Source organism: Suricata suricatta, chromosome 6 (assembly GCF_006229205.1).
Source record: "Suricata suricatta isolate VVHF042 chromosome 6, meerkat_22Aug2017_6uvM2_HiC, whole genome shotgun sequence".
NCBI classification, from domain to species: domain Eukaryota; kingdom Metazoa; phylum Chordata; class Mammalia; order Carnivora; family Herpestidae; genus Suricata; species Suricata suricatta.
The window spans coordinates 7,064,467-7,136,555 of record NC_043705.1 but is presented as its reverse complement, the minus strand read 5'-3'; the positions used below and the strand labels follow the sequence as shown (position 1 = coordinate 7,136,555).

The 72,089-nt window shown below is 42.9% G+C and overlaps 1 long non-coding RNA gene and 1 pseudogene across 1 annotated transcript; one reads left to right on the top strand and one right to left on the bottom strand.

The window, feature by feature from the left end:
• The first annotated feature begins 27,075 nt into the window (after positions 1-27,075).
• Positions 27,076-29,904, top strand: LOC115293829. The gene is made up of 2 exons (XR_003909621.1): positions 27,076-27,538; positions 29,671-29,904. It is a non-coding gene; the product is annotated as an uncharacterized LOC115293829 (long non-coding RNA).
• Positions 29,905-52,522: 22,618 nt separating this feature from the next.
• LOC115293828 lies at positions 52,523-54,405 on the bottom strand (annotated as a pseudogene).
• Positions 54,406-72,089: the final 17,684 nt, after the last annotated feature.

Here is a 72,089-nt window from a genome sequence, read left to right as displayed (position 1 = left end):
AATACAAAGTCCTAGGTATACAAGTAGAGTTATTATTGATGTACTTAATTCTCACAACATGTTTATGAGATAGGCCTTTTAATGAACAGAGAGGTTAACTCACTTGGCCAGAATCACACAGCTAACAAGTGTCAGAGTCACAATTCAAAGCCAATCCAGCCGTCTGATGTCGGAGGTATGTTTTAGTCGACCAAACGATTTTAGGCTCATATGGTAATAACCAAACTTGGATTCAGGTCCTACTAACATCCTGTTTATTTCTCTAATGCAATTTTTTTCAGAGAATAAACTGTGAGTAACTTAAAAGAAACTGCTTTAAGAAAAAAAAATCTTATTTCCTACTCCTGTTTATTCTTCCCAGGAGCACCATCTTCTAGAAGAGGAACATTGGAAGTAACCACACATCAGACACCTGAAGCAATCAGGCCTCAGAATGTAACACTTTTAAACAATCTCAAGGTGGGTTAGTACTCACACATTTAATGTTTCATTACTGGCAACTTTAGTCTCTCTCTAACCTTCTTTGGAACAAATATGAACGTATTTTCCCCTGGAAGTATAAAGTATTATTTTTCACATGAATCGAAGATAGCCCATTTTCCCTACCTTTCTTTCATCTGCAACAATGATCTTGAAATATAAAATGCATGTGCTCACTAGGGAACTGCAGAAAATTAATTCCCAGCAAATTTTGTCAATGACTGTCACTCACTTTCTCCCTTAAAAGATTGTTCTGTTGTGGCAAAGACACATCATTAAGCATTGCTCTGAGAAGAGATAGATAACACATTGCTATTTTGCAGGACTCGAGTCTGAGGGGAAATCAGATCTTGCTTAGTATTGTCATCGTTGCATAATTGCCCTTAAAATCCAGCTGTGAGTCATGTTCCTACGCGCAGTTACATGTGACCCAAGTCTCTTCTGAGCCGAGTCCACGGATACTCTTCCCTCTGGCTCATTTGTGTGACAGCTGCTCACAGGCTTGCCATTGGTCTTCTTCCACTCATTTGCTGCACCGACAGCTCTGTGCCTTTGATCACACTAAATCGCTCCTAGCCATGTTCCCCTTGAGGGCAGGAAAGCTATAGTTTATTTTATATATCTCACGATGTTCATATATAAATACTATGCCCTCAATAAATAATAATCCAGTGAGTACATTGCCTCACTAACAACGCATGTTTTAATGCGTTCCCATATTTTTCTTATCCAGTGGTATTTTGCGAAACATAAGACAGAGGACACAAAGTGTCTCATTTCAGCCTACCAGATGAAAGTTGTTTAAAAATATTATAGGGAGCAGATGAGAGAAGACACTCATCGGATTATATAATTGTTTTATAATGATTACTCTGAGTTTCCTGACCCAGTTACTCTGCCTTCGGCTCTCAAGATGTGAGCTCAACTTCCATTCAGTTCAAACTCTTCCAGACTGATCAGGCAAGAACAAAAAGTCACCAGGGAAGTAAATCTTTGGTTTTGAGTGACAGTCTTGGCTACCAACCTCAGGAAATAAAATCAGACTGCAAAGTTTTCAAGGTACTCAAGAGAGAGTCTGGGAGGCAGACAGGACACTGTAGGAGGGAAGGCTAGTTTTAAAGGAAGGGGACCCGGCATGTGAGGAAGAGGCGGACCTAGACATCCTTCACCTTCACTATTTGTTCAGGAAAACAGAGAGAATTTTGTCATCTCATCCGTAAGTCCAGTAAGAACATCACAAAGGGTATGTTAAACCATTTAGCTGTCTCATTAAAAATAACAGTGGGGCACCTGGGTGGCTCAGTCGGTTAAGCGTCCGATTTCAGCTCAGGTCATGATCTCACAGTTCGTGGGTTCGAACCCCACGTTGGGCTCTGTGCTGATGGCTCAGAGCCTGGGGCCTGCTCTGGATTCTGTGTCCCTCCCTCTCTCTGCTCCTCCCCTCCTCATGCTCTGTCTCTCTCTCTGTTTCTCAATAATAAATTTTGAAAGAAAATTTTAAATAATGGATGGCACTCAATAATAGGCCCCAGAAAATGGCAGGGATTTTTATTTAATCTAAAAGGACTGTCACCCAAGTATTAATTGGTCAGCTGTAAACAAAGTCCAGAATTACCATCATTATTCCAAATACCTATTACATCATAATTACAGACCCACACGCAAACTGGCCAATAAAATCGGCTTAAGCACAGAATATTCACTTTGGGAGAGGAGGTCCCCCAAATTATTCTAAACCCTACACATCACACACATATTCTGGGAGATTAGCTCTCACACATCCCACAAATTACTGAAGAGCCTTTGCCAGAATTCAAGACGGAGTGAAAGTCGATGAAAATACGGACCATAAATCTTTGCTCCAAGCCCTGCTCTACCCAACAAAAGTACCAAGTTCATTCACAAAAGACAAAGGGGCACAGATTGATAGTATGTCCTTGTCAGTTTCTGATACCAGGCAAGCTTCCGGAAGTCCTTCTGGACATCACCAACGACACACACGCCATTTGGAGGCCCCGGGACGGATGCATCTGCCTTAACGAATCGGGACAGCATCCCGGAATCTGAGAGCTGCCTTCCCCCCGCCCACGTCCGTAACAGGACAGGGAAACCACCTGAGACGGGAACTCCACGGGCATCTGAACTCTTGAGGGCGGATCCACAGAGGAACATCGATCCCCGTTCGGGGCAGAGGGCGGCAGTGACTCGCCCGCAATCCTGCCAGCAAGAGGAACGCTGAACAGTTAATTACCAGACTGACTTCTGAACCTTAGGGGGATCTTAATAGACAGAACTAATTAAAATCAATACTCACTCGGTAATCGCGAAAAGGAGGACAAAAGGGCTCGAGATAAATTTTTAAGTACAGTGAGCAATCTCCGTTCTTCCGGCCCATCTTCCGATCTGGTTTACCAGCAAATGTGTACCAACAGATAGTCTTTCTGGAAAGGCCTAAGTGTAGGTAGGCAAGACACCATACACACGAAGACCTCGGGAAGGATTTTCCGAGCCTCTGGATGGGTGGTCAGAAGCGGTCAGGGACACTCCATTTGTAAAGACGGGGCCAAGCTAAGATTAAGTGTACTGATGCCGAATACAGGAAAACTGTAAACAGAACACCTCTGGCTGTGTGACCTTGGAAAATTTATTTAATTTCTCCCAAGTCCCAGTAAAATGAAAGGAGAAAAAGAGATGACCTCTGAGATCCCTCTGTTGTGTTCAGAACACCGTATCTCAGAGATGCAGATGGAAGCCTAGAATAGATGTTCAAAGAGAACCATATAAACAACAGGCCATCCCCTTTTGAAAAAAAATATGTTTCCGGGCGCCTGGGTGGTTCAGTAGGTCGAGTGTCCGACTTTGGCTCAGGTCATGAGCTTGTGGTTCACTAGTTCAAGCCCTACGTCGGGCTTGCTGCAGTCCGTACAGAGGCCATTTCAGATCTTCTGTCCCCCTCTCTCTCTGGCCCTTTCCCACTGTACTTTCTCTCTCTCTCTCTCTCTCTCTCTCTCTCTCTGGAAAAAAAAAACATTTAAAAGAAAATAACACTCCTTGCTCTGATTTCCCTTGAAAACAGCGGAGCCTGTCACAGTCTGTTCTGTGTTAATAGCCTTCCCACTAGTGTGTGACCTTCAAGAAAAATGTGGAGTTCGGTTTTGTTTTCAAACAATTCTTTGGCAAAACGGTATGTGGAAGCTTAAAATCATATCCCAAAGCTTGATGAGAAGACCATATTCCGGCTTCTGTCTGGATTGCTGTAGCAGCGTTCATTAGAGGGCGTGTCCCAGGAAACGGCAAATCTTCCCATACGGCAAAACGCGCCCTCATACAAGACTCCAGTGTGGCTGAGCTAACATCTCAGCCCTTTTCCTTTTCAATTTAATAGTACGTACTACTGCCAGCCAAGAACAACTCCACGTGACCATGGAACAGGATGAGAGGAAATCATTTTGACGCACAGTGCAGTGAGTGGCAGAAGGGAGAGAAATTTTTTTACCATATTATTTATCTTTTAATTGTTAATTTTGTAATTGGTCATCTATCTGTATTCACGGTAAAACAGTCAGAGAACACGAAAAGGAAACAGAGCGGAAGTGAAGTCTCCTTTCCACTCCTGGCCTTTAAGATCCCCTCATTGGAAACGCCCACCGGGGCAGCCACGGTCATTAGTTTCTTACGTGGTCATCCAGGGACCCAAGTGACATGTATCCATAGGACGCCTTATCTTCTTAAAGCAAAAATGTGAGCATATTTTACCAATGGTATCTTTGTTTTTATCTTAAACCTGAGATAGTGTGCCTTTATCATTATTGCCTCAGTATTTTAAAGGCACGTATTTAATTTTATGGACAGACATACTTTATATAATCGGTTCCTTCCTGATGGACATTTAATTTGTCCCCACTCTTGTGCTAATTACAATCACTGCCTAAGTTAATATCTCAAGACATAACCCTCTCTGCCTGTGTGAATGTATCTATGGGTGAGATTAGAAAGAACAAATTGCCAGGCCAGAGGTATATGCATGGGTGATTCTGAAGCTAGGAAAACTGTCTCTGAGGTTATGTCCACTTACAGTTTCATAAGTAAAAGATGAGAGTGTCATTTTCCCCATCTCCATCAACATTGTATATTATCAAATGGTTTTAATATTTTACCTACATGAGGGATGAAAATTTTTTCTTGTGTTATTTTCAAATCCACTTAGTATGAAAAAGGTTACCATCTTGTCTTGTGTCTAGTGTCTTGAAGCTGACAGTGATGACCAGAAAAATGTGCCTCACAGACCTACAGCAACAGGTGCAGAAAGGAACCTAGGGTCCCAGCTGTCACCCTCTGCTCCCACCCAATGACCAAGAATGGCAGGGACCTGAGGCAGGCCTGTTTCAGGAGACTTCTCTGAGGGTTACTTTGGCCAAGGACTCTCCAACAATCCTGCAGGAGTTTCCTTAGATGGTAGGGTGGCTTAGGACCCTTATGCCTGAACTTTCTTTCACTTAGCATCAGATTCACATCGTGGTTTCTTTTTTTAATGTTCATTTATTTTGAGAGAGAAAGATAGAGCATGAGCTGATGAGGGGCAGAGAGAGGGAGACACAGAATCCGAAGCAGGCTCCAGGCTCTGAGCTGTCAGCAAAGAGCCCAGTGCGGGGCTTGAACCCATGAACCATGAAATCATAACCTGAGCTGAAGTCAGACACTCAACCGACTGAGCCACCCAGGCACCCCTTAACTGTTCATATTCTTTGCACAACGTGCTATGGTTTTGTTGGACTTTTCTTTAGTGATTTATAGGTGTTCAAAGTTACTGAAAGCAACATTTCTACCAAATTTTTTGCCACTGTATAATATAGATCATGACCTGTCCAACCTCTAAGTTTGTTTTTTTGTTTGTTTTTTTTTTTTTTTGCTGCTCAGCAGTTAGACTAAGACCACGTATTTTATAGTTTTGTCATACCAGCTTCCTCTTTGTAGGTCCTAATTTCTCTATGAGATGGCATATGTCAGGTTATGCTATGGGAATAAAACCTCAGTGCGTTAGCACAGTATTTCCTGGCTCACACGACATGCCCAGTGTCCAAGATTCGCAGACTGTGCAACTGTGTTCATGACTGTCACTTGGGAATGAAGCTGACAGGGAATCACCTCACCATGCACTGCTAGGATCGCAGGAGACAGGAGAAGTGGAGAACCACATTCTTCACACCTCTGCCTGTAAGGGGCACATACCACATCCACTCAGGTTACACGAGCCAAGCAAGCCACAAGGCCATGGTTGACATCAGAAACGGAGAAGCATAATCATCCAGTTTCAGAGGCAAGGATGGCTGGACACACTGGTGCACAGGACTCTTGTTACTGCAACAATTGCTGTCTCTCCTCATTCTCCCACTTCTCCTCGTCCTCACTGCCACTTTCCTCATTCCCCTCTTCTTCCTCTTCCTTCTGCTCCGCCATTTTCCCTCAGCTGACTCTCCCTTCCAAGGCTTCCTGAAAAAGTCTTCATTGACTTTCAAATAACCTTCAGTGCCCCTTTCCATGCCAGGCCCAAGTTCCCTCTTCTACGAGTAACCAATATGCACAACCTTGCAATTCACAGGCCAAACAAAGTCTGAGAGTTCAGTAAGGAGCATCCGAAGTTTGTACGACGAGGCTAGAATGTGACTTTTTAAAGAAAACCTGCAGGTTGGGAGTTGGGTCAGCTTCCCGGGAGGAAAGGACTCACGGGTCCACTGTCGGAGCCCAGAGTGACAGAACTTTCCATGTGCACAGAACCTGTGTCCAAACCCCACATGGAAGTGTGGGTTGTCAGGGCTAGCCTGCCAAACCCGAAGTGGTGATCTAAGACCCATGTGCTGACAGACACAGGAATCTGCACAGATGGATGTCTAAACGGGCCAATCACAGGCTCACCGAAGTGCTTCACTATCGCTTTCAGCCAAAGGCAGTTAGGGCTCAGGATAAATTAAACGGGTTTGGCAGAAATGCGATCTCGTTCAATAAGATATCACTCTTCCGGGTGGCCTGTTTGACCCCACGATTTAAAATGCTCCACTTAACTTTGGGGAAAGTAGTTTCTATTCAACTCTCGAAAATTTTATCCAACGAAATCCTTTTACGTAAAGCACTCCCTTTAGATCCACGGGGACTTGGAAACTCTGCAATTATATTCATTTGAGTTCAGGAAGGGATGAACTTCTGTAGGTCCTGTTGTAGTTCCACAGCTTAGCCTGGGAGGCAATGTAGCAAGACCATTGTTTCAGGCCTTTCCGACCAAGGACAGCACCAGATGCTGAGACAAATCGCTCAGGTGCTAGTCTCCAAGGTTCTATAAAGTCGCGGTAAGATTTTTAGAAATTGAACTTCTCTAAGATAGGATTTCCACAACCTCAGGGGATGTTAGTCAGGCTAGATGGCAAGGAGAGTGTATCCCAAGTTAATCTTCTGTGACTCAGAGGTCCACCTGAGCCCCCAACATCCACAGATATAACATTTCCATCAATCTTATCCCAAATTGTGTCAAATACGTCCACGTTGAAGAATTTTATAACATGCTCCAGTTAGTCAAAATAAAGTCCTAAAAGACTTTCTACAATACACTTCTAGGCACTCTCTTCAAAACTAAAACCCATCCCCATCTTGACAACTCCCCTTCCCACTCCTTGCCATCACCCCCGCCTCCACCAGGCCGCTGAGCCAGTTTAATAGGAAACCCACACACTCTCTGACTATTCAAGCAAGTTCTGAATTTTATAATCATCTTCCTTGATGCCCCCACTTCTGGGCTCCCAGCCAGAATGTGAACAAGAAATGTGAAGGGTCACTTCCCGAGGTGAATGCTACAAGTTTTTCAAAGTGTTCGTGGGTGGTGGACGGCCTCTGCTTCAAAACCACTTTTTCCTGTTTTCATGCTTGATTTTGTGTGTCACTGACCAGCGTGTGGGAGAAGCGAAATTCTTTCAGCTGTGCTGGGGGCTGCCCCTTTCCTCCCGGCTCTTTTCCAGCCCCCTCTCCATGGGTCAACTTGGCCTCAGACAATGTCCTTTACTTACCAGAATTAACTGCTGCTGTGTTCAAATCCAGGCAGCAGAAAGTCACAGTCCCGCCTTAACAACCCTCCACCCTGAGAATTCGTGTCCACAGAAATGGGCGCTCCCTAGTACTGAACGTCTAGCCGTTACCTCTATAACCCTGAATAAGACTTGTAAAATAAAAGATGTAATTAAATAAATCCCTTTAAAACTTTTCCTCATTTCTTTAATGAATTCGATTTTTTTTTCTAGATTTATCTGGAAAAATAATCAGGGCTACATCTGGTATTTCAGTCTCTATAAACCCTTACCCCTACTATATAGGTACATATTTTCATTATATGTTTTTGAGACAGAAAACTCCACAATGAAGAAACAATTTTTTCTTAGATATTTTGTCTATTATTTGGATGTGTAGGGATCAGAAAGAGGAAGGACATATGGTTAAGGCACTAAATTTTGTATATTCAGTACTGCTTTAAGTGTGGTGAACTCAACAGAAGATAGCCGTGAAAACCAAAGAAGGGATAGTTGAGCTACTCAATAATCCTGTTCATCTGAAAAGAAAATAAAAATACTAAGTCTACTAAATTTTATTTTAAACAGTATTCTTAGCCTCTCTATATTTTTAAAGACATTCAATTAAAAAGAGATGTAAAGAAATGTAAATACCTGGATGTCTATTGCTTTCATTTACTAAGTCTTAGCAGCTAGTGACAAGTTTGGTTTCTCACCTTGGGTTCCTGCTCCAGGCATAGACAGACTCCTCTTTTAGCCTGCCCTAAATTTTTTTTAAATTTATTTTACTTTTGAGAGAGGGAGAAAGAGAAAGAGAGAGAGGTATCAGGGGAGGGGCAAAGAGAGTAGACACAGAATCTGAAGCAAGCTCCAAAGTCAGAGCTGTCAGAACAGAGTCCAATGCAAGGCTCAAACTCATGAACCATGAGATCAGGACTTGAGCTGAAGTTGCTTAACCACCTGAGCCACCAGGTGCCCCTTAACTTGCCCTGAATTCTTATTTTGAGACCAGTGTTCCCAATGATCCAGGGTTCCGGTACCTCTCAAACTGTTTTATACCAAAAACCATTACCAATTATTTTCATAATGTGAAAGAATCTTTCTTCCCAGCTCTGTTGCCTTGATTTTGAAGACACCTGGCTAACTTAAGGAAGGTGTTGGACCGCCTTCGTGAGAAACGAGAGCTTAGGGGCTGGCATGCACACGTGACTCACTGTCACTGGAGTGAGCATGCGCAAAGAATTGGCCTGTCCCCCACCCGCCCAATCCCCACCCCCTACCCGCCCCCCAGTGGTAGCCGTGCAGAATGCAGTCCAGTGGGCCTGCCTCCTAGCGCTGGCGCCCATGCTGTTCACATAGTACCATGCACTTAATTAGCTTCCCCTCAACCCCCAGCCAAGCCCAATGTCCTTCACATGGGAGAGAGAAACACTGACTCCGGAGAGTACGCTCTTATACTCATTTACATGAACTCTCATGACTGCCATTTTTATAAGCACAAGGCCATCATTCTCATTTATTGTCATTTGTTATTGGCAGCTAGAGCTTGCTCTTTTTCTATTTTAGGTTGAGTAGATCCTTGCTCGCCACCATAAGCAAAAGATAAGATACACAACTGCTTTCTGTAAGAGTCTGGAATTGTTAAAGCAAGCTTTCCCAAACTTAACCCTTAAAAACGCTGAGTCAGGAATTGAGGGTCTCTAAACAGTGACATGATGATCTCAGCTCCAAATGAGGACTCCCTGAGCCCTTCCCACTAACACTTAGATGTGACTAGAAATATTTCTTCCCTACACTAATCAGAGGAATCCCTGACCGTTTGCTCCCCAGACTCAGGCTACTCCTAGAGACTGCTAAATTTGGGGAACATAAGAGGGAGGCTCACCCCACCCTTCTTTGGGAGACTAGGCTTTACCTGAAGAAAGCGCACATTTTCCTCAACTCCCCCCTGGGAAACACTGTGCAGAGCCCATCTCTGCAGGAAGAAGATTGCCTCACTCTAATGCTGACTTGAACTGAATGGTTAAGGCTGCCTAACTTTGGTGTTCAAGAGTAACATGGCCATGGAGCTAACAGGCTTTAAATCATTTCTTCTCTATTTCGTAATACTTTGGTCTCTGTATTTTCTGGTGTTTTTCCCTCAGTTTGTCTAAAAGATAGAAAAGGAAGAGGGTGGGATGCCTGGGTGGCTCAGTCGGTTAAGCGTCCGACTTCAGCTCAGGTCATGATCTCACAGTTCATGGGTTCGAGCCCCGCATCGGGCTCTGTGCTGACAGCTCAGAACCTGGAGCCTGCTTCCAATTCTGTGTCTCCTGCTCTCTCTGCCCTTCCCCTGCTCACGCTGTCTCTCTCTCAAAGAGAAATAAAAACATTAAAAAATAAAAAAGAGAAAAGGAAGAGGGTTTGTCTTATTTTGTTTTTAATGGGGGGGGCACAAACTTCTGTGAACAACGTATCATGAGGGCTTGAAAGGAAACTATTCATGTATTAATGGGCTTGGAGACATTACAGATGCCTGGAAATAAATATGCATTGTTATATTCTAATGAACTAGATGCATTCAACTAAAGGAGCAATGTCTCCATAAATTATGGACTATGCTACAGACATAACTCAGCATTAGTATGTTGGAAAACCAATAATACTAGACAAATGATCCACATTTTAACCTTCATGCATTACTGAAAACTAGTATGCAAACAAACCAACTTTCCCACAGCTTTTTTGCACTTTCCCACAGCTACCGTGTCAAAAAGCTACAAGCTGTAATCCTACCTAGAAGACAGTATCAGATAAATCAGAGATCTGTACACCTAATACCTCTTCAAATATTAATTTTTTAAGATGCAGGTTAATGGAGTACTACTTGGCGATGAAAAAGAATGAAATCTAGTCATTTGCAACAAAGTGGATGGAACTAGAGACTATTATGCTTCGTGAAATAAGTCAGTGAGAGAAAGACAAATACATGATTTCCCTCATATGTCGAATCTGAGGAACTCAGCAGATGAACATAGAGGAAGGGAAGGAAAAATAAACTAAAAACAGAGGGTGGCAGTCCATAAGAGACTCTAAAATACAGAGAATGAACTAAGGGTTTGTTGCTGGAGGGGGTCCGAGGAGGGGAGAATGGGTTAAATGAATGATGGGCATCAAGGAGGGCACTTTTTGGGATGAGCACTGGGTATCATATGTAAGAGATGAGTCAATGGGTTCTACTCCTGAAGCCAAGACTACACTGTGTGTTCTCTGACTTTAATTTAAATTTAAAAAATTATAGCAAAGAAAAGAAAAAAGGATGCAGGTTAAAATTATCCTCTCTATGTGGTTATAATAAACAAATCAGGAGACTATAGATGCTGGCGAGGGTGGGGTGTGGAGAGACGGGCACCCTCCTACATTGTTGGTGGGAATGTAAACTGGTGCAGCCGCTCTGGAAAACAGTGTGGAGGTTCCTCAAAAAACTGTCCATAGAACTTCCTTATGACCCAGCAATTGCACTGCTAGGAATTTACCCAAGGGATACAGAAGTGCTGATGCATAGGAGCACATGTACCCCAATGTTCGTAGCGGCACTTTCAACAATAGCCAAATCATGGAAAGAGCCTAAATGTCCATCACCTGATGAATGGATCAAGAAGATGTGGTTTATATATACACGATGGAGTACTACATGGCAATGAGAAAGAATGACATATGGCCATTTGTAGCAACATGGGTGGACCTCGAGGGTGTCATGCTAAGTGAAATAAGTCAGGCAGAGAAGGACAGATACCATATGTTGTCACTCATAGGTCTAACAGGAGAAACAGCAGAGGACCATAGGGGAGGGGAAGGGGAAAAATAGTTGGGAAGAGGGAAGGAGGCAAACCATGAGAGACTCTTGAATACTGAGAATAAACTGAGAGCTGATGGGGGAGGGGGAAAGGGGAAGGGGGTGATAGGCATGGAGGAGGGCACTTGTGGGGAAGAGCACTGGGTGTTATATGGAAACCAACTTGACAATAAACAATAAAAGAAAAAAAATTTTTTTTAATTTTTTTATCCTCTCTAGGACCTTCACTGTATTCCTTAAGTCAGAATAAGCCAAGATATGTTTCCTCAGCCCTTCCCAAGAGAGCCATCGTCCTTTCCCCCTGCTAGCATCGCACCTGCCTTCTTCGTTGCTCAAATCGTAATTTCTCAACTTCCCACCATCTGGAGAGTGACAGGCAATGGAGGAGTTGTCAGTTGTTTCACTCTCTACACTGGTGGAATTGCTTTAAATTTCACCTTTTGAGCTCCACCATCTAACCTTAGAGTCCCAGTTCCCAAACTGTGCACCAAGGTACCCTCGGACACCACGGTGATCTCAAGTGTTTTAAAGTTTTGAGACAAACATTACGATATTTGATATCTTTCAGACACAGCACAAACTCCTAGCTTGAGACAGTGCATAGTTTTGACAGTAGGTCACACTATATTATTCCTTTTGATGATGGTCACATCTTTGCACAGCTAAGTTTTGGGCAGTTGCTAAGATAAACAGCAAGTATTTCATGAAAATCCAAATGCAAGTGGAAGTCTGATTCCAAAGTTTCAGAGACTGGGAATTGCCAAACAGATACACATATCCCATTAGTAAGTAATTGTTGTTTTTTAAGAACTTTTTTTAATTGGGGGGGAGGGGGCACCTGGGTGGCCCGGTTGGTTGAACATCCAACTTTGGCTCAGGTCATGTCATGGTTCATGGGTTCAAGCTCCACATTGGGCTCTGGGTTGACAGCTCAGAGCCTGGAGTCTGCTTCAGATTCTGTGTCTCCCTCTCTCTCTCTGCCCTTCCCCTGATCACACTCTGTCTCTCAAAAAAGTGAACAAAAATGTTAAAAAAAAAAAAAGTTTTTAAGAATGTTTAAAAATTTTTTAATTCATGTATATTATTTTTTTCAAATGGCTATTAAGTTGTTGGGTATAAATACATATTATTTGGACCTAAGTACATAGAGGAAGAAAATTTTTTACAAAAGAGATTTCTGGGGTGCCTGGGTAGCTCAGTGGTTTAAACCTTTGACTTCACTCAGGTCATGATCTCATAGCACATGGGTTTGAGCCCCGGCGTGAGCTCTGTGCTGACAGCTCAGAGCCTGAGGCCTGCTTTGGATTCTGTGTCTCCCTCTCTCTCCCCTCCTCCCCTGCTCACAGTCTGGTTTTCTCTCTCTTTCAAAAATAAAGAAAACATTCAAATAAATACATAAATAAATAAGAGAGTTCAGCTTCTCTGCAGATATTTTTATCTCCAGTTTTTATTAAAAAAAAAAACCTCTACAACAACATGAAAATCTAAAAAGTGTTATATATCAAAAGATAAATGCTGAGACCAGCCCCCTCCACAAAGGTCCTTTTTAAATTCCTCAAAAAAATGTATCCTTGTATTAGAGAAAGTAATTAGATGCGCTGTCCATTCATGAGTCTGAGGAAGAAGCAAACCAAGGAGAGACAAACCCGCACCTTTGACGCCTGGGAGGAGAGGGCTCGACTCCGAAGCAGGGACGCCCGGAGAGCCACGTGCCTCCAGCTGGCAAGACGCCTATCCCCGGAGGCTTATTTCTACTCCTTGGTTCTCTTCAAGGTCACAGTTCCGTGCCACTCACACAGCTACAACCCTGGTCCACGAGGAGTGATTAATCTCTCTTCTCTCTACGCCACATCCCTCCCTAAAGAATCTGCATTTGTGGCAGACTCCATCCGGAGCCGAGCACTGGGGACCAGAAAGCGAAGAGACTGCTTCTGCCAACTCGTCCTATCTTTTTCCTTTGGTCCAGGTACCCCATGCACAGTTTTCTATCGTTTCAAGTTCTTTGTTTAAGAAAATCAAATAACCTGAGGAAATCAGAAAGAAGCCATAACTGTATTGTCCACAAACAAACAAAAAATCATCCCGCGAATCTACCCAAAGCACAATGACTTCCAAGTGCCTGCCTGACGTCACCAGAGGGTAGGGCCCTTAGTCACTCTCTGCAGCAGTTACCATCATGTTCCCATTCTCCAGACTATGGTTTGTTCCTTCCCGGCCAGCGCGTTGGCCCTGTTCCCAAAGTCTGCTGCTCTCCTTTCATCAACCCTCATCCTTGTCATTCTGCAAAGCACGGCCCTACATTACAGTCCTGCTTCCAAAATAAGCCTGATCTTCTCTAAGAATTCAAAATCATCCAATTGAGTTCTGAGTCACAGAGGATTCGTAACTGGTAAAAATTTGTAACATCATCTTATAATCCAAACCCTTGATTCTTCAAGATGAAGAAAACAAGTCATCTGAAACGATTTGCCTAGGTTCACACGGGAGTTAGAGAAATCTAAGTATAGAATCTTCCCCGTCTGTCTTGCTATAGGACAGAGTATACTTTTTAAAAGTCTCTGAGATAAGCATAAATGTAAATCAAATATTAAGGCAGTGTAGGTAGGGATCATTAACTGATGTCTGAGCTCCGGGTTTGAAGCGGCTTCAGTGCAGCCCCAAATAACACAGCCCACCCGTCTGAGTGATGGCGGCAACTCCACCCTTTCTGGTCGGGATGTGCTGGAGCGTGTGGGAAGAGGATGGATGTACGCCCGGAATGGGGCAGTCTCTTTACTGGGCAGGTACCTCTCCTGATGGAAGGGCTGCCTTAGATTTCTAAATGAAATCTTCCCGGAGGTCCACGTACAGGAGAGCCGGCCTGATCCTGGTGCGCAAACGTGGGCGGTGCGCCCTCTAGTGACAGCTGTCCAGTCTGCAGTACAACAGGAGTGCAACAGCGACCCTACTTGGAAGCTCCTTCCTCCTTTCAGGTTTCCACAACAGAAATCTTTGTTCCGGAACCTTTACAAAAGTGCCTATGATCTCATGGGCCCAGAAAAAAGAATCAACCGTGTCTCTTGGGGCTGCGCTGCTGAGAAGCTGGACCCAAGGCCATTCTCCTCCAGGACCCAAGGTCTCTCATGCCGACCGAGGGGATCTTTTAGGTTTAGAGAAAATTCTCCATTACGTCTACCTATGACACTTTTTCTATGCCTGTTAATTCCTTTTTATTCTTTATTTCTTGACACGTACCAAAAAGTGCATGTGAAATACCTAGAAAAGAGCCTGACACACAGTAAACACTCAGCAAGGGTGAGTTGCTATTCTCTCTGTAGTCTTTCATGATAGGCCTTAATAGCACATGATTCCAAGATCTTGAATCAAAGATGTTGAGAGATTATTATTGGTCAAAAGCTGTTATGATTCATTAGATGTTGATGAATAATCATATCTGATGTTAGCTGAACATATATATTTAGGCATTGCCCTAATTGCTTTATATTGCTATATATTGCTATATACATATATATAATTGCTATATATATTATTGCCCTGATTACTCATGGAATTCTCAGATCTATGGAGATTGTTACAATTTTTATTCCCCTTTTATAGATTAGGGAACTGAGGCACATAAAAAACACATAATTTCCCAAAGGCAGTGCACCTAATACATACTGGAGCTGGGGCTAGAATCTACGCAACCTGTTGCTAGAGCTCACAGTCTAAACAAACTCAACAAACTTTCCAAATTCCTCTTTACCCAAAGGCAGAGAGAACACAGGCTTTAGATATACGTAGGGAAACAAAGAATGGAAAGAACAAAATGGTTAAACTCCACTGTCAAAGGATACGCTTATTAATACTGACATGTTATTTACATGATGCATCCCAAAGCTATCATACTTGAATAATTCTAAAATAAATTTCTAGTTAGAATAAATGTTAAATCCAACATTTGATGAACAATTATTTTTCTCTTGGTGCCTGGGTGGCTCAGTTGGTTAAGCGTCTGACTCTTGATTTTGGCTCAGTTTTGTGAGATTGAGCCCCAAGTTGGGCTCCACACTGCCAGGCTTCAGCATGGAGTCCGCTTGGGATTCGATTCTATTCTCTCTCTCTCTCTCTCTCTCTCCCTCCCTCCCTCCCTGCCCCTCCTCTCTGCTCTCTCTCTCTTAAAATAAATAGATGGACATTAAAATAAAAAAATAAACAAGAAAGCCTATCTCATTTATTTTTTTAATGTTTGTTTATTTTTGAGAGAGACAGAGCGTGAGCAGGGGAGGGACAGAGAGAGAGGGAGACACAGAATCTGAAGCGGGCTCCAGGTTCTGAGCTGTCAGTGCAGAGCTGTACATGGGGCTTGAATTCATGAACCATAAGATCATGACCTGAGCCAAAGTGGGACATTCAACCAACTGAGCCACCCAGGTGCCCCAAAAGCCCATCTCCTTAAAAAAATTTTTTTTCTTGCCTTCTTAGAATTCATAGTGTTACGGAATTCATACTTTTACAATGTTTTAAATGCATAATAATTATTGAGAAAAATATTTCTACATAAAATAATATGTTGCTGTGGGTGGTTCTGCAAACCCTTTAACTTTTGCACTTTTCCTAAATGAAAAGTTAGATGTGAAATCATTTCCCAATGCATATTCACACAGAAAGTTTTATGCTTAAATGATATAATTCAGTACCTAGAGTTACTACTCTGAGAAAAATATTGATTTTGCCTGTAAACGCTTAGCATTAGAAACATTAATAAGGGTTTAAATTTATTCATTTAACTCTGTCATGATCTGATTAACCAGACCTTTAGAAACTTACTTATCATATGTATGTTAATTCATGACACCTAATTCTCCTATTAGACTTCAAGACGTGTCCATAAACAAAAACGTCGGTCAACTTGGACAGGCACGGACTACCTCCCATGGACGTTTCCTACCAGTGAGTTATCAAAATAAGGTCTGCCCAGTGTTCACAGTCCAAACAAGTGTATGTGTATCAAGTAGCAATGCCACTTGGGTCTCTCACTTTTGCAGATGCCAATGGGCACGCAGATGTCATGAATCCTAACCTGTGTGTGCCCCGCTCTCCAGAACCTCTGCAGCCTCCATCTGAGCTATCATCACTAGCTCTTACACCTCCCAGATGCACTTCACGGTCATATCAGCAGGCGTGTAGCTCGATGAGGTAGACTTCGCAGGTCACCAAGGACTCAAGGCTACGTCTTCCTAACAGCCCCGAATTCCAAAACCCTCCTGTCCTCACCAGCTTTCTCTCTGCTCAGACGCTCACAATTTCTACATGTATCACTGCAAAGGCTACCTAGTTTCTATGACTCTAGTCCTACCCATGTTGACACATACACAGAGTGACAGCCCTCTTTACTGAAACCATTATGAAACTAACACCTGCACACAGTTTTGAAAAAGAAAGAAAAACCTCTGCAGCATGGAAAATATAGAAGGAAACCTGAGTGTCTAACTTGCTACATCGCTCAGCCCACTTCCTAAAGGATAGTTTTTCTGTATCCATCACATACATGTTTTCTTTCTCTTTTAGCATCTCTGCAAACCAAAGTTTGAGTTTGCCTCTCTGGTCTTCACCACTCCTACCAGGGACGGGAGGGCTGATCTGATGAGGGCATGTGTGACAGCCAGGATGGCCATTCCTTCAGAATGAACCAAGGGTGCCAGCCGTCACTGTGGAACATCTTACAGATTTCATCTTGCATATGGGACATTTTCAACTGAACCCACAAGAATGGCCTTTTTCCATAGGATGCAATGTCTCAGCTTAAACAGGAGAGCATGGGAATCTGGGAGGCGTTTTCCTAGAGAGGCAATATACACAGTAGGTGGGTACACAGGCTCCGTAGCCAGACAACTGAGGTCTGAGTCCTGGCTGTATCACTCATGCGCTGTGTGATCTTCAACAAGTCACTTAACCTTTCTGTGCCTTGGCTTCTGATTTATAAAACAGGAATGATACCAATAATATCTATTTCATAGAGCTGACATGATGACTTAATGAGTTAACATTTGTATTGTGCTCGTAATAGTGCCTGGTACATACTAAATATTAAAAGGCCTATTAAGTAAAATTTAAAATAGTCCAGGACACAAATTAAATAAACACATACCCTGATTCAATGTGCTTCCCACTCAGCTTCCCTTCCAGTTCCTCCTCCACATCCTCTCTCTGACAGTATTGGAACTCCACGCAGAAATCACAACTTACTAAGTTAATCATTTCATTTTATGAGTAGGATTTCAGTTTAAATCTTCATTATTTGGATTTCAAATTAAGGGCCTGATCAAGCATTAATGGTGTGATGAAGGTTACCTTTAAAATCGGAAATATTCTTACAAAGAAATTTTCATTCCTTTTGAGGCAGGGAGAAATTATTTATTAGGTGTTAAATTTTTTGCTCTGCAGAGCAATAGCAGATTGATGAGCTGTTGGGGCCTGAATTATTCTCGAGGTTGAAAGATGCCTTTTGGTTGGATTAATCACCTGGCCCAGAACTAGAGTAGACACGGGAGATCGGTGCTTCGGCACAGCCCAGCCCAGGCCAGCCCCCACCGGCTTGCACCAGGTGAAGGCGGATTTCTGTCCCTGCAGGGCTGGGTAAACCGAGGTTTCCCTGTCCACCCTGTCCTCACCCATCCTGCAGAATCCATTGAGGTTTCTTATTTACACTGACTGTAAGAGTACGAGTCAAATATTAGGTTGAAATTTAAAATGTCATCTGAAACCAAATAGAAACCCACTTCTCATCTCATTTATAATGGATGCCCCCTCAGGAACACAGCTCCACACCACTGACCTCACTGGTCTCCTGGTCCTTCTCTTCCTCCTCATCTTCTCCTCCCTCTGACTATCTCATACGGTCACATATAAGGAGAAATTGCCAGCACCCCTTACACCTTTAAGTAAATTACTATTTCAATAAAAGTGTTAAATGGTGGCTTTAAAACACTGAAGCATGGGTGACTCAGTCGGTCAAGCCTCCGGCTTCGGCTCAGGTCATGACCTCACGTTTGTGGGTTCGAGTCCCATGCCAGGCTGTGTGCTGACAACCAACTCAGAGCCTGGAGCCTGTTTTCGGTTTCTGTGTCTCCCTCTCTCTCTGACCCTTCCCTGCTCACGCTGTCTCTCTCTGTTCTCAAAAATAAATAAAAAACATTAAAAAATTTTTAAAAATTAAAAAAAAAAGAAACTGAAGCAGGGAGAGGCGCCTGGGTGGCTCGCTGGTGAAGCGTCCAACTTTGGTTCGTGGCATGACCTCACGGTTCGTGGGCTCGAACCCCACATCAGGCTCTGGGCTGACAGCCCAGCCTACTTGGGACTGTCTCTCTCTCCCTCTCTCTCCACCCCTCCCCTGCTCTTGCACTCTCTCTTTCAAAATAAATAAACTTTAAAACAAATGATGCATGGATACTTTCTGACTGGTGGTAAACAATTTTCACAAAGAGAGGACACTTAACTCATTTCCATTTATGTAGCACTAAACTAGGCGCTGAGGATACAGAAATGGAGTCTATGTTCTGCTTGGAGGGCCAGACAAGACACGTTATTGGACAATAAATAAAATGTGCACAGTCAGGATTAAATTAAGTGATGGCATCAAATGAACGTCTAGAGCAAAACAGAAGAGGACCTGCTTCAGAACAGGGGTGTTGGACACCGCCCGTCACGTCAGCATCTCCCGGAAGCTCATCAAACTCTTAGTCACACCTCAGATGAATTAAAGAATGACGGGGGGGGGAATCAGCCATGAGTTTTTCAAGTTCCCCGAACGACCCGAAAGCACAGCTGAAACTGAGAATCAATTGCTTTATTCCTCCAGGAAAAAATTTAAAAAAAAAAGGAACAACTATAGAGCTACAAACACCTTAAAGCAATTTGGCTCCTTTTTGATTAAATTTAAATTATTGTTATTACTACTTGTACGACCTTAAGTGAGCAATTTAACGTCCATCCACTTCAGTCTCCTCATTTGTAACATGGGATAATACCATCTTTCTGTGGTGACTGTATTATTGAACAGGATCACGCATGTCCAATGCTAACCACAGCAGCCTCCTCCTAGAGACGGTCCTGTAAGTTTCAGCGGCCCGTACGGGTCTCCGCTGCTGCCTCCGTCATTTGTGTTGTCATTGCCCCCCGCTCTATGGCAGAGGGCTGCAATCCCCTCAGGCCTCCAGCTGTCCAGCAGACAAACTCAGCACCAGTGCTCCTGGGGGATTTCCTTGGGCCTTTAACAACCTGCAGAGATTTACCTTCACAGGTCCCCCTGTTCCTCGTACCTCCCTTGCACTATTTTTTTTTCTGTTCCACACACTTCCTTCTCACCTCAAAGAAAAACAATTGCCAACTTTGGCACAAAAGAGACAGGAGAGGAGGCTTCCCTGGGGACATGAGACTCTGCAAGACTAGACCTGTCCCTGCCCTCCCCTCTTCCAGATCTTCTGGAAGCACCTTTCCCAGCTCATCTAGGATTCACTTCCCCAATGAGAGCCCCATCACCATGGACTGTGTCTCTTTGCTCATAAGGGGAACAAGCTCCCACTTTTCTTTCCTGCCCTCTGATGGGGAAAGAAAAGCCAAAAAAAGCATGTGCTTTTTTTCCAAACATGTAATTCTTTTTTAAAGTTCATTTATTTATTTTTGAGAGAGTGAGTGAGGACAAGCCAGGGAGGGGCAGAGAGAAAGAGGGAGACACAGAATCAGAAGCAGGCTGCAGGCTCTGAGCTGTCAGCATAGAGCCCAACACAGGGCTTGAACCCAAGAACCGGGAGATCATGACCTGAGCTGAAGTCAGATGCTTAACCAACTGAGCCACCCAAGCGCCCCCAAATATGCAGTTTTGATACATGTGCATACACACAGACAAACATATAAATATACAATAAATATATATATGTACATGTAAAATATATTATATAATATATAATATAGGCCATTGCCATTATATATTATAAATGTATAATATAATAATAGAATACATAATTATATATTTATATATGTATGTGTATATATATATACAATGGCATGCACTATTTCCACACAGCTTCCAAACCACTCATCCTCAAAATGAAGATAATATCTACAATCATCAGGCCTTTATTTAAAACCTCTTGGCTCTCATGGTACACGTCCAATACCGCCGTGCCCAGAAGTCGATCCCTGTGACAGAACCACGGTGGCATGCTTATCTTTGGTGATACCAGAGATAAGAAAATGCTGCTCCTGAAATGGATGCGGGCAGACACACACCGATGCTCGCCACGACGCAGTTGTGCTCGGCTGCGTCCGTGTGATGGAGTCGGTCATGTGCCTGAGACTCTCAGGCGTGTGTTCAGAGTCCTCGCCAGCACTAGTCAGAATGAATTACAGCCAGCAGCCACCTATGTGATAGATTATTAATATTCATTTTCACTTAAAATCACCTCTCCTGGCTTCACATGTAAGGGCTGAGAGCCACTGCGGTTAGCGGAGTGAGGGAAGCAAATAACCAGCGCGTCAAATTGACGTACTGCCCGTAGTAAGCACTCGGTCCGCACCACAGCGGTGAGGGGCCAGCCCTGGAGGCCGAGCAGACAATTATGGAGCATTATTACTAAACCGTGAGAGGGGAAAGCATACCATTGCTTTCAAATTTGTAGCGATGACCAAAAAAAATACGATACAGCTACACTGGTGGATGTCAACTTAGGTATCCACAGAACAGCGCCGACCGCTTGCAGACGGCATATGGGTCAGTCACACGGGCCACTGGGTTCAGAATGCAGATTCACAGAAGTTTTTCTTCTACTTCTCCTTCTCTCTATAACCCAGAACTACTCCCCTCCTGAGATTGAGAATAGGCTGAGATGTGTCGAGTTGGAAACTGCTGTGATTGAAGTCAAGGAGGCTGTTTCCTGCTTTCACGGAAAGAGCCTAAATGTCCATCACCTGATGAGTGGATCAAGAAGATGTGGTATATATACACGATGGAGTACTACATGGCAATGAGAAAGAATGACATATGGCCATTTGTAGGAAAGTGGATGGACCTCGAGGGAGTCATGCTAAGTGAAATAAGTCAGTCAGAGAAGGACAGATACCATATGCTTTCACTCATAGGTCTAACAGGAGAAACAGCAGAGGACCATGGGGGAGGGGAAGGGGAAAAATAGTTGGGAAGAGGGAGGGAGGCAAACCATGAGAGACTCTTGAATACAGAAAACTAACTGAGGGCTGATGGGGGAGTAGGAGAGTGGAACATGGAAGAGGGCACTTGTGGGGAAGAGCACTGGGTGTTAAGTGGAAACCAACTTTGCAATAAACCATTAATAAAAATAAAATAAAATAGTATCCAGTACCTAGGCCAACTCCTGATGCATGTAGGTGACCAATATTTGTTAACTTAAATAAATGCATTTAAAAAAAAATCTATGTCCATTTCCATTAAAAAAAAAAAAAGAATCAGCTGAGAGCACACTGATCCAGCAATCTGACTCCAAAGGTATGACCTGTCATTCAACTGCCTGATCTACACTGGGTTGGAAACATCAAAGGAACTAGTAATGAAGACCTTTACTTCAGTTCAAAGATACAATAAGATGGCCAAAAGTAAAACAAGCAAAGGGAAAACCAAATACACTGACAGCGTAGGAATATCTTCCGGACCTCAAAATATTGCCAATTGCAGTTGAAAATGAAAATTTGGCTCTCACAGGGGTGGCATAGTGGCTCAGTCAGTTAAGCGTCTGACATCAGCTCAGATCATGACCTCGTGGTTCATGGGTTCGACCCCTGTGTGTCCAGCTCTGTGCTCACAGCTCAGAGACCTAGAGCCTACTTCAGATTCTGTGTCTACCTGTCTCTCTCTATGTCCCTCCCCCACTTAGGCACCTGCTCGCTTGCTCTCTCTCTCTCTCTCTCTCTCTCTCTCTCAAAAATACAGAAACACTTAAAAAAATTGAAATTTGGCTCTCCCATTAGCCATATAAGTTTCTATCCCAAATCAAAAGCCAACTACAGCATTCTGTACTTTACCAATTTTCAGTTTTTCTTTAAATGATCGTAAAATCAACAGTCTATCTGGAAAACCAACATGATAAATGTAAGAGCTGCCGAAGGACAGCCACCAAGTAGTTGGTGCATCTACCAGCAAGGGAAAATGCAACGTATTTAAGACACCCATTTCAGGACGTTCTTTGACCTCATGGATTTCACTTGTTTGGAGGATGCACTGTGGCAACGAGCAGTTGCCTCTGGGCACATATTACACAGCGAAATAGAAAGAGACAGTACCTGCCAAAAGAATTTACAATCCTCTGGAAAAAGATAAACATTCCGTACCCACACCTTATTAGTATGTATGAAGTGTACAATCTAATTGTGTAAAAAGGATTTTACATTCTCGGGACTGACGTTCCACTGAGTACGCATCCGTGAGCACATATAGGGGAACCTGGTTATTCAAGAAAATTTTTCTGTAACTTTTTTCTTCTGTTTTTTATTTATTTTTGAGAGACAGAGAGGCAGCATGAGCCAGGGAGGGTCAGAGAGAGAGGGAAACACAGAATCTGAAGCAGGCTCCAGGCTCTGAGCTAGCTGTCAGCACAGAGCCCGACATGGGGCTCGAACCCATGAACCATAAGATCATGACCTGAGCCGAAGCCAGATGCTAACCAACTAAGCCACCCAGGCGCCTATGTAACTTCCTAATAAAATCCATGGTTTACAAAGTATCAGCAGGAAAGGCACCACATGCCAGGGATTGAATAAATATTCTAGCTCATCTTGACCTCAGGTATCAGAGTATACCCAAAGATAGTCCTAATCCTTGAGAAATGTGCCCACAGCTGGCTCACATTGCTTAAAAATGGAATGCCCTCAAGGAAATACTTCTGGTGCATATCCTGGTTCCAAACACGTGTTGCTTCAGAATCCCCTAACCGTGAGCTTCTCTCCCTTTGGTTTCAGAGAGAATGTGTGGTGCAGAGTTCTGAATATTCTTTGGGAATCCAGTATGTGGTACCATTAAACTATTTAAGAGAAACAAGCAAACTAGGAAAGAACAAGCAGTTCTAATAAATCACCAATGGTACAGAGTTGGAGCAGCTCATGGAGGTGCCAGGGAGTACATTTCAGTTTCAGTGCACAGCTCGGGGGTCACTCCTTCCAAAGAGTTGGGAGTGCTGTTCACAGGTCACAGTGTAAATGACACTTGAGGGACAGAATGGTGGAAACCCCAGGCCCCTTACCCAAGCTCCATTTTATCTGTTTTATAGAGAGCTTTCAGATAAGATTTCATGCCTAGGTTACTTTTGCAGAAATTAAATTGCCCTAAAAAACTGTGTTTCCTCTGAGCACATGGGTGGCTTGGTCGGTTAAGTGCTGAACTCCTGGTTTGCACGCAGGTCATGATCTCAGGATGGTGAGAGCGAGCTCTCCACTGCGTTCCACGCTGGGTGTGGTGAGGAGCCCGCTTGAGATTCTCTCTCTCCCTCTCTCCTCTCCTCCACTTGCTCATGCTCTCTCTTTCCAAAATTAAAAAAAAAAATCTTAAAAAAAAACTGTGTTTCCTCTACTTGTGGATGTTCCTACTTGTTCAAAAAAAGTAGAGACAGAAAGGAAAGACTTAAATCGTGCACAGATACAAGTCACACACATGGGAAGGGCTGAACACTTGAAATGTGCACAACTGCAACTAACCATCCTAACTAACAATCCGATGCTGCGGTCGCTAGTATCCCCAGTTGTCATATCTCAGCAAAAACTGAGATCCAGAGAGGTGACGGGGCTCCCTGAGGAAGAGCAAGCTAGGAAGGGGAAGAGTTTACACAGGATGGACCCTAAAGTGACGATCTGTACCCCTACAACTACCTCTTGCTTTCCAAGATGCGGGACTCCTGACAGCAAGGAGCACCCTCTGAGCACTGCATAATGACGTACTGCTGAGGTTAATGCTATCATTTGTGGGGCGCCTGGGTGCCTCAGTGGGGTAAGCATTTGACTCTTGATTTCGGCTGAGGTCATGATCTCATCATGGTCCATGAGTTTGAGCCCCGCGTGGGGCTCTGTGCTGACAGTGAGGAGCCTGCTTGGGATTCTCTCTCACTTACTCTGCCCCTCCCCAGCTCATGAGAACATGAGCTCTCTCACCCTCTCGAAATAAATGAACACTTGTTAAATAAAATCATAACATAAAATGCTATCATTTGGAGTTAAATTATACACTGTCTTGTCCCAGATTCTACTACAAACAGCAGCAGAAGCCAGAGATTTGAAACCCTTCTCCCCGTTAACTTGTCTTTCAAGAGGTTGTTGAAGAAACTGTTTGCCATGATTGTCTCATTTCAGCACGAGAAGGCTCTTATTCAGCAGAATAACTGGGAGGATTTCAGATGAATCTGCAGCAGCCCTGGCTCGGCTCCTTCCCCAGAGCCGCACGCCACCGCCATTTCCTCCTCCAGCTGGCTGGGCGCTCCTTCCTCTCCCAGACCTTCAATCCTACACCAGGGCCTCACTGCAGGGGGGCAGGGGCGAGGCCCAGAGAGCCGAGGGGTGTCCTTTTCCATTGTAAGTGCGGGCTCCTCGGTAACATTGTAGAGTTCTGCGCTCAGAATTTTTCACAGTCATTTTGTGACATCACTCTTTTCTTCTTTTGTGTTTGAGATGATTCTGAATCTACTCTGTGCAATTTTCCCACTCCCCCTTGACCCTGCAATCACGATGGTACCTTGAAGTACCATCTAAAGTAGGGACAAAGTACAAGAACCACTTGAGCCACGTTCAAGAGGTGCCTTTTGAATATAAAAGGTCTGCAGTTGTACCAAATTTTAAAGGCCTCTATCCTACTTCTTGGTGCCATCTCTCATCCTCCATGCTCACCGCCATCCACTGATCCACTGGGGTCTAGTCCTCTACTCTGTGACCGAGAAGCCAGAAAGAACAAGGAAGAACAAAATGAAGATACATTGGGACAAAAGAGGAAAAAGAGAACAGAAGCGTGGTGTCTAAGGTTGTACGAAGGCCCCTTTGGGCATAGGACAGCAAACCCTTGGCTTGTGAGCATAATTCATTCTGGAAACATGCCTGTAATCCAAATCACCTGTGTATCAAAGCAAATTTCCCCATAAGGTATAATGGAAACTCAGATGATTTGTTCCACCACCCAAAAATATTCATATAAAAAGGATTGCGATACTGTTATATAATAAAATATAATAAAGAAAATACAAAATAGAAAGAAAAATAAATTGATCTGCACTTACCATTGACAACTTGTGTGGCTGGTGTGAGGGAGACGAGAGAGGAGGGTTACTATGTAGGACGACTCTTACTATCACTAACGGATGTTGACTACAGCACAGCATTAATAAACTCTTGTCATCCACTGTATTTAAGGTAACTGGCAATAAGGCAGCAGAGGAAAAGGTCTCTGTCTGCAGGCTGCCTGACATAGAATGAAACAATGCATTCCTAAGCTCACTCTTATATGAAAAAGCAAAGGACTGTCCATAGTGCTTTGAAGTGACAAAAAATACACTAGTGTCAGTTGTGGGCACGTTCCAATGTTCTGAAAAATCACTGATTTCTTCCAAACACCATAGCCTGAGACCGAGCATCTGAGCATGGGAGACGATCACCCATAATTGTGTGACCGCGTGTGCATGCCAGAAAGAACCATTGGTTCAGTTGTGATCATGTGACATCCGGCATCACGTACTACTCATGTTGTAAGATATCGCTCATTATCAAGTTAAAATTTATTAGAAATGCTTGCTCGCCCTGCAGAACATTCATAGAACCAGTGCCTTTGCAATTCAAGGTTTTACTGTATCTAAAGTGGATACACTTTACCGAGTATTTGGGATGCATCTAGTATTCGGTTGCTATCAAGGTGACTAAATGCATCCAGCAGGCGAGCAAATACACACATAAGGCAAGAACCATTAAGGGGAATTAGAATTTGGACAATACCTACCCTATGCTGAGCCCTAGATATAACTATCAAATCTGCCTCAACAACTCAGTCCATGGTTATAAAACTAAGAAACATTTCCCCTAGTCCTCAAGGATCTCAATATCCTGAGAATCTAATGAGCCCCTTGCCTGACCCATGTATTTCTTCTCCAGCCCTCTAGCAGCCAGACAGTGGGTTGGACTCACCCAAACGAGGTCTCAAATTACGAGCGGATTCTGATTATCACTGTCACTCCTTTCTCCTACATTCGTAAGTAAGCGAGATGACCCTACAGAGCCATTTTTAAGAAGTAAATTGGCATACTTAACCACACAGCTGGCCCAGATTGTCACTAACCCCCTGGTCACCCTGACTTGTGAAACTGATCCGTTGTGGCCATGTAAAAGTCGCCATATACTACTGTGACATTTTTAAATGGTCACAAACTCGCGTGATGAAGTCACATCTTGCAATAGGGGCCATCTTCAGCTGAAAGGTTAATTCTCTTAGCAGCTGAAAAGTCTGCCCTCTCGGGCATATCTCAAAGCTGAGGATTTATTACAGAAGACACAATCTCATTGGGCGTACCGCGGAAATAACCTTGTTAAGAATGTAGAACGAAGAGCGGCTATTCCAACAGGGTTGAGGCAGGTGAACAAGGTAAGGGGAGCAGGCAGTCGCGTATGAGGCCGCTGTGGGGTGTCATTTATGACGCTGTAATAATCTGGGCATGTCCAGTGTGAAGAGAGCGGTGTGCCTGGCACCGGGGAGGGAGTAACAAAAGCACCCAGTGAGGAAACCTCCGTGTAAGGATGCCAAAAATTCACCTCCGTGAACTGAGGGGATGATGGCAAAGGGGCTCTGCAGGGTTGGCCAGCCTGCTGACCATGCTGTCACAAAGGCCGGCTCCAGGCAGCTAAGAAAGAGCTTAATTATCCAGCCTTTCCTCATCTGTGAGTAGGAGGGAGCCAGCAGGAGGAGCGCGCTGGACCACCAATTAGGTTAGTCAGGAGGTTATTCAGTCTAAGATCAGAAATAGAGGTAAGGCAGAGCCAGTGGGGGGCAAAGCATCAAAGGTCCTCCGGGCCATCAGGGGGTTCCCCTTCCCACTGTGGACCAGGCCATTCCCATGACCTGACGCTTCAGTAGGTCTTCATTTCCGGCACCACTGAAATTCTGACCTTCCGTCTCAGAGAAGGATGTCATAACCCAGGATGCCCGGTGAGCATTAATCAGTGACGATTTTCAATACATTTTACTGCATAGTGAGTTGGACTACCAAGTGCTATTTTATAACAACACTCGTTTTAAGAATACATCACTCTAACAAGAGCACGTTTCTCTGACGTCTACGATCATCACAGCTCACAGAATGGACGTCAGGCGCGGAATCATTCAACAAGACACTTCAGGCTGGAAAGACTCGTCCTGGGACCTCCTTCAGGGATGTTCCAGAGAAATCTTTTTCCGTCTCTGAAAATATCCCTAATCCTCGACAGAAAAACCTGAATAACTGAGCATATTCTACGTACATTAGCACTACACTATGCCCTAAGTCACGAAATCACAATGGAGAAACTGGTAGAGGACAGGGTTTAAGAGAATTGTAGCCATTCAACTATTTAGAGGGTCTTCTTTTTACCTTCCTATTAAGAGCAGACACACATCGAGTGGGCTAAATACTCTAAACCTAAATACATAAACTCTCCCTGAAATACACAAACTCTCCCTAAAAATGTGTAAATTCCATACCTGAATTATATAAACAATCCTAGCCAAAACCAAACCTAGTACCTTGTATTCTCATTTGCCTTTTGGTTGCAGGATATATTCATACTCATCCACATGATTTCCTGAGATAGTTTGATCTCCTACCACCGGCCATAAATAAGCGGCAGGAGAAAATTAATCTATTTAATATTATATATCTTTTTAGTAATTTACTCTATAAACATTTATTTTGTACTCTTCTGTATACATTTGGATTCAACTGGCAAAGACTGACTTGTGTGATAGAATTTAATAATTACAAAAATATGCTGTGTTTTATTAAGTCTATGCTTAATCTTAATAAGTACTCTTAATCATCTAAAACTAATAACTGATCATTATTGATAATGCTTTCCATTTTTCATATCTTTGAGGTAGCCAATGTCATAAATCTTGCTATTGTAGTAATATAATATATTCTGTTTTAAAACATGCCCTAAAATACATATGTATACATTATTTTCTTTACTGTGAGTTTTTTTTCCTTTTATTCCAGTTTTGAATACATTTTGGGTTCCATGTTGGGACGGAGGAAAGAAAAATCCAGGTGGCTTCACTAATGCTCGCTGGTGGGAAAGGATAGGAATAAGAGTAAACTCCAGTAATTTTACCCCTCCACTAAAACCCATCACGTTGGTACTTCTTGACGCTGTGAGTCAGGGGACTGTCCTCTGCATCACAGTTATCTCCTTCCCCAGTGGAGGACGAGCAGATATAAAACGCTGCCTGACCTGGGACAATGGCTCAGGATAATACATGCCACATGGATTAAAAATTTATATTTTTCCATCTCTGCTTGGAATACAAATGAACATATTCTTGTCTCGTGGAAAGTGATTTCTTAGTCAGAGCTGAAGAGATGTGTAACACCTTAAATTCTGTGGGGTTTGCTTTCCTAATTATATTTCACAGGAAATAAGCCAAACAACCAGCGTCCCTGGCGGGAGAGTCCCAGTCCACATACCCCCGCATACAGATAATCTCTCTTCACAGCTAAATCCCGGAAGGTGCGAATGGTACAGCTTCACCACACGCACGCACGCACGCACACACACGCACCTGTACCATGTCAATGTAACATTTTTCATTAAAGATTTTGTTCCACATCACACCACGTACATGTGTATGAGTGCGTGGGCATGCGTGAGGATACTTTCACAGTACCTAAAATGTAATAGCTATCTTGTGTTTCCAAATGTCACTTTCCTGTTTTCCCTTTGGCGCCAGGGAGGGGCTAACAAAAGCACCCAAGGAGGAGATCTCCATGTAAGGATGCTAAAAGTCTACCCCAGCGAACTCAGGGGTTTTCCACCAGCCACGTGGCAGCACGCTGACAGAAATGTGGGGCAGTTGGTGGGGGGCGTTGGTACGTGCACAAATGGGTATATCCAAAGTCTGGAGCCTGTCTTTTGCCCCATAAGTTACCTACCGAGGAAACCTTTTGTTATGGCTAGCCATGTACCTTTGTTTAAATACATCAACAGAGAACATTTATGTTCCCCCTTGAGGCAAGGGTTGAAGGTAATCTACAAATATGTGTCATCTTTTGAAACATGGCATTAATTTGTTTTGATCTCTCACAGTGCTGATTATCCACATTCCTTCTAACGAGGACATGGCCTTCCCCGCAGGCCCTTTTCCTTCTTGCCGCGTCCTGGATTGCTACAGTTACCATGATTGAATACAACAGCATCACAATTTCTGTGATTAGAAATAATTCTGGGTATGAGTAGATTCAGAGATGACTAAAATCATTATAATGCCTCAGCAATGCTGGACTCAAAGATTTTTCTTAAAAATAAACTACTCTTTTTGAATGAAATAAAAGTGTTATTCATGCTACTCACAAAACAGAGAAAGTTTTTTCAATGCATGAGTAGAAAGATGCGGGCAGAGAGCAGAAAGGAAAAGATGCTTAAGATGAAATAAAAATTGAATTCCTATAATCATATAGCAAGAATGAAACTTAAGCCCCAGGCTCTCAGAGATCCAAGGGAAAGGCTGAGAGCTTCAAGGTGAAATCCCAACTCAGAAGATAATTCAGCTAGCCATTGCAACCATCTGGGGGGAAGAATGCAAAAATGCCCAGCCAAAGGCAACTATCAGAAGTCGACATTTTTCCTTACAACGAGTCTCTTTTTTTAATGTTTATTTATTTTTCCATGTGAGAGAGAGAGAGAGCACGAGCAAGCACTAGCTCAGGGGAGCGTCAGAGAGAGAGAGGGAGATAGCAGAATCCGAAGCAGGCTCCAGGTTTTGAGCTGTAAGCACAGAGCCTGACTGGGACCCGAACTCATGAACTGTGAGCTCATGACCTGAGCCAAGTTCCGACCCTTAACTGACTGAGCCACCCAGGTGCCCCAAGGTGTTTTACATTCTGTTGTTATGCAGTTGTTCTAAGGTCTCGAAGTTCAGTATGCATTTTACACCTGCAGGACCTGTCACTTTGGCCTAGCCATGCTCCAGGTGCTCGGGAGTCACACAGAGCTGTAGGCTACAGTGTTGGACAATGCAGATACAGAGCAAATGTGATTTAAAAAACAGCAATCATGAATTCATTAAGTGGTACGCAGTTTCCCTTTTGACACACACAAACACACACACACACACACACACACACACACACACACACACACCTTAATCAATGAGCAGTATAAGCTCCAAGGATATAAACAAGTTAAACAGTTTAAAAAGTCAAAATTCACCAACATTAGAATAATATGTGATTCTGCCAAAGGAAGGGAGAGAAAAATCACCCAGTCTTTAAAGGAACAGAAGCAGTAGCAAAACACATGGTATGTAGATGTGGTTATGAGGAATATCAAAACGTTTTTCATGTCTGAACTCAAAAGACAACTGGTAAAAACAAATATTTGCCACAAATATAACCAACAAGGTTTTAATAATTTTAAGGAGCACGTGTAAATCAAGGTGCAAAATGGTAAGAACCCCAACAGACTAATGGACAAGGACAGGAACAGAGAATTTGGAAAAGAATAATCAAATAGTGAGCAATCAAATGGGGGGAGGGGCCCACCTCACTAGTAATCCCAGAAAGGCAAATTTAAACAAGAAGATGGTTTAACACTCTCTTCTTCTCCAACACCCAACATTCATGTCTTCTAGCTGTTCTCATCTTTGATACAGCCTTTGAGGGTATAGCTATGATTAGCAAAAGGTATGACATCATATCTTCTACCATTTGAAAGAACTCTGGATATAGAGTAGAAAATGACTAAAAAACATTGTAATAGCTGACTTCTTTCATATTCAAAGAATTTGAGAGAGAGAGAGACAGAGGTACAAAGAATCATGGCATACCGGAGTGCACAGGACCTCAGACATCTGAAACAGGGAAGGGGAGCACCTGGGGGGCTCAGTAGGTTAAACGTCTGACTTTGGTTCAGGGCATGATCTCATGGTTCGTGAGTTCAAGCCTCACATCAGGCTCTGTGCTGACAGCCTAGAGCCTGCCACAGATTTTCTGTCTCCCTCTCTCTGCCCCTCCCCTGCTCCTGCTCCCTCTCTCTCTTTCTCTCCTTCTCTCTCTCTCTCTCTCTCTCTAAGAATAAATAAAAACATTAAAAAAATAAAAGAAAACACAGTGAAGAAATGGGAATGAAGCTGTACTTTAAGGAAAGGTATGTTTGTTTTCCAAACCCTTACACCCTCAGATATCATAGGTTGATCTCAAATGGTCAGCTGCTACAATGACATCTAGTAAAAATAATGGCAATAGTAATCATCAAGAAAGATAAATTTTTACGTCCATGTTTGTGGCAGTACAGGAAAGGCATTAGTTAAGAGGTTAAGGCTCAGCCTACACAAATCATAATGAATGTAACAAATGCTAATATAGTACCTACTAAGTGCCGGTGCATTCCAATCTAATCCTCACAATAGGCATTATTAACACACCCATTTTATAAACCAACAGGGCATCTTACAGATGAAGACCTAAGTAACTTTTTTAGGAACACATTGTTAGTAAGATATGCATTAATTACTATCCTGCCCATAGGAGATATAAGCACATTCTTAAAAGCAGGCTGAATTTCTGCTAATTAAATATTTAATGAATGCTTATTATGTTAGCATATTGGTATTAAAGAGGTCCAATTTGGGGCACCTGGGTGGCTCAGTCGGTTAAGCCTCCGACTTCGGCTCAGGTCAGATCTCACGTTCGTGGGTTCGAGCCCCGCGTCGGGCTCTGTGCTGACCGCCAGCTCAGAGCCTGGAGCCTGCTTCCGGTTCTGTGTCTCCTTCTCTCTCTGCCCCTCCCCCTCTCATGCTCTGTCTCTCTCTGTATCAAAAATAAATAAAACATTAAAAAAAATTTAAATAAAGAGGTCCAATTTATGACACAATTGAGTTGCCTTTTATCTGCTGTAGTAACACTCACGATACTGTAGCAAGGAATACCTTACATGTACTAAGTAAAAAGCGCGTTAAAATAACTTTGTAAGATTTAGGACAGCTTTACTGCATTCATGTTTGTAGAGTTACCTGGCTGTCCTATCTTGCCTTCAAGGGTTTGGGTGGTTTATGAGAGCAGTCCACCTTTAATCAGAAACACAGGCTCCCCTCACTGGTATCACTGGAAAAATCAATGTTATTTCCGCTTCTCCCTTAGCTCCAGGAAAGAGGAGTAGAAAACACCATTTTGGAAGTGGATATGAGATGGGGAATGTTCCACAAAACAAAAGAGGAGATGAAAAGCCTGCTTTTCTAGCCTCTTAGGATGTAGAGATAAGGGGAAAGGAGACAAAGTCTTCCTGAATACATACTCTTGAGGCCTAAGTCATGGAGAAGAAATTATGATAATTCGGTTGAAGCAAAAACTCAAAGAAGAGTGGAGCTATTTCTTGTTTGTGTTCTTGTTTGTGTTCAAAAGAGAGCGCACACCCTCACACGCCCAATCCCACCTGTTCCGTTAGGTTGGCGGTGACAGGACAGTGCATTTAGCAAGGAAAAGCACCTGGGTTGGACTCACTGGCCACCCTGGGCTCCTGTGTGGAGCAGAAGGGCCTGGACACTCTCCCATACCATGGACTTGCAGAGAGAAGCCAAGCCTGGTCCGTCTCAGGAGGTCATGTCGGGATTTGTCGTGATGGGCTGAAATAAGCCTGTGGTTCAGGGCTGCAGAGCTGGTCACCCCAGCCTGAGGGCGGAAAGGAGACACAGCTACTCCATCATGAATTCACCAGGCACAGACGTGAGGATTAAATGGCAACACCAGGCAGACAAGGATGGCGTCAGAAATCGGAGGCCCAGAGGAAAGGATAAAGCCCCACAGTGGGTCTCGGGCCACCTTCTTGCCACTTCAAAGGTGTCTGAGCCTCACCCTAACACTAATAACCCAGACTCCATCTTGGAGACAAAACGGGAAGAGGAAGAAAGTCTGAATTTATTAGCATTTATCTGAAAGGGAATGAGTCATCACTGCTTTAAGTTTTTGAAGAGAACTAAAATTTGTGTGTTGGATTAAACATGACTCCTTTTTATGCACTCAGCAGGGCAGGGCTCAGGAAGATGAATAAATTTACAGAAAAAAAAAATAAGTGACATTTTTTGCACACGTATCTGAATGTAGTGTGTACCTATTATTATTTGACATCAATATGACATAAAGGAATATGTTTTCCAGAGACCTGCATTATGATGGACTTTCCTCCAAAATATTGTCATATTGTGGGAGAGAAAAAGAGAGAGAGAGAGAGAGAGAGAGAGAGAGAGAGAGAGAGAGAGAGGAAGAGAGAGACTCTGCTTTGGAATTAGTTTCTTTGTAGAAAAACCTGCCATTAATAGCATTACTTAATCCATAATGATCATCCTCATGATCATACTATGAGGGAAAGTTTTTTATCATCCCCATTTTACAGATTCAAAAAGTGAGGCCTGGAAAAATTAAATGACTCACTGTGGTTGGACTGCTGATATGGGATAAAGCTCACATTTTCTATGTTTATTGCCTATTCTATGCTACTTTTGGGGCAAACAAGTCACTTCAGGCTAGATGTGTCCACTTTTCCACCAGTCCTCTGATTGCTAAAGGTTGCTCATCGGAGATGAGAAGCCCTTACCTTTCACCAGAGGCCACCATCTGACTGACCCATTCCATGGGCTCCAGAACCTGCGAGCTGGATGTCCCCATTTGGTGCATCAATGTCACCTCAAATTCAGAATGCTCCCAGCTCAATGGGGCTGTTTCCTCCCAGAATCACTTTACTTATTGTATTCTCCACTTCATCTTGGCACCAGTATCTTTTCAAGTCACCCCTGGAATCAATTCTAGAACCACCTTCTGTTCCTCATCCTTCATATGTAGTCTGCATCAGGTCCTGAACATTCAACCTCTCTATAACCTCCCAAATCCTGCCTTATCTCTACTTTCACTTCAATTTGCTGGTCATGAAAGTTGGCTGTAGAGTCATAGTTAGTTAAAATCTTGATTCCAAAATTTATAAGAAATATGACCTGAAGCAGGGTCTTAGCTCAAGCTACCATAACAAAAATACCCTAGGAAGCCTTAACAATGAACAATTGTTTCTCACAGTTCTAGAAGCTGGAAGTCTGACACCAGGGGCCAGCATGGTTCTCAGTGAGAGCCCTCTTCCTACTTCCATATGGCTGTTTTCTAGCTGCATCCTTACGTGGTGGAGAGAGGGTACTCTGGACTCCTCTTCTGCTTATCATGGTGGTTCTTCTTTCATGCCTCTCCCCACCTAATCACCTCCCAATACCATCACATCGGGGATTTAGGCCTTTAGCATTTGAATTTTGAGGAAACTAACAAAGAGTTTATAACTCTTCCTTGCCCAAAACTTCTCCATCTATAAAGTCGAGATGAGTAATAGCACCTGTTGCTCAGGGTGCCGCATAAGGATTAAATCATGTCTGTAAAACACTTGGGAAAGTTCCTTTTAAATAATAAGTATATTTGCATCATTCTTGCACATATTCTTCTCCATTGACCCACAGTGCTATGACCAAGGTTCAGCCCCTCTTCAACTTTCACCTGGACAAATTATAATATAACCACAACCACCTCCAAAGTCCTCCAACCCCATTCTTCTCCAAGTCAATATGTATATTGCTATAACTAAGACAGAGATGGGATCATGTCACTCAAAAAATCCCCAGAACCAGCAAGGTTAGGAAGAACCCCTCCGATTCAGCATGCAGTGCCCTCCATGACCCAGCCCCTGACACTACCTGAGCTCCCCACCACCACCCACCTCTCATACAATGCTGTAGTCCTGCTGAATTACTCACAGTTCACTGAAAACACTATCATGTTACTTGGTTCTTTGATTTTGTTCCCACCCTTTCCTCTGCCTGAAATATGTTCTCCTCATAACCCAGTTCTTATCTTGGCACACTTGAAAAGCTTCTAGTCATCTCTCAAAACTCCATTAAAACATTTTTTCTCCATAAGGAATTTCCTATGCCATTTTTTATGCCACAGCATACTCCATACATGGTACTTACTTTAACTTAGCAAACTCAGTCTCCTATGCTGGACCCAGTACTCCAGAAGGTCCTACTTTGTCCATCTGTATGTGACCTTCCCGTTTGGGACAAAGACTCCAGGAGAAGAGGATTCAAGCATCCAAAGTCTGCATCTCCCCCCTCCTTCTAAACCCAGTGATCAGATCCAATAAGTGGCCCTGAGCTCTCTTCCAAGGCTTGCAAATTGACAATACCACCAGCATACTCATTAGGGATCAGCAGAGGGCAAATATTTGCAAGAGAGTATGAATGGCACTTGGACATAGAGTTTGAATTGTGCACACATACCTGTAAGGTTCTGCGTGGTATAGGATAAAACCAGAGATAGGAAAAAATTAGATTGGGAAAACCATTTGTTCTCTTGTCTGAAAATGTTAGGAGCATGCCTGTCGATGTAATTTCTGTCAGAGAATCTACAAAGATTTAGGGCTAACCATTTAACTTTATGAATATTTCTATAATCTACAAATAATAATATAGGCCTATCTCATTTACTCTTTACTCAAATAAAAAAAAAGTACAGTTGATTCTCATTATTCAGAGTAGTATGTTCCAGAAAGTTGCCATGAACACTGAATTAGCAAATACTGAACCACTGCTCCTATGGGAAATATAGGACTAGGTTCCTGTGAGCTTCTGTTCACAATATATTCATCAACCAATCAATGCATCACCTTGTTTTATGTGTGTTTCTCTTTAAAGACACCTTACTTAGTATATATTGCTGATTTATTAACATTGAACAGTGAACAACACTATAACTCATACCTGATGATGCTTCTCGAACACATGTAATTTCTCTATAAGCATATTATAGCCTACTTGCACAAAGAAGCACTGGATAGTACTTCAGTACTAGGCTTGGGAGCCATTTAAACAGTGATATCACTAACAAAAAGCACAAAAATGTGAAAGACATGACACTAAATAGATCATTAAAAGGACACTTACTTGGAGCATGAGAGCTGAAACAGGAAGTAAAAGCATCACCTTACTGTACTTCAGCAGGGAACATGCAGATTAGGCAATTCACATTTTTTTGTCACTCTCTGCAATGTTCGCAAATGACTATAAAAGTACTTTATTAACTGTGCAGGAGAAGGCAGGTATAAATGCCTTTTAGTAAGTAAGCAAACTCACAAATACAGACTACAAATGAGAAAGATTGACTGTAGGTAGAATTTCAGGATCTCCTTTAAGGATTCACCCCATCATGGGCCAAGATCCCCAGGGATGTATGGTGTCCAGAAGGGGAAGCCAGAGAAAGAGGATGGCTTATTGGTTCATACATTCTACATGTATTTACTAAGTGCCTCTTATGAGCCAGACTCCGTGCAAAGTGCCAGGGACTGAGAATCCCCAGTTTATTCTCAGGGAAGATTTGGATGAGCTAAGGAGACCACTTGATCAGTAACACTAGTAAATATGAAATGACAAATTGAGAGAAATGCTCTGGAGAAAAGAAACATGGTTCTATAGGAGCTTTTACAAAGTACCCTCGCAGACTGAGGATGTCACCAACACGGGGGGTGGTCTGCACAACAGCCTCTTCTCTCTTCTTCCTGGACGGCAGAGTCTTCCTTCTACTTAGGTGTTTTCCCTCCCTATGACTCAGAGAGGGGATTCTATGGCAAGCCCAAGTACAAGTCTACCACGGAGTATGTCAATAAGCATGACACCATTACTCTTGCAACAATTGCTGCGTATCTGCCTACAGCTTCGTGAGAAGATAGGACAGCCAGCATCACACCTAAGAAAGAGTGTCCTGCTCATTTACAGAGACATTTAGCAAGAGCCGGATCCTCTTCTTTCACTGTATGTGTCCTGTGGCAGACATCTGGGAGCCATGAGGGAAGCCAAAATGACATAATGAAAAAGGTAGAGGAAGGTTGATGCCATCGTTGAGGTGAATTAAACCAACTTCAACCCTCTCCCCCCAACACGCATGCGCGCGCGCACACACACACACACACACACACACACACACACACACACATTCCTTATGTAAGATAATAGATTGGCCTCAGTATTTAAGCCAAGAGCAGCTGCTCTGTCTAACTCCAAGTGACACCATCCACATCTGAGTCTACTAAGCGAACTTGTCCTGAGATGTGTGACACAATCCCCTATATAAACCAGTCAAGAAGGAAGGGCAGAGTAGGGATCATAGAGTTCTCTGAAGAAGTGAAGATTCAATGAACATCCAGTGATGAGAAGGTATCAAGGTGAGAGAGCCTGGGAGGCCATATCCAGTCCTACTGAACACTGAATAGGCCCACAGATATGACTGGTACAATCAGGAACTCCCTTTATAACTGAATTCTGATATTTGCTGCCCTCTCCCACATCCAGCCTTAAGGAGGCCCTAGTCTACATTCGACCCCCTGAGATCCCCTTCTGTACAAGAGAAACAGCACACCACTCATATTATCATGTAATGTTGATCGGCCTTTGCTTGATCAATAACAAATAAACTGAAAATAACCTAAGTGAGTTCCAATCCACATGTTGCCAAACCGTAAGGTATTCCCTTACAGTGTGGTGTAGTCCCAGGTAGGAAAGATCTTCCAGGAAGAGAGAATAACACACACACAAAAAAAAAAAACCTGTGGGAGAAGTAAACTTAATGCTTTCAAGAACCTGAAAGAGGGAGAAGGGTTGAGATGTGGAATGAGATGAAGCTAGATGTAAGGGCGCACAGATAAACACACAAGCTAGAGAGGGGATGGCTATTATGGAATGTTCTGGAAAAGGACAGGAAGGCCTAGCCTCCATCAGGAGAAGGAACACCTGTACTACAAAAGAAGGGGATGAGGCAAGCTGAGGAAGTGAGATTTGGGAGCTGAGAAGGTGCTCACTGAATGCTCCTAATTGATCTGGGATGTCCTATGCTGAGACTGAGGGCAAGGCTCCAAGTCTTTCCACACCATCCAAGGAACTGCATAGGAGCATAAATGCACCCCCTGAAAGTTAACCTCAGCCAAGAATGTTCCAGGCTTGGGTTCCCAAGGCTTTGCAAACTATATATACCCCATATCCCGGCATTAGCTAAATCATGAAGACAGCGTCAGAAAAGATTCATCATCTGCCCTTACAGACCTGATCTCAACTCCATTTTTCTGCTAAAAGACTCTCATCACCTAAAGTAACAACAGTTTCCCCTTCATCCCCTGAAATGCAAAATGTCTCAACCATCTCCTTCCCTGAATAATCAAGTCACATACCATACCGTTAGCGGTCATGCACAAAAGGCGTCCCCACAAACTTCTGATTCCATTGGTTATCCTGGAAAAAGGGCTTTCCACCCACCGTACAACTAAAGGTTATCAACCCTACGTGCCTCCTTGGTATGGGAAATTAAACTGGGGCAAAGAGGGTTGGGGCTATGATCACCTTTGGAAACAGGGGGCTTTCTTGAGTGCCTGAAAAATGATTTACTCTGCCAAGGGTGACAAGAATGACATCAGCAGCAGGACATCCATCAATAGCTCTCTTTTGCTTTCCCCCTCAAGACAGGAACGTGGTCTCTGTTCTTCCATTTCCAGAGTCTAGCGCCGAGTCTGCCACATGGCAGGTCCAAAGACCTCGAGTTCCATTCAACAGGTAGTGCATGTAATCGGCATGAGTCCTCACTCTCTTGCCTGCCAGCTACAGGAGATCCTTAGGTTAGAAAGACTCCTGAGTCCTTCTCCAGGATGGTCTACAATTTCTGAGCAAGATCGTTAAATTACCCAGTAATATCCAGCCTTTCTTCTCACCTGCTAAATTTCAGTATCAGATCTGGGCATAGTACAAGTATATTCAGCATTTCATCTTTGCTCCCAAAAGTTAAGGAAATGTCCTCCCGTTTCAGTGGAATTAAACGGCCTCTCAATCTCTCCAGGAAACAGCCCATGTCTATTTTAAGTGTGTAGGGAAGACCAGCCACCTGCTATGGGTTCTAGGCGCAGTCATGGGGTCTCCCATACATTTCTGCATCAAAGACCTGATGTGCACATTACTTTCCCATCATACGGCACAGCCCACTTACTGCCTGCAGGAGAGAGACCCCCTCAGTGACAGCTTTGGCACCTTGTCAGGCTTGCCCCTAAAAGGCCCATTGATTCCACAAAGGTTGTTACTCTTTGTTTTCCCAGGTGATTCAATTCTGCTAATAATCCTGAGCAGTTAGAAACCCAAAGTAGGAAACACAGATCTGAGAGCAAATTCGGACCTCATTTGTTGCTAGATTCTTCATTTTTAGCCCCACTTCATTCACCAGCACAGGCACAATGATCTTTGTAAAATGTCTTAAGAACCCTATCGTAAATAAAAATGATAAATGTTGACTTTCATGGTCTCTTTCCAGCCCTAAAAATCTATGATACGTTTTTTCTCAAGACTTCACATTTTCAAGGCCCAAGGAGGTTGAAGTAACAAGCCAATGTAAATAGCAGGTAATGGGCCCTGATAAATATTCTGAACTGAAAGAGTAACCAAAGGGAAAGAAAAGAGAAAAAGGAAAAAAGTAAGAAAGTGTAATAAAACTGCAAATGTCTTTACAGCTGGCATCAGAGATGGAAGGAAGCCTCAAACACTGCCCTTGTGAGCAACTCAAAACTAAGCAGGCTGTGAACACCGCAGAGAGCACTTCCTGCCCTCACAAAACCCTCCTTTAAGAATGGCAACAGCTTTGACTTCACTATTCCAAGTGTGGAGACGCGGCACCGGGCAGCCAGCTGTCCCCACACTTTGTGCTACCAAGACACGGCTTGGGTGAAGGTGCCTGGACTGTCAGCAGCCAAAGGGTGACTTGTGTTTTCTGGCCAACCGTTCAGCCTAGCAGTTCATCTCTTCTCAGGCACACACACAAAACAAGGTTTTGCCTAGAAACTGGACAAAACAGAAGAACCAAATCTATATTTGGTTTCTGAATCCTTATGCAGCTTTCTCCCAGCCGTCTTTCTGGCCAGTCTCCCCCTCGGCTACTTTGGGACCAGATCCACAGCCACCCTTTTCATTCTACCTTTTCGAGTCTGCTGAAAATAAACCTGCCCAAGGCCACCACGCAGAAGTCTTGTCGTCCCCTGGAGAAGCGTGTCCTGGTGCACCTCTCCACGCTATCTCTGATGGCCTTCTGAAGGTGCTGCTCAGAGACTCTTAGGTTACCAGAATGATTTTATGCTACCAGGTCAAGATGTGGGCTCCTTTTAGGAAGAGCAGAAAAATTTTAAAATCGATAGTAGGTTCGTGGTCTAGATTGGGGCCTTGAATTATTTAAAAATTTTTAAGTTTGCAAGTTAAAATGTAATAAGTGAAATTTTGCTAAAGAAATGAAATGAAATGAGATAAGATAAGATAAGATGATAAGATAAAAATAAGAGGTGCCTGGGTAGCTCAGCTCAGTTGGTTTAGCGTCCCGATGGTTATTTTCGGCTCATTTTCGGCTCAGGTCACCATCTCATGGTTCGTGAGTTTGAGCCCCATGTCAAATTCTGCACTGACGGTGTGGAGTCTGCTTGGGATTCTCTCTCAGTCTCTTTGACCTTCCGTTGCTCTCTCTCTCTCAAAATAAGTGAACATATTTTTTAATTAAAAAAATAAAATAAAATTGCCCAAAAAGCACAACTTCTCTGAAATTCCTGCAACATCCTTTCTTTGCTGTACTTCCTGCTTCCACTTCCTGATTTTTTTTCATACTATAAATCTGTCTTAATACCTTAGATCTGGGGGTATCTTTTGGTTTTTGCTCTTCAATTTCCTCCATCATAATTTTTTTTTTCTTGGACAGACTGCTTAATGTACTCAATATTGGAAGCTCCTGGAGAACTTAATAAAAGTAGGAGAACTGTTCATTGTTTATATTAAGGGTTCACAACAGAAGCCTGGCAAGATAAGGATGGGAGAGCATGTGTCCTTTTGGTTCCCTGTTGGGGCAAAAATGAAATTACAAACCAGTCTGTATTCTACGCATGCTGTGCACTCTACGTCTGTGTTCACTGTTTAGAATTATCAGTATGACATCCAGACTCTGGAGTCATTTTTCTGTCATAATTTTTATTTAGGGAGTTAAAAAAATATAGTGATTTTCATTAGGCAACTGAGCCATGACTGACATTATAACAATTTGTTCCAACAAAGCCAATATTTTTTCTGCTGTTTTTTAGTGCAGTGCATACCCACAGGGCTAATGTGCTTGCTGTTTAATCCACTGATACCATCTAGGTTGGTCTCTTTTTATCCCTTTGTGTATGTCCTGGGGCCAGGGAGAGCATGGTGTTCCGTCTTCCTGCTTTAGAATCCTATCTCCCCAAAGCACTAAAGAGTAAATAACTTAGAAGAGAAAAGCATCCCAGAGCATCTCACTAACAAAGAGGATTTTAGCTGTTTCCAGAATGTTCTTTACGTCAGGGTAAGTATTCCACTTCTCAATAAGTACATAAATGGACCCTAGCCTTATCAATCCTAAAACCCGGCATTCCATATTTTCCTCCTTCAGTTTTCAGTCTTCAGTATGTAATGACATGTATACTTATCTGTCCTTTTCATCATGAAGCCAATTTCCTCCCTATTAATTAACCTCAATGTTAATTAGCTTATTTAAGACCTACTTGTAGAGCTTACAGAAAATAACAACATATCCATGATGTCAGCAATCAAAGCCAAACAAGATTAGGATGAGGCCAGGGATAAAAGTTCCTTAGTGAGACGCAGGAATCAAGGAGAAAGGGGTGTTATCACTTCAAAAGACTTTGCACAGGAGTGTTAGTGGCCGTTTGCTTATTTGTAAGAGCCATTTGAGAAAGACTCATCCGAGGAATAAACAAAAAAGAAAGCTGTACCTATATGCCAGTGCTATTTCACCTTAACCCTCCAGCCCTCTGATCCTCTACTCCTTCCAAAGCACTAGTCCTGGGACAGGGTGGAATTGTTTGGCTCCCCACAAGTATCTGATGAGCCCACACTAGCTCATGGTGGGCTAGCAAAGAAAAAAAGACAACAGTTGCTCATGTTTACGTAGGATCCAATTGTGGTGGGCAGATTTTAAAGAAATTCCTCCCCTTGGGAAGACATACAGCACCAACGTCTAAGTGGTCCACCGGGTGCCATTTATTACCTCATAGTCCTGGGGTCGGTTTGCCTGCTTATTTCCAGTACAAGGCAGGCTGGGAACTATAGTATCAACCTTTCAAATCCCACCTTCCTTGAACCCTTGGCAGAAAATGCTCCATGTACCACCAGCCATCCTGAACATCAATGTTATCAATTTCAAGTGTTTTCTTACCACTCTGCTTAGTACCATGAGGCAAACAGGCACAGTATAAAATATGGTTGCTACTGGTGCTGACTGGCCATTATAGCAATGTGCAATGCATGTTTGCAAACGTGCATGTGTATGCCTACCTGTGCTCCTACGTACCCTTGACTTTGACCTGCTTCCATGTGTCCTTTCTTTTAAAATGTTATTTATTTTTGAGGAGTAGGGAGAGACAGAGCACAAGCAAGGGAGGGGCAGAGAGAGAGGGAGACACAGAATCAGAAGCAAGCTCCAGGCTCTGAGCTGTCAACAAAGAATCTGACGTGGGCTTGAACCCATGGACTGTGAGATCATGACCTGAGCCAGTCAGACACTCAACCAACTGAGCCATCCAGGTGCCCCTCTTTTTTTTAATCATGGGGTTTTTAAGTGGATTTATGTATTTTGAGAGAGAGAAGAGCAAGCAAGGGAGCAGCAGAAAGAAGGGGAGAGAGAGAATCCCAAGCAGGCTCCATATTGTAAGCACAGAGCCCAACACAGGGCTTGATCCCATGAATCGTGAGATCAGGACCTGAGCTGAAATCAAGACCTGGACGCTTAACCAACTGAACAACCCAGGCGTCCCTGCTCCGCTGTTTCTAATATTCCCTAAAGCTACTCCCCTTATCCCGCCTCCCACATCATCACCCAGCCACAATCATAGATTATTCAGAGCAGTTCAGCAAACACAGGCAGCTGAGCAGCCAGAGTGAGGGAGTTTCACACAGATCACAGCCCACTGAAGCACCACAATACTTACACTTCTGCAGGTACGGTCAGCACAGCTCAGATTTAATTAAAGCACTCAGTCGCACCATTACCATTTTTGGTGACAGCTCAGGTATAAATATATTAAGCACAATTCTTTCCAAGCACCACTTGTCGGCACTCTCCTTAAATGCCCTTTTGTCTTCTCAATCCTCTTTTCAAGGCCCTGAACTTTTAGCTTATAAACGATTAGTTCCTATACACCTCCCCCTTCAATTCGCAAGTTAAAATACCATCTTTAGCCCTTTTTTGGAATCCTCACGAGTAATAAGTCTCTTGCATTGGACCATAATTCCTGCCTTTTAACCTTAATCCAAACCGCATTGACACCCCAACCTCCTTCCTCATTGCTGACTTCTCTATGTCTCGTCTCACACAGGCCTGGATGTAAATTTTCTCTCTTCCTACAGGTCCTGGGCATTGCCTTGTAACTCCTCCATACCATGCTCCGGGCTTCGATTTTTCCTCTGTTTGCTGTTGGAATCCTTTTCTCTCATGTATTCACTCATTCATCCAACATCTATTTACTGAGCGCCAACTAGGTGCCAGGAACTGTTCAAGGGCCGGAGGTATGTTGGTGAACGAAACAGATTAAGATCCCTGCCTTTTCAGAGCTTACAATCTAGAAAGCAATTTTTAAAAATGAACATCCAGCTTAAATGTTACTAGACTGTGGTTAGTACCTTAGGAAAAAGAAAAGTAGACCAGGGCAAGGTGAACAGGAGTATAATGAAGGTAACCTCATGGGGGAAGGCTTGATCTTGGCAAGAGAGTTAGCAAAGCAGACTTGAGGAAGAGCATTTGAGAGGAAAAGACAGCCAGCTCAACCAAAGGCTCTCAGGCCGAAGGCACTTTGACCTTGTCTGGAACATTCAGTGAGCAATAATTGGCCAGTGTGGCCAGAACAGTGAGGGTAAGGGGAAGAACAGACCCCTCTGGAATATTACCCAGCCTTCTCTACTTGCTGATGGACTCAGGGTCTTCCAATCAAAGTAGAATCATATCCCTTTTAAACATGATAATTTGCATCTGTGTGTGGGTAGCTCCTAGACCTTTAAAAGAAAGGGGTTGCCCAGGTTAATTTAAAAAATCCTGACACAGATTACTTTGCATGACCTCCTCCAGATGGGGGCTATCTTCTTAAACTTCTATCACTCATATTTCTGGGGGACATGCAATATCCTTGCTCTGAATGAACAGACTATGTCTCATAGGATACACCACGAGAAGGCAGACACTGAGTGGTCCACAGTAGAGGGGGAAATGTGTGAAGAAAATGAGCGAGCCACCAGGCAAGGTAGATGAGAACAGGGCAACGGTCCTTTCCCACTGATAGGACTCGGTTCTTCTCTACCCCGTCTTGGCACTCCTAATAAATTTGTATGGGTCCAGGGACATGGGAGAGATGCATGCATCTTGTCGAAGACAGTGTTGAGGCAAAGAACTGCATAAGTAAGACTGATTTAAAAAAAATTGTGCATTAAACAAATAATTGTTGTCTTGTGGGGACAAAGATGACTAGAATATGGCCCTGAACCTAAGTTGCTCACAGTCTCCTTAGGTTGTTAAACCAACACACAAGCAGAATATAAATTAATAAATCCTCTCAGTTTTAAAGGCAGTGGCTCTAAATCAGTATGCTCTTCAGATTTCACCTCTGGGGGTGTTTTTTACAACGCTCTGGCAGCCCATCCTGACACCTCTAACCCAGTGTTTTTTAACCTTCACTATATGCACGTTAGAATCATCTGCAGAGTCTTTAAGATAAGACTGTTCTGTGTCCAAGCCCAGAACTTATGAGTTAATTGTTTAGGGATGTAGCCTGGGCATAAGAATTTTTAAGCTCCCCATGGGATTCTAGAGTTCAGCCAAGGTCGAGAACCTCTGTGGTAGACAGAAAAATTGTCCCAAGATGATCATGTTTTAATTCTCAAAACCTATGAATATGTTACTTTACTTGGTAAAGGGGCTTTGCAAATATGATTATGTTAAGGTTCTTGAGATGAGACTACCTGGACATACAGGTGGGCCCAGTGTAACCACCAGGGTCAAGAGGTAGGCGGGACATTCAGAGTCAGTAGTAAGAGGTGTGGTAATAGAAGGAGGAGGAGGGAGTGAAGCACGGAAGGGTCATGAGCCGAGGAGCACAGGTGGCCTGTCAAGGCTGGGGAAAAAAAGCATTCAAAAGCAAATAAATACATTCTCTCTTAGTATCTCCAGTAGGAAAAGAGCTCTGCTGCTACCAACACCGTATTTTTAGACTTCTGACCTTCACAAGTATAGATGAATACTTTTTTTTTTGTCTTAAGCCATTAAGTTTATGGTGATTTGTTACACAGTAATAGGCAATGAATATATCAGTGTTTTTGCCAGTAGGTCTGGAATGGAACCCAGGTATTGGAAATCTGTGCATGTGTGTATGTATGCATGTGTGTGTGTGTGTGTGTGTGTGTGTGTGTATTTTAAATTCACCAGGTAAATCAAAATGTATGTTTGCATTTCCTTCCTGCCCCCCTAATGAAATGCTAGTAAAAGCACGGATTGCCAGTAAAAGACCAGCTCTCCAAGCCCATAGTGAGAAGGGAACACGGGAGGATGGAGAGTATAAATACTGTGCTCTCAATACTCCCACCACGGCCAAGTTTCAAGCTGAACAGCTACCTAGCATAATTCCTAAGTATTAAGTGATTATCTCTCCAGAATTGGTACAAACTGGCTCCAACACACAGCTGGTAGGGCACTGGGGGAAACCATAGGTCAGGTCCTTTTTTTTTTTTCATTAATTAATTTATTTTTAACTGTATTTAAATCCAGGTTGGATATTTAACCAACTGGGTTACCCAGACACCCCCCTGAAGAACATCTTTTAACATTCTTTTGTGGGGCAGGTCTGCTGGCAATGAACTCCCTCAGTTTCTGTATGTCTGAGAAAATCTATTTTTTCAAGTTTGAAGGATAATTTAGCTGGATATAGAATTCTGGGTTGGTGGGAATTTTTCTCTCAATAGTTAAAATATTTCACTTTGTTCTCCTCCTGTTTTCATGGTTTCTTATCCTTGATCCTCTAGGTAAAGGCTTATTTTTTTTATTTTTGGGTTTTAATTTTGTTTTCTTTTTTATTTCCAGTATAGTTAACATACAGTGTGCTATCTTAGTTTCAGGTGTACAATATAGTGATTCAACAATTCTACGCATTACTCACTGCTCATCATGATACATGTACTCTTGTTTGTTTTTTTTAAATGTGGTTAAAAATTTTCTCTTTGTTTTGGGTTTTCTGTAATTTATATAATATCCTATGTTATGACATAGGAAGGTTTTTTTTGTTCTTTGGTTTTGTTTTTGTTTCTTTGCTATTTATTCTGCTTAGTGGTCCCTAAGCTTCCTGGATCTGTGATTTGATATGTCATTAATTTAGGAAGCTCACAATAATTATTGCTTCAAATATTCCTTTCTTATTTCTCCTTCTGTTATTCAAGTTATACATTTATACACACACACACACACACACACACACACACACCTTTGAAATTGTCCCACAGTTCCTGGATGTCCTATTGTGATTTTTTTCACTCTTCTTTTTGCACATCAGTTTGAGAAGTTTCTGTTTTCCTACCTTCAAGCTCACTGATTCCTTCCTTAGCCATGTTGAGTCTACCAATGGACTCATCAAAGGCATTTTTCATTTCTGTTCTGATTTCTAGTATTTTTTGATATTTTCTAAATATGTCTGTTCTTAAAATAAGAGCGGTTTTAAATTCTCCATTTGACAATTTCAATACTGTGTGTCATATCTGAATCTGGTTCTGAGCATAGCTTTGTCTCTTTAGACTTTTTTTCTTACCTCTTGTCATGCATTGTAATGTTGTGTTGAAAGTCTCACATGTATCAGGTACTAGGAACTGAGGTATATGGCCCTTCAGTGTGAGTATTTATGCTAATCTGACTGATGTAGTTACAGGTGCCAGAGTTCCAAATTCTTCCAGGATCCTTGTTTATATCTCCCTTGCCCTCCCTGATCTTTGCTTCACTGAGTGTTCTCCTCCTCATAAAGAATGTGTATGTTGAAGCTCTTTCAACTATTACTAACTGTTATACTGAGTCCATACTGATGTAGTGATAAAGTATGGAGAGAAGCAGTGTTCTGTAATCTTCCAGTTAAACCTCACTAGTCTGGTTGGTCTGTCTTTGGGCTGTGATCTTCACAATGCTTCTTCACAGAGACAGCTTCCTTTTCTCCCTGGCCCTGTCGACTATGTCCACCACTGCCGCCACCCCACCCTTACATAAGATAAGTAGGCTGGAGGGAGCTGGATTAGGAGGAATGCTGTGACTTCAGTTGGGACATAGTAAGCCTTTCCCCCAGAAAGTTGGATTGGAAAGTGTCCTTTGGTTACAGAGAAGGCTCCAGACAAGAGCCATAGTTATTTTTCATATCTTTACCATAAGAACCCAATGTGGCTCCTGGTGGTAAAGCCTCTCAAGTGTGGTCCCCTGGATGTTTCTTAATCTCGAACAGTCCACATTCAACATTTAACAATTCATCAAAATTACCACTTGAGTGTTCCTTCTAGTCTATGGCTCCAGCGGCTTCTGCTTGAGTGAAATAGATATTGGCCATGAGTCTCTGGGTGTACCTTTCTCTCCAGATATTATCCTGGTGGTTTTCCCAGAGACCTCAGTTCTCTAACAGGTCCAAAAAAAAAAAAAAACACACACACACACACACACACATTGGTTTTCAGTGTGTCTAGCTTCTTCTTGTGGTCAGGATGAAGGTCACAACTAAGTTTTTTTTTTTAATTTCTTAACATTTATTTACTGTTGAGAGACAGAGAGCGACAGATCATGAGCAGGGGAGGGGCAGAGAGAGAGGGACACACAGAATCAGAAGCAGGCTCCAGGCTCTGAGCTGCCAGCACAGAGCCTGATGCAGGGCTCAAACCAACAAACTGTGAGATCATGACCTGAGCCAAAGTCGGATGCTCAACCAACTGAGCCACCCAGGCACCCCAACAACTAAGTTTTTTACATATCAGAGCGGAGCTGATGCTATATACTTTGTGTTTTTAGGCACAGGAACAATGTTATATGATTTCTGTTTTTAAAGGACCACTCTGTGCACTCTATGTCCTTTGAAGACCTCAAAAGGAAGTAGGCTGGGCCAAGGTAGGTCTCAGATCTTTTAAGTTTCCTCAACAAGCATCATCTTAGTTGCAACCAAACACTTGTAAAAGAAATAGAAAAAAAGCATGCAGGGGCCACTTTAATTCCATCTGAGAACATATAGGATGTTCTATAGAGGAAGGAACCTCAGGCATGAGGATTCATTCTGCATACTTCCTGGTAATTTCTTCAAAACACCTTGCACATTGGCCACTCTCACAAGTCAAAACACCTTCCAGTGCTGTCCCATAGGAACACAGTTTGTGTCCATGATTGGTACCATCCCCATCTGTTTGCTTACGTTTATGTCTCCCATCCTCCTCCCAGAACGCCCATGCCACACTCAGTGTTCCAAGTTCAACTCATGTGTTACAAACACTAATGACATTTTCTCTAAATAGAACCACTCTCTAAACATAATAAGATAAAAACGGGGAGAGAGGAAAACCATACAAGACACTTCAATACAGAGAACAAACTGAGGGTTGCTGGAAGGGAGATGGGTGGGGGAGTGGGCCAAATGGGCGACAGGCACTGAAGTGGGTACCTGTTGGGATGAGCACTGGGTGTTATATGTGAGTGATGAGTCACTGGGTTCTGCTCCTGAAACCAATACTACACTATATGTTCACTAACCTGAATTTTAATAAATAAAATTTTAAATAAATAAATAGCATTTTTAAAAGAACCACTTTCTATTTTTTCCTCCTCCTTAAATCCGTATCATGTATACAACTAACACCAAAGCATGAAGCACTGGCTTGTTATTAATTGAGCTAAGTTTAAATTTCTTCAGTTGTCCTAGAGTTTCCAGTTTATTGTGAACACATATTGGATGCATAATAATTGCTTGAAAATTGAGAAGGGGATTGATAGTAGTTGGCTTTGGTGGGCAACTGGTTTTGCATTCTGGTGAAATTTGTAACAGAGGCACAAATAATTGGGCTAATGCAATTAAAATGTCCCTGCAAAGTTTGGTTCAATCACTAATAAAAAAAAAAAAAGACTGTTACTGTGTTGTGTATATGGCACTTATATATCTGTGCACATGCAAGCATATTTTCCTTTTTTATTAAAGAAAACAAAGGGAGATAATGTCCCTGTCCCATATGCTCTATCCAGTCTGCATTTTAATTTATGTGATTAGACCTAACCTGTTCTAAGAATGGTAGTCCTGAGGTGGCAGCATATAAATCACAGAATAAGGAAATCTGAGAGCTAGGAAGGATGCAAGAGGTCCTCTGGTCCACTCTTCTTACTTCTAAAAGGGACACCAGAGTTCAAAAGTGATTAAGGGACTTGTCTAAGAGCAAAGTGCCAATGTCTGAAGTCCAAGTTCTCTAGATCCCACTTGAGAAACAACCCTCATCAGCAGGTGCTAGGTAGACCAGATACCTAAGGTGGGTACAATGATGTGATCTCGGAGTGTGCGGATCTATCTGTTTCTCTGTGCCTTGCTGAAATGAGATACAGTGAAATCACTTCTGTATGTTTGTTCCCAAAGACTAAAGGCCCAACCTGTGAACTATTTTGACATGCATAGAAAATATTTACAGGCCCCTTGGCTTTTCTACAGTTGTGGTGTAAATTCCTTTGTAGAAACATCTATAGAACAAAGGGTATAACGCTAATCTAAATTGTCTGTTAATGTCCTAAGAGGTCAGCCCAAGTGGGCCAATTTAACTACAAATGCACATTCCAAAGAGTGTCTCCTGTGAGAAGGGTTTTTGTTTTTGTTATGTGTTTTTACCAGAACACTAATTAACATCAATATCTGCCTGTATCCACTGATTAGCATGCAGAAAAGCCAACTCCAATTAATACAACAATATGCCAACAAGCACCCAGCACAGATAAGCCATATTAGGAAAGCATACGGCAAGAAGCTTTGAGCTTTGGCACTGAAGGACTTCTGTTTCAGCCTCCCCCAGTACTTTTTATAGTTTTTAATTAGGCTCTTCAAACACACACTTGTACCAAACACAGAGAAAGGGTAGGAGGGCAAAAATTCCAATAATCCTGAATCCTTTGCTTAAGACGTAGCATAAACTGTGCTCCTAAAGTGGAGCAGGTTTCTGATTGATTGTGTTACTGGGTTTTTTCTTTGCCAGCCAACTGGGCTATTTAAATCCAATTCACTGATAGGGACTTTACGCCACTTTCTTATAAGGTTCTTTTTTCTCACGCATCAATCACTCAAGTAATGAATGGACACAGGAGAGCTGATCCAATGAGGAAGACAAGAAGGAAGAACAGAAAACAAGGAAGTGCCCTCAAGCTTGGACTTCAACTGCGTCTAACTTCTTCAGTCTACCCTTTGGTCATTCACTTTCATGTGCCAAACAAAGACTTTTTAAAGAATTTTAAAACGCATTCCCTTAGGGGTTTTCTTTCACAAGGAGGCCTTGCTTTCAACGTCTCTTTGTGCATGCTCCGTAGGACGCCTGGACGATTTCCAATGTTGCTTTGGCCCGTAGACTCACTGTTATATTTTCCTTTTAACAGTTTTTGTCCCAAACACTACAGGTGACTCAAAAATCTTCCATGAGGTGTCGTTTTAAGGAGAGTAGCCATGGGCAGAGCTTTGATTCTTTATCTCCGAAGGACAGACACACAGGCCTACAGAAACTCACCAGGAGGCCTTGGAATGAAGCAGAACAAAAACATCAGATTCAAAGGCTTCTTGCACTTGAGACATGGGTCTTTTCCTCTCTGTTTGTTTTTCTTTTCTTCTCAGTTCCCAGTCTGTGTACTACCTGCTTTGGCCATTACCAGGATTATTTAACTACCATAATTCCTACAAAATTTTTGGTTTGGTTACAAAAAAACCAGAAAGTACTCAAAGACAAATTTTTTGTGCGCCCTCACCTAGTTCTGAGATAGGACCATGCTTGCTCAGAAGTTAGAACACTGGAGGGGTGCCTGGGTAACTCAGTCGGTGGAGTGTCTCGCCTTCTCTGGATTTCGGCTCAGGTAATGATCTTGCAGTTTATGGATTCAGTCCCCACATTGGGTTCCATGCTGGCAGTGCAGAGCCTGCTTGGGATTCTCTCTCCTCTCTCTCCTCCTCCTGCCCTCTCTCTCTCTCAAAATAAATAAATAAACTAAAAAAAAAAAACCAGAAGTTTGAACATTGGAGACTTCGTATACCACCTCTATTTTTCTCCCTTCAGGATTTCCAATGGGGGTGCTTGGGTGGCTTGGTCAGCTAAGCATCTGATTTCAGCTCAGATTATGATCTCATGGTTGGTGGGATCAAGCCCTGCATCAGGCTCTGTGCTGACAGCTCAGAGCCTGGAGCCTACTTCTGATTCTGTGTCTCCCCCAGTCCCCATCCTGCCCCTTCTCCACTCACACTCTGTCTCTTAAAAATAAATAAATATTTTTTTTAATTTTGAAAAAAATTTTCCAATGGAATCTTTTTTTTTCTTTTATCATAGAAAAACATTTATTTTGTCAATAGTATCTTCTTCACTGCCAAGACATTTTAACAGGTTTTAAACTCTTTTAAGACTGGCCTTAACAGAGGAACATTTCAGGAGATAAAATGTACTTTTATTTTTAAATAAAATAAGTGGGAAATTAACACTATATTCCTTAATAATAAGTATGAAGAAAATTAAACAAGTTTAAATTTCTAATTTTATTAAAAGTATAAAACACTGAATTCTAACTTTTTAAACACTATTATTTTAGAATTAGTCATTGCTTCATGCAGCCAGCATGCTTGCAATATTTCCACATCCTAGTTTTCCAAGGTCTTGAGACCTTTATGTAAGTAGGTTGGTACCACTTCAGTATTAGTAATAACATCTGTACCATTTTCCCTGGGGTTTCCCCAATTTTTCCATTTCTCTTCTCAGTTTATGTGCCTTATATCTCTCAGCCATTGCTTCAAGTTCCTCTGGGACACTCTGCCGGGTTCTTTCCAAAATATTAAATAACTCGCCAGCAATCCTCCAGTCCTTTCTGGTTATCAGAGTAATAGATGTTCCAGTTTTTCCTGCTCTTCCCGTACGGCCTACTCTATGTACTTCAATGTTCCGGGGGAAATCATAATTATAAACGTGTGTGATGTCATGGATATCAAGACCTCGAGATCCCAGATCTGTGGCGATCAGTATTCTTACTTTACCTGTTTTAAAGTTTCCTAATGCTCTCTCTTGGTCTTTTTGCTCTCTGTTTCCGTGAAGAGACTCCACTGATATATTTTACAGAGCCACGTCGCTTGTTAAGTGATCAGCGACAGCTTTTCTGCTAACAAACACGATGACTTTCTCTTTCTGAGACATGTTTTCTATAAAATCTTGGATATAAGATCGCTTCTCCTCTTCTGTTTCACAGTACTTACAGCCACCAGGTCCAAAGTGCCAACGTATACAATCATGGGCTCCTTCAAATAGGACTCTGCAAGTCGGCGAACAGCACATGGCCACGTTGCACTGGTCATAATCATCTGCCTGTCTGGGCACACGTCTAATAAAATCTTCATTATCTGGGGCTAAATCGAACATCCCAAATCCCAAATCTAACATCTTGTCGGCTTCATCTAACACCACATAACTTATGCCTCTGAGGTCGACAAAGTTATTCATTTGTAGATCATTCAGTCGTCCAGTCGTTGCTATAATGATATCTACTCCTTTTTTCAATGTTTGTATTTGATCATTTCTATCTCCTCCACCATAGATACAAATACTTTTAAGGCCTTTATATGAATACTTTAAACATTCCGCTTGTCCTTGAATCACTAATTCTCGTGTGAGTGTGAGGACTAACATCCCGGGTCTGATCCTTTGTTCTCTAATTATAGGTTGGGAATCCAAATGGATGAATCCGGGCATTAAGTAGGACAAGGTCTTCTCTGTTCCAGTTTGGGATACTCCTATAAGATCGAATCCCTGTAGCACTATTGGCCAGGTCTGTGACTGGATAGGTGTCGGCTTCCTGAAACCTGCCTTTCTAATGTTTTCCATGGCCTCAGGGTAATATTTAAAGGCATCTTCAAATGTACATGTAGGGTTTTGTGTCTGACGCTTCTCATCATTTTTCAAGTCATCACATATTATATTATAATTTTTTTCCTCCATATATCTACTTGCTCTTGTGTCATTGAACTTGTTGTTTCTGACTCTACGTAAAAATTTTTCTTAATTGCAGGTAAATCAATTTTCTGTTTTGAATTATAACTTTCTTGTTCTTTAGCAACATTATCTATTGCTGTTTTGGCCTTGGCCTTCATTTCCCTGGTGCCAAATATTCTGACCTGTGACTCTGTATAATCTTTTATTATCTGTATTTTTGTGTTTGTTGTACTTTGTATCTCCTTTATTTTTGACTCACCTCGACCGATCACAGCGCCGATCCGCTCGTTCTTTAACCCGAAGCAGAGCGGCGGTTCCCGGGCACCTGGCACCACAGCCTGCGGATGCCCAGAATACCTACAGCCGCTACCTCCGCCGCTCTTAGGCATCCCCTGACCTCTTCGATTTGGATCCTCTGGCGGCCTCCTTTCTGGAGCCTGGGACACCGCCGAGCTTCGTCTGGATGCAATGACCCACGAGGATGTGTTGGCGTTTGCATCTTGCCTTGACATAACTTTCTGAAGACCGAATGCGTCCGACGTCGCTCCTGTTAGGGTCTGCACTACACCTCCGTGCTGTCTGAATACTCTACCCAATGGAATCTTTTTAAATCTGTTTCACCATTTGAAAATCAGCCAGACTGTTTTCCAAAGCAATTACATCATTTACATATCTACCAGCAATATATCAGGATTCTGACTTCTCTACTTACTCACTACCACTTACTATCTTTTTAATATTTTTTAATTCATTTACTATCTTTTTGACTAAGGCTGTCCTTAGGAGTGTTAAGTAATATCTCACTTGATTTTTATTTGCATTTCCTTGATGGCTAATGATGTTGAACACAAAATGTGTTCATTGGACATTTGTACACCTCTTTGGAGGAATGTCTACTCAGATCCTTTGTCCATTTTTTCCCATTGAGTTATCTCTATATCACTGAGTTGTAATTCTTTATATATTCTACCATTCTGTTATCAGAGGTATGATTTGCAAAGCTTTTCCCCCTTTCTGTGCAGTTCCCTTTCACTTTCTTCATGGTATCCTTTGATCACAAACGTATTTTATTTTGTTGATGTCACAGATGCATTCTTGCCCCCGGGGCTCTCACAAAGCTGGAAGCAGCAGAAAGTCAGAAGTTCACCTTCATACTATTCCTAGGGGTCCACTTCTTAGCTATGAATCATGAATGACTAAGAGAAGAGTTAAGAAGCACCAAGAGTTCTCTTTTGAGTAAAACATCAAGATATTTCACATCTCAGGAGCATGGATTTTCTCACCCTAAAACCTATGTCTGAAGTCTGCTGATTACTGGAGTCTATAGAAAAGGACAAACCTGGGCCACAAAAGGGCATTTGCCTGAAAGAGTCGATCCACATAAAATTTGGTTGCTGTAACTACTGCCATTCAGAATGATGGATTTTATTCAGTCTAAAGGGGGCTTCAAGACAAGAGATGCTATTTTTAAAAAGCACTCAACATGCAATCAAAAAGTTTGTTTCACATTTATTTGTTTGGTAAGGTTAACTCTCGTGCAATTTTCTTTAATTTAACTCAGCTAAATGAATTATGCGGATACCAACCAAATAAAAGAATCACAAAAACCAAGTTACTAATTTGAGTTGTTTCAGCCAATAATGCTATTGAGAGCTTTTTCAACAAAGGAGAAAAGAAGACCGAAATGGATTTAATGAGTCTAGGGTATGTGGGGAGCCAGGAATGGGTCATTATAGTCTAAAGTTGTCTCTCTGTAAACAGATCAATTCTCACCGCCCTTGTTTCGTTAGGGGGAATAGTAGTGAAGCTAGGTAGAGCTATGATCATTTGTTCTGCTGAATGACTGCAATATATCTTTTTTTGTTTTTTGCCTTTCATGGTGGCCTTGATCATGTCAGAGCCATACCTAAAAGTGACCACTCAGAGGCTCACAAGATGAATCAAGCCTACGAGGATGAAAAGGGGCTACTGTATGTTCACTATGCAGGTAGAATTAGCTAATTCAGTGCTGTTGGCAGATTGCTGAAAAGAATTCCAAACATTTCTTCCACCAATGGCAAAGATATCAAAGAAATGTTGTCTAACATCACCAGAAAAATGCCTTTAATTAGATTGGGGGGTTTATTTCCCAAATCCTTTTTAAACAAAAATGTCTCTCCCTCCCACCAAGAAAAAAAATAATGTGAATGGATAAATCAAAGCTGCATGTTCAGTTCTATAATTCTATCCTCATCTTACAAAGTCTATGGGGTACTTTCAGGGGCAAAAGAACTTTCGTAGAATTATGAATGTGACATTGAAGAGCATCTCTTACTTTTCCAAACAAAACTTCAGGATTTTTTGAAAGTTGTGTCTCATTTCTTGACTGTGTTCACAAGAATACACCAGGGTTATCAGCAAAGCAAAGATTGCTACATCATAGTAATACCTCAGGTTCGTACAATCCTGCCAAACTTTGAGTGCATTTGAGAATACTGTCTTGTCCATATACCCAGTGCCCTAAGGGGAAGGAATGATTCTACCTGTCATAAACACCCAGAAGCTGAAACACAGGGGCACCTGGGTAACTGAGTCACTCGAGCATCCAACTTGATTTCGGCTCATCTTGTGATCCCAGGGTTATGGAATTGAGCCCATGGGGCCTGCTTAAGATTCTCACTCTCTCTCCCTCTGCTTCCCCTCCCCTGGTTGCACTCACTTTCTATCTAAAATAAAAGTTAAGGGTGCCTGGGTGGCTCAGTCGGATGAGTATCTAACTCTGGATTTCAAGCTCAGGTCATGGTCTCCCGGTTTGTGGGTTCGATCCTGCATCAGGCCAACAGTTGACAGCATGGAGCCTGCTTGGGACTCTCTCTTTCTCTCTCTCAACTCCTCCTTTCTCATACACTTTCTGTCAAAATAAATAAACTTAAGAAAAAAGAAAAAGAAAAGAAAAGAAGTAAAGCAGAAACACAGACTATTTCTATAACACAAATAATTAGTGATTCTTTTGATTGCTTTATCCTTTGCTGTTTCTAGACTTCCTGACTTCTACACCTTACCCTTCCCTGCTGCTTCTCCCCTCCAGCCCCTCAGACTGGGTAAATCATGCAGGGAAATAGCCCCTCTTCTTCCAAAGACTGTAGTTCTCTGACCCTCAGCTATAACTCTTTGGTAGTGATGAGGTACTACCTGCTCAGGTAACCTTACTCAGAGTCCAGACAAAGTCACCAGGCTTTAAGGTTGCTGTTTCTATCTCGACAATTGTCAGTCAAAGGGCGCAGAGGTCTACAGACAGTAAACACCCCCTGCCAACACACACACACACACCCACACCCACACACAATATTTTCTACTATACCACCCAGAAATGGGCCCTCTGCCATAATCACATCTTTCTTCTGTTCTAGATCATAACTGGACATACCAAAAAGTTACTCCAGGGAGGAAGAAGGAGTTTAGAGCCTATGGTAGTCTTCTACTTGCTGTGGCATCTTCTGAGAAGCAAATTCCCAAGCACACATGCCTGTACTTGGCCCTCCAGGGCCAGTGAAGCTTCCAGGACAACTTTCCCAAAACCCTGTCCTACTCATACAACCAATAAAGCTACGTGATGAAAGGAGAAAAGCTCTGAACTTTCTCCAGGAGAAAAGAGAAAAGACTTACCCTGGCAGATATAGGTCTGAATCCCAGCTTTAACATGACTTAAGCTTGGACAAAAGTCATAATATCCATCGGGTGTAGGGGTCCACATCTTCAAAAGAGCAATATTACTTTCACAGGCTATGGCGAGGATGAGTAGACTCCAGATGTAGAGCACTTTGCACTGGGCTTGACACTGAGGCTTCGTACGTAGGAAACACGCTGCAATATGATGGCTAATGATCAGTGAAGGGCTTCCAAGGTCACTGTATGAATACATGAAACCATGCTTTTCATGGACGTGCCCATGGCTGTGGGCTGTGAGCCCCCCACCAATTATTCTGTGCCTTGGATCTCATCTATCTTAGGAAACCACCAAAGGTCAGAGTCCAGTAATTTAAAGCATAAGACCGATGGTAAAATACCCTGACTACAGGACCTTCCTTCCCTATTCAACTCCTAAAACTTAAGTGAGCAAACCTAAGAATACAGCACATAATCCCTGGTATTCCAAGAGGCATTTATTGGGCTTGTCCTGAACACAAGGCACCTGATCACTGCCTCCAGGAAAAGCACATTTGCTTTTCTCAAGGAATTAAAGCCTATGAGGCCGTTAAACATACAGTCATATGTAATGGTGACAGACAACATGCAATCCAGGACAACACATTCACAGAGCCCCTTCAGAAAGCACAGGCCCTTCCGTGGCTCTTGCACAGACTTGTCAAGGACACTCAGAGGTCATATCTAGGGCCCAGAAGTAAAGCATAGCAAAAAAGAGATACAAGCATGGATTCCTGTGGGTACAGAGACTGACAATCCTCATTCCCTAAACCCAGCCCACCACCTGGACTTGCTGCTCTCCACGTGCCGTGAACGGGATGTGGGGCAGCTGCCGGATACTGGTGTTCTCACACATGTGCCCTTCTTCTGTCGACCGTGACTCAGGACAGCCCTGAGACACGCGGCCCATCCTGTTTTCCTTTGTGGCCCTGCTCTCTCTGGGTGTCTTGGAGGCCCCTCATCCACAGCCCTGCAGCCCCTTGCAAGCCTGACCAAAACATCCGCTTCCAACCAAGGATGGGTTTGCACATCCTTTGGAAAGGCCAAGTATTGCATGAAGCCACAGAGTCAAAGCTGAGAGTGACAAGGTCATTCAAGGGCATGGACAGGAACTGTGGGACATATGGGCCCATTTGGACAATTCAGCCAGGCAATGAGCAAATCCTGAGTGATGGTGCCCTGTGGAGTCTCAGCCCCATCCTATCAGCCTTCAAGGGAGTTGGCTCCTCCTTTTCCACTCCTGGTGAGGCTGCAAATGCCAGCCCCCATCTGGACAGGAGACACGCCTCAGTTAGCACCCAGGTTAGAAGAGGCAGTGAGCAGCTCCTCTCTGGCCTACCGAGGCGCCCTCAGATGGGGCCCCGGTTTACAGAGCGGCATCTGGTACCCTCTCATCACTCACTGCTAGCTCACAGCCTCAGGATGCGCATCCACTAGCCTGGAAAACTCCAATTACACAGCTGGTGGCCCTGTCAAGAGATGGAAGCATCTTCTCTGGTTCCCCCTCCAGTCCAGCCTTCCTCAGCCAAGCCCCCTCCCCATCCCGTAACGCCACCTACACACAGTAACCAAAGATCGTTCTAAAGCAAAGTGCGGATACCTCCACCGCCCTGCTTCAAAAGCCACCATTTTTTTGGTCAATCTTCAGAGTAATATGCAAACCCCATGGTTCAAAGTACAGTGCAATTCATGACCTGCCCTCATCACACTTTCCCGCTGTCTCCTGCCATTTCCTCCCTTCCTGTCCACGTGCTGGCTTTCAGGCAGAATTTCCTCCAACCCCATAAGAATATCACCTTTTCTACCTCTGTCTGTACTTCTGTCTTTGTCTCTGTCTCTGTCCTCTATCCTTGTGCAAACCCTCTCGTTTGAATAGGACCCAGTCTGCAGCACCACCCCATCATCCTCTTGCTCAGCAGGACTCCTTCAAGGTTGAAAGTACATGTCAATTCCTCCTAGAAGATGCCTTTACCTGCTCCTAACACTAAGTGATGTACCGTCCTTTGCATTTCCAAAGCACCCCGTACTTCTCATAGATGATCGTGCTATGTATACCATATATACTATGTGCTTGTTAATGACTTATCTGTATCATTTACCACCCCCACACACTCACAGCTCACCTACTATAGGTTGGGCTCCTTGGAAGCCAGACTCTCCTATCGCCCATTACAGGCACATCCTTCAATGTACCATAGTGCTTAATACCTAAGTATGTAGTCTATAAGGATCTACTGAGTAAGTGAGTGATAGAAAAGTTTATCAGGGTGCCTGGGTGGCTTAGTCCACTGAGCATCTGATTTCACCTCAGGTGATGACCTCACAGCTCATGAGTTCAAGCCCCGCATCGGGCTCTGTGCTGACAGCTTGGAGCTAAAGCTTGCTTCAGATTCTGGATCTTCATCTTTCTCTGCCCCTCCCCAACTTGTCCTTTCTTTCTCTTTCTCTTTCTCTCTCTCCCTCCCTCCCTCCCTCTCTCTCTCTCTCTCTGTCTTTCTCTCTCAAAAATAAAGAAATAAAACTTTAAAAAAAAACACAAAAGTGACTTAGCTTCAAAAGTGAATACAGGACATTCTTATAACTAAGGTAAACTTTGGATAAAGAAATGATCTAATAAAGCATCAGGGTGCCTGGGTGGCTCAGTCGGTTAAGCATCCGGCTTCAGCTCAGGTCATGATCTCATGGTTCGTGGGTTTGAGCCCCGCATTGGGCTCTGTGCTGCCAGACAGCTCAGAGCCTGGAGCCTGCTTCAGATTCTGTGTCTCCTTCTCTCTCTGACTTTCCCCTGCTCATGCTGTCTCTCTCTCTCTCTCTCTCTCTCTCTCTCTCTCTCTCAAAAATAAAAAAACATTTAAAAAAATAAAAAAAAAATAAAGCATCCAAGTCAACATTCTTTTTTTAAAGATAAGGGAATGGAGCCCACAGAGGTCAAGAGACTACTTGACTGACAATGAGGATCCAAGCTTGAGTAAACCTAGATCCTTAAATTCACCAGCAAGAGCTCAAAATCACCAAAAATTTCAAGACTCCACCATGAAGGGAGTAAGTTCTTCTTTGGGGCATGGTCCTTAAGACTCTGGCCTCAAATTAGACTAACAATCAGTTCCATGCTCACAGGGTTCCCTCCAGAGGAAGCCCCATTTTTAGACTCCTCTGCTGGGTATATCACATAAGGTAGAAACCTGCTCTAAAGATTTCACATTATTCTTTCAATGTTTTTCTCCATCTGTGTTGAAAGAATGGGCATGGACAACCAGCACCATGCCATCGGAGTCCCCTCAACCCCCCTTTCTGGTTCAGCATAATAAAGAGCAAGGAGAGAAATGTTGGGCTCAGTCCTCTAAGTTCTGGTGCTGATCTATTGAGTAACGTATGACAAGTTGATATATAATACTATTATCTGTGGAACAATAACTGACATAAATTCATAATACCACATTTGCTTCCTGTGCAGATTTATCTTAATGGTATATTATAATCCAAATTGCTGTGTTTGATAAAATTGAATGGATTGAATATCTTACAAATATTCCTTCAGCAAGGTGTACCCAGCTCCTGGCCCCTCCCAAGCTGCAGGGACATGCAAGCAGAAGGAAGTCAGGGCTGTCAGGGCTGGACAATCAGGGACCCCTGATCGTTTAGCACCAGAGAGTTGAGGGGCCCCCCCAGCAATGAGTGATGTTCTATTGCCCTTTGAGTTCAGTAGGAAGCCTTGAGTGATTTCTCTTAATAATGTGACCCAAGATCCCAGCTCTTATCCTGGCCTTGGGCTTGGACAAGAATGAGAGTTAAAATTAATCATTAATTAAAAATTTTTAATGTTTATTTATTTTTGAGAGGGGGAGACAGACAGAGTATGAGCCAGAGAGGGGCAGAGAGAGAGGGAGACATGAATCTGAAGCAGGTTCCAGGCTCTGAGCTGTCAGCACAAAGCCCGACGTGGGGCTCGAACTCACGAGCCATGAGATGATGATGTGAGCTGAAGTCAGAACACTCAACGGACTGAGCCATTCAGGCGCCCCATTCTCAATTTTTCAAAAACATAAGTTATGCTCTTCAAAAACATCTCTCTGAGGCTTTTCCCGAGTTCTAAAAGAAGCTGGTCCACTCCCTGACAGAGGCTCTCCTGGCTCCACGGTGAGGGCAACAGTACAGTTCCTTGGGACCCTGTGTGAAGTAAGCAAAAAGCTCTTTGCCTTCCACCATCTTATCAGCCACGGTCACCCAGAAGACAGCTTCCCTCAGGAGAGAGCAATGCTGGAAATGCTTCGATGTGTCCTCCCCGCCGCATAGGAAGGAATAGAGCAACTTTGGCTCTAGAAATATCCTGAAAACACCAGATGTGTGACCAGGTAATATCATATTCAAGGAAAACTCTATTTAGAGACAGGATCTGTAGCCAACTCATCAGTGATATAAATGTATTTTATGGAGTAAACCACAGAAATGTTGCTCTCTGGGGAAAAAAAATCATAAATAAAGAAATAAATAAGTCTGATGTGAGGTGAAGAAACACAACCAATGGTTCCAGACTCTTCTCCTTTATCTAAAGCAACTGTTCCACATGCTCTCATAGATGAGCTTCAACTAACTCCTTTTGAAAAATGGCTTTAAACTAGAGGAATGGCATACTCTTAAAATCTAAAATAGGATTCAATTGCAAATGATGAAATTCCTAATTAACCATAGATATCCCCCACCAATTCCTGGTTGGGAGGTCACCTGATCACATGGATCTACCAGGGTCTGCTCTCAGAAAGGCACTGAGTCCTCTCTCTAGCCTTTTTGGAGTCTGGCTCTGCCCTGAACAAGCTCTTTCCATACAGCCCTCCAACCAATGGCCTTGGACGGACAAAAGCCACACTGGTTTTCTGGTTCCATGAACATGACTTTCTCCAGGGTCACCTTTATTGTATCAAGCAAACACACCTGCCTTCTGAAATGCTTTTTCAAAAAATCAAAATGAGGATCCGCAGAAGACTGGTTCATCCTCACTTAAAATATTGCAGATGTCATCTCTCCTTAAAGGAATTTTCCCCACACAACAGAAAACAAAAGTTTCTTTCATCCTGACTCCCAACTCTGTTCCTATTTGTTTGATATGGAGGAGGATTCTGAGAAATTGCCAGCAAGGGACTTCTAAAAGCTATACTGTTTGCTTCCATGCTGGCCTGTTCTGTGACAGGCACAGTGTCTTGTTCCCCTTTGTACATCACGCCTATGACACAATTCCAGAGCCTTTGTCCTTGCTCCGTGAATGTTGACTGAATGATTGTTCTTATTAGATCTCCACAATGTTTGGATAAGCGAGTTGCCATTCACCCCAAACTCCTGCCCAAAGGACAAACTGCATTTACAGTAGTGTGGCTTCTATGTGAGTTCAAGTGACAAGAAGTTATTTCACTATTTGGATCCGACTCCCTTGCCCTGGAAAATCTGAGTGCTTATATTGAACTGAAAGCAACCTCCCTGAAATATACCACTGATTCGATACAAATTAGACTTGAAATCCACATCTTGGGGGCTCTGCAGTCTAGCAGTGGAATACCGCCTTCCTTAGTCTACTCTAAGAACTTGGGCCTCGTAAATGAACTTTGGGAAGGGTAGCCAGGTAATAGGTTGATCTTCACATAAACCTCCCCATCCTGGGGAGGAACAAAATGAAACTGATGGAAACCTTCTTTTACTAAGGCCAGAGAGTCACCTATGTTTCAAAGTTTCTGCAAAAGAACATTCCTCTTCATTCTTAATCTTATTTATTTATTTATTTATTTATTTATTTATTTATTTATTTATTTTTGAGAGAGACAGGAAGAGAGAAAGACAGACAGAGACAGAATAAGCAGGGAAGGGGCAGAGAGAGAGAGAGAGAAACAAAGAATTTGAACCAGGCACCCAATACAAAGGCTCAAACTCATGAGCCATGAAATCATGACCTGAGCTGAAGTCAGATGCTTAACCGGCTGAGCTACCCAGGCACCCCTCATTCTGAATCTTAATGTGGCTAAAGTCTTACCAAGTTGTTTAAAAACATTTGGCCATTCATTCATTCTCAATAATCTTTTACCTGTTCAGTAAATGCCAGTCACTGTATTGGACATACAGAAATTGAAGATATAGTTGAGGTTCTCAAGAAACTGACATTCTAATTTTAAAGAAGGAAACCAATAAATATAGCACTCTTGTAATAAATACTCTGGTGTCTATAGACACAAAGGTCTAGGGAAATTTAACATGAGAAATCCTTACATCAGTCAACAAAGATTATAGATGTCTTCTGAAAATTGGAAATGCTTGACTTGATTCCCTGGATGGCAGAGTAAAACTTGGCCAGTCAAAGAAAAGGAAGGGTATTAGAAGCAAAAAGATTAACTGGCATAATGCTATGGGGAATACAGAGACTAAAAAAATGTTCAGGCTTACAAACGGCTTAACATATTTGGAATACGGGTTGAAATAAGGGATTGACAAACAGGTGAAACTGGATGTATACACGAGGGCCAAATCACAAAAGATTAATAATCATGTAAGGAGGTTAGCCTTTATCCTTCAGCATAGAGAGTCAGTGAAAAGTGTGGGGATGGGAAATACTATATGATATTTGCATTTTGGAAAGATCACTCTAGTTCTACGGCAGAAAGTAGAGAGAAGGGAACAAGAGTAAGTCAAGGAGAAATAAGGAGCTTGTCAGGATGACCTAAGATGGCAGGAAGGGCGCAGGAGCAGGAATAGAGAGGACATGACTGATCTGAAACACACCAAGGAAGCAGAATCAGTAGGATGCAGTGGCCCTTTGGACAATGTTCGGACAGAAGAAATAAGTCTAGAACGATTCCAAGGTTTCTAGCTCCTGTGACCAGGTGGAGAGAGGTACCTTCCCACAGCTGCTTTTCTCAGGGTTGTATGTGGATCACGAACACCAGAATCACTAGAGCTGTTTGCAAACAGTGTCGGTTCCTCACCCCGTCCTGGATATTTTAACGAGTCACAATTTATGATGATGAAGTTAGAAACACGCTCCAAAAAAGTAAGACATGCTGAAAGCCAAGCTGGTGAGATAGTAAGGAAGGTGATGAGCTTCATTTAAAGCCTGTTGTTTTGGGGAAGCCGGGGGAACACCACAGGAATGGGTTTAATAACCAGCAGATAATACAGGGCTCTGGTGCAGGGAAAAGAAAAGGTCGGAGGCTGTTTTCTTTAAGAGTCAACAGCTTTTAAATGCTCGCTAAAGATATGGGTGGTTTTTACACACAAACATCCTGGAGGGTACAGAAAGGAAGCCATAGGACAAGGCGCCCCCCCCCCCCGAGGAACCCTGGGAACAGCGAGCTGTAAGGGGCTGCCCGGGGAAGAGCAGCCCACCAGGAAGCAGGGCAGCTGGGCAGGAAAGCACTGGGTTCAGCCCCACCGGTTACTGAAGTGGCAGAGATGCAACCTCGGGTGAGCACGGCCTTTCTAATGATTCTAATCCATTATGGCTCTAGGGAAGGGAAAGAGAGTGGGACAAATGGCTACCACTTAAGTCTGTCCGTAATGCCTTATCATGACTTGTTCGTGCTAGTCTCTACCTAAGTCCCCCCAAAACAGGACAACTTGGGTCACTACAAAAAAAAAAAAAAAAAAAAAGGAAAAGGAAAGCACAGGAGCCATTGGTGTAGCTGCATGCACACATCATGGTCCCCTGTTAGATCCCAATTTAGCCCCAGAATGTGGGGCTGAGCGATGGAAACAGCAGAGTGATCAAACCTGCCCACGTGTGCTCTGTGACAGCACAGCACCAGAGTCGGCGCTGCGCTGTGGAGTCCAGACACAGGCCAGCCTCTAACTGTATTAAGAATAAACAGTGACAAGACATTCTTCAAAGGCAGGCTTTAGGAAGAAGCCCTTCAAATCCATTCCAGGGCACTTCTCCACTTCAGGGTAGACAATGTGGCCCCGAATGGCACCCCAGTGACAGGCATAGAGGAGATTTCATTGTTTTCCTAGACTTCAAATGCATTCATTTCAAACCCTTGAAACCTTCAAACTACCCCATCTCTGGACACTTCAAACAGCAGCCCTAGCACAGCAGAGTTACTATCATCCAACACTGTTTTTTTCCCTCATAATCAACAAAATTCACTGTATTTGAAGATTCAGTGGATTCCCCTATCAGACCACTTAACCATAAGTGGTCCCCTCATACCCATCCCTGAAAAACAACTTATTTATAGCTATCAGAACGCCTAGTAGTATTCCTAAACCATCATTTGTGGAAGCACGTCTAAAGTTTCTATTTGGTCAAACAAGTTCTCAGGGCTTTTCCCAGCATTCCCCCTGTAGAACAGGAGACAGCTGATCAGCAAAGCTACCCAGAGACTACAGTCATGCAGGGTTGTCAGCAAGTCTAGTATCTTGGCTAATATTCATTCATCAAAGGTCAGATAGGTGGAAGGCTAACCTGTGTTAATGATTCTGATCCCAACCTATTTGGTGGTTTATCAAGCAGTGTATGCAAGTCTCCCAGAATTCTCTTTCTGTGCTTCAGTTTCCTCATCTATGAAACAGGGATAATAACTTTACCTATATTGTATGCTTGTTGAGACAGTTAAATGAGGTAGTCTATATAAACACACAGTAAGTGCTCTGTAAGGTTGGCGCTTATTATTTTCATTGTCAAAATCAACAAAGCACCATTTTAATCAGCACTTCATGTGGGTTAAAAAAAACTCAGGAAGAAAATCCTCATCGTGAACAAGTCCTTTTCATTTTATTATTATTATTATCAAAAACTCTTAAATATATGCTCCCAAATCCAAATGCAACCTATTTAACAAAGATAGTACAGTTTGTCTCTTCAGCAATATTTAAGTTTTAGCCTCTATAGATGATACATGATTCTTGGGTTAGGGTAGTAAAGACTTTCACATAAATAGAAGTTCTGGTTCCCTTAATTTCCAGCTTTAAAACACTGAGAAAGCTCCTTAAAGTCCTTAAATCTGAGCCCCATTTCCCCATTCAGGGAAAGGAGACCATATTGCTAACTGAGAAGGATTTGTGGAAGGATGAAAAATGAGATAATATAACATATTTCTCTTGCCCTCTCAGTAGCAACACCAAAGCTTGTCACCAAGTTTGTCACTTCTGGAACATTTGTCTAAAATCAAGAGCTAAGGCCTGGCAATAGTTAACTATGGCCCTGACCTATCAATAAAACCGCGATTTTTCTTCTTTCCTAATACTAATTGCACTTAAATCTTGAAAATTTAAGCAATGCCCTGTCACACACCACCTCAGGAAGAAACAACAACAACAACACTCACCCAAGATTGTACTGAATTAAGGCTCAGCATTTGTACTAGGCCAAGTACTCAAGTCAAATACCTTCAGAAATCATCCATGTAATAGAAATAAGAGAAATAGTTTGTGTAGAACAATCAGGGAAGGTGAGGACGGTGGCAAATTAAAAAGTATCTGCCCTCTCTAAGAAAATTTTTTTAATGTTTTATTTATTTTTCAGAGAGAGAGAGACAGCGTGAGCAGGGGAAGGTTAGAGAGAGAGGGAGACACAGAATCTGAAGACAGGCTCTAGCCTCTGAGCTGTTCAGCACAGATCCTGATGCGGGGCTTGAACCCACAAAATGTGACATCTTGACATGAGCTGAAGTCAGACGCTTAACCAACTGAGCCACCCAGGCACCCAGTATCTGCCCTCTCTAAAGTGAGCAATGGCAACAGTGGGGTTGACCCAAACTGTCCCTATGCGCGAACACAAGCCCAGTGTTTCCAGAACTTAGCATATCAAGAGAGGCCAGAAATCACATTTGTGTGTGAAATATTCTGAATTCTAAATATGAGCATGAAGTTCTACTGAAAACAGATCAACACCCTGGGCCAAACAAACATCCTCTGTGCCAAATTCAGTCCATCAGGTTACAACTTCTGATTTATAAATCATCATTATGACGACCATATGGCCACCCCTGGCAGAGCCCCAAAAGTGGCCACTAATGTGAACTCTTTCTTTCTTACCATCCATAACTAGCTTTGTTCTTCTTCACTTTGTATTCAAACAAGACTAGCAAGACAATGTTAAAGGAAACTTGGAAATGACGTTTCAAAGAAATAAACTTGCTTGGGCCAACCTCCAGGCAATTTTGTTTGTTTGTGTATGGTTGTTTGGGTTTTTTTTTTTTTTTTTTAATCCAAGATCTCTTCAAAGGCCTTCTTGGGAAAGTCCTGACCCCTCTTGTATTGAGAGGTCTGTCTTCTGAGGCGGTGTTAAAGGACAAAAGAGGCAGGCCTGTCTCCCTTCAGGAGCATCCCTCCCCCATCTGCCAGCTGACCTTGACAGAAAGGGTGGTGGCAAGCGGCTGGCTCTCAAGCCCACTGACATTTGGAAACACAGGTGCGGCCCGCGGCCCTGGCAGGATTCAGCCAGGCACTCCTGTGACAAGCCGAGCCTGACGGGGAGAATCCCCTGACAGTCTGAACAGGAGGCTGAATCTGTCACTGTCTGGCCCGAGCGACTGTCTGCGTCAAGTGCTGACACCGGATGCCTGAATAGGGGCTCAGTCAAGCGGGCATTTGTTACAGAAAGCTCCCCCAACTCATATTTCATAGTGATCAGAGGCGCTGAGGCGGAGACCCGAAGTGGCTCATCAGTACAGTATTAGCCATGGTGGTTATCACTCGGGGACAGCTGGGCTGAAGCCAGAGAAGCCCTCTTCGGAGACAACAAATGTTCACTGCCCGCGGGGGTGGTGGAGACAGGCCACCAGGCCTCACTCCACACACAGCCCCCACCCCCCACCCCCCACATCCAAGCACAGCCCTGCAACACCCCCGTGAGGCTCTGAAAGGAAAGAGCAGGAAGAGGCTGTGCCCGACGGGGAGGAAAGCCCACGCTCAGAGGGAACAGAGCTGGGGCAGAGCCCCGCCTCTGGTCACGTGAGACCCAGGCCCTGGCCTGTCGTTTCCAAGGCCTATCGTCAGTTCACGCAATGAGAGCCCTTTGGGACTTCTAAAGGAAAGAGTTTCTTTTCTTATCTTTTTTTTTTTCAATTTTCGGCTTTTTCTAATGTAAATTCAGGTTAGTTAATATACAGTGTAGTATTGGTTTCAAGAGTAGAACTCAGTGACTCATCAATTCCATACAACACCCAGTGCTCACCCCCATAAGTGCCCTCCTCAGTGTCCATTTCCCAGTTACCCCATCCCCCACCCACGTCCCTCCATCAATCCTCAGCTTGCTCGGTATTTAAGAGTCTCTAGGATCTGTCTGTTTTTATTCATATTTTATGTTTCCTTCTCTGCCTCCAGTTGTGTTTCTTAAATTCCACATATGAGTGAAATCATATGCTATTTGTCTTTCTCTAACTGACTTATTTCACTTAGCGTAGTACACTCTAGTTCCATCTATGTTGTCATAAATGGCAAGATTTCATTCTTTTTGATCACTAGGTAATATTCCATTGTGTGTGTGTGTGTGTGTGTGTGTGTGTGTGTGTGCATATGTGTGTATATATATATATACAACATTTTCTTTATCCATTCATCAGTCAATGGACACTTGAGTTCTTTCCATAATTTGACCATTGTTGAAAGTACTGCTATCAACATTGGGGTGCATGTGCCCCTTCAAATCAGCACTCCTGCATCCAGTGCAACTGCTAGGTTATAGGGTAGTTTTATTTTTAATTTTTTGAGGCACCTCCATCCTGTTCTCCAGAGTGGCTGCACCAGTTTGCATTCCCACCCCATGTCACACATCATCAGAGAAACACAAGTCAAAACCACACTAAGGCTAAAATGAACAACTCCGGGAATAACAGGGGAGTTTCACTTTTCTTTCATCGGCGGTGCTCCACAGTGCTTGTTCTGCATTCAGTCTGATGGATGGGAAGACAAATGAAAGAGGCAGAGGAAATGCAATCAAATGTAGTTCTTGCCTCAGGAGTCTCACCAAGAAGTGAGTTCCTACCCCACGTCCTTCCCATTGTACTGGGCTGGCAATCAAGGGTGGTGATTATTTCCAAGTGTCTCAACAATGAACTAAGATGGCCTCCCCTCTCTGCTCCAAAACCCATTCTGCCTTGTTAGTGATGTGCTTCCTCTGGAAAATTTGAGAACCAAGTTTAAATAGCTAGGGATTTACCCAAAGGATATAGAAGTGCTGATGCATAGGAGCACATGCACCCCAATGTTCATAGCAGCACTGTCAACAATAGCCAAATCATGGAAGAAGCCTAAATGTCCATCAACAGATGAATGGACTAAGAAGATGTGAGGTGTGTGTGTATATATATGTATATACACACACACCTACAATGAAATACTACATGGCAATGAGAAAGAATGAAAACTGGCCATTCGTAGCAACATGGGTGGACCTCGAGGGAGTCATGCTAAGTGAAATAAGTCAGGCGGAGAAGGACTGATACCGTATGTTCGCACTCATAGGTCTAACAGGAGAAACCTAACAGAGGACCACGGGGAGGGGAAGGGGGAAAGAGAGCTGGGGAGAGAGAGGGACACAGATCAAGGGAGACTACTGAATACTGAAGAGGAACCATGGACTGAAAGGGGAGGGGGAAGGGGGGAGGGGGTGATGGTCATGTAGGGGGGCACTTGTGGGGAGAAGCACTGGGTGTTATATGGAAACCAATTTGACAATAAACTATTATAAAAGAATAAACATTAAAAAAAATTTTAATAAATAAATAACAACGAAAAGATGGAACCTTTCCCAGAGCAGCCACGACTCTTCTGAATTCAGAAGCCAGAGGCTCTGGCATGACTACCTGTTATACAATTACCAACTGGCCAAGAGACAGGGTGACATCATCACTAGACCCTCACCAGCATCCAGGTGTCACTCTCAACCACTATGGAGATAGTGATCCCATTAAGAAGAACCACTTATCTGTACTGGACACGTAGCACGCAGTAAGTCTTCTGCTAAGCATTCGCATGGGCATTACTGAATCCTCACAACAACCAGTGAGACAGGAATGTTATCACCGCAGTATTACAGAAAAGGAAACCGAGTCCAGGAGGCTTAAAAAACAAAAAACTATTAAAACCACACAACTTGGAAGAGGCAGAGTGAGGATTACAAATAATGCCTAACACATAGCCCTAAAAATATTTATTTATTAGAGTTGTTAAGAGGTAGAGTAGTAAAAGAACTCAATTTAGAGTTAGATCACCTTGCCTTAGTCTTAATATGTGTACGACACCTACTAATTAATGAGGGAAAAGATGATTACTCCAAGAGAAAGAAGAGCAAAAAATAGAAAATTCACATTATATTTTGAAAAGTGTCTGGAAAAAAAACATATATAGAATTTCAGTAGCATTCAGATGCTTGAGATGTACAATGACATGATATGCTATCTTTTGCCTATCAAACTGACAGATACCTGTTACAATTGCAATGCTGAGTGTGGGTTAAGAGTGCACTTATCAGTCACAACTAGAAAAAGTGCTGATTTATGTAACATTTCGGGGGAGCACCAAGTTTAAATAGCTAGGGATTTACCCAAAGGATAATATATGTTGACGTCTTGAGAGTGGTTTATAACATCTCTGGGAGTTTTAAAACATGGCTATCAATTCCCTGACACTCCTTCCATTAAGAGGTGGGGGTCCATAGCCTTTTCCCTTTGAAATGGGACGTGATTGTGACTGCTTTAACCAATAGAGTACAACAAAAGTGACACCAAGAGACCTTCAAGGCTAGTTCCTAAAGCTCATACACATCTACCGTGTGCTACTGAAATACTCGTAGAGTTCTGAGACAAGTCGTAAAAAAGTACCTTCACAATGAGGTCACCAGGCTGCAGAAGCCACATGTAGGGACGGAAGTCAACACTGTCAGCTATGCCCAGCCTTGACGCGTGTTCGCTGAGATCCCAGACATCATAAAGCAGACAACAGCCATCCCCGCAGGTCCTGACCAAGTTCCTAACCTACAGTATCGGTGAGCGCAGTAAAATGGTGGTTGTGTGCTGCGGCTAAGCTTGGGGTTGGTTTGTTCCACAGCATTAGATAACTGGACAAACCTCCAACATTGTCGTTATTCTTCTGATATCTGTTCTGAGGGGACAATTAAAAATACGCACAAGAATTATACACAAAGGTGTTTCAAATAGGGGGGAAGAGGAAACATACATTTGAACAATAAGGGCTTTCTTCATCCACGTAATGAAATGTAGCCATTTAAATCAGGCTTTGGAAAACTATTTAATAATATGAAAATCTCTTCCAAACGTATTTTTAAGGGGGACTTTTAAAAGAACATGGAAAGAAGTTCATTTTTGTGGGAAAAACAACAACAATGAAATATATATATGTGTATACACACACACACATACATATATGCATTAAAATTGGATGAAAATACTCCAAAATTTAAATAGTGGCTCTTTCTGAGTTGTGATATTATGAATTATTTTTATTTTCTTCTTGATGATTTTCTGTATTTTTAAAATTGCCTAAAATTCATAAAAGTAGTAGGCAATGTGCTAAA